Raw genomic sequence first — 63,731 nt, 5'->3', positions numbered from 1 at the left:
GGGCAGAGTGAGCATGTACAATTTTGATCTTTTTGGACAGGTCAGTATTGCAGCAACCTCCCTCTAGATATCCTGTGTTTGCCCCTCGAGGAGGCAGCAAATAGGGTGTGTTGGCAGGGGCCCTGAGAGAGGGGAGGGTACTAATTACCTGGACCTGGGCATGTTGTAAGAGCTCAGGTCCAATGCTGCCCCCCTTCTTACCTGTCAGATGCCCAGCACACGTGGGAGACCAGGGAGACTGCTGCTGCAGAGAATTAGCAGCAGTCTCCTCTCCTCTGGTTCACTGCAAACAGGGTTTTCTACTCTCTATGGGGGTATGGCAATACCTCCGGTGATTAGGTCATGTCTCTGATAGTAATTGGCAGTGCCGTAACTAGACTTTTTGGTGCCCTGTGCCAGAAAGAGCATTGGCGTCCCCTCAAGGGACATAATGCACCCAATAAAGGGGAATGGCCTCATGGGGAAGGGCCAGGGAAGAGATAGGGGAGGCCGGGAGATGCTGGGGATAAATAGGGACATAATATAGTGCACCTGAGAGAGGACCATGGCCTCATGGGGAAGGGCCAGGGAGGAGATAGGAGAGGCCAGGAGATGCTGGGGATAAATAGGGACATAATATAGTGCACCTGAGAGAGAGCCATGGCCTCCTGGGGAAGGGCCAGGGAAGAGATAGGAGAGGCCAGAAGATGCTGGGGATGAAATAAGAGGAAGCTACAAGTGAGAATGCTAATAAACAGACATTTGACAGGCCCAAACAGTGCCCCATGACCTGTGGTGTACTGTGCGATGGCACCGGCCGCACTACCCTAGCTATGGCCCTGGTAATGGGGCCCGGGCGAGCTCTCTATAGCCCTGTGTGTTGGGAATATATGCAGAGAATTGGGATCATTTGACAATGAGCTGCCAACTTAAATGTTTTCATCAAAAAATTTACAGAATCCCCCCCAGGCTTTTATTCGCTAGTTACTCACAGATTTGCAGGGTTTTATTGTTAGCGCTGATAGCACAAGTCTTTCTGTTTGGTAAATAGAGTGAGAGCTGAATACAGCTGTGGGCACAGCGTATTATTACAGTCTGCTACCTATACTTTACAGTACCACAGATCAGCTTTTCATTTTGTCTTTTATGTACAAGTATTTATATTATTATTTCTTATAAAATATCTGTTGTCCTTTTATCCAATGGAAGTTTAATTGAAGTGTGCCATACACATATACTTATGGTAAATACCTAAGGGCACCTATGTGGCATATGTCCTCTCTCTCTCTCTCTCTCTCTCCCCCCCATAGCTAAAGTTTATAAGGGCCCATATGTACCACTCAGTGGTGAAAATTGTATATTACACATGTAACTTTGACACGGAAGATGGGCCGCTTAGCTCTGGACCCCTTGCACCTATGGTATTTACGCCCATGTATATATATGTATACAGTAGAGGATGGAATTGCAAAGCTGCACACAAGTGGTTTTGCAATTCCATACTGCAAAAATGCAAAATGCATCAGGCACTGGCATAGCATGTACATCTAGGAGCGACTAAGGGGTCTATTTACTAAGCAGTGTTAGGAGATAAAGAGAATGTAGATAAGGTACCAGCCAATCAGCTCCTAACTGCCATCTCACAGGCTGTGACAGTTAGGAGCTGATTGGCTGGTACCTTATCACCGTTCACCAGGTTCCGATATGAGTGACCATATCATGCCTTTACGTCATCTAATCTTTGACTTTATGTCATTTTCTCTGAGACAAAAAATACAAATCCTAAGTACCTGGAAATCTGTGAGAAACTTTGTATGTGGCTACTATGCAAATACAAGGCACCATGTAGGAACAAGTACGAATTGCTACCCCTGGTGGAATGTCTAAGTAGCTCCAAACACCTTGCTTCATATGGCACAACAATACTAGGTGAATAAGGACACATCTGTACTGTATCTCTCTAACTCTGTCCATATCACAAAAGTCTGTCCATATTTTGCAAATATAATGAATTGCACTCACCTGGATCACTTAGGCACCTGCATCATGTCTAGCGTACTTAAGCTACTTAGCTACAATGGTTTAAACTGGCAACTGTAACTACTGTAGCTTCATACAGTATAGTTAGAATTACATGTGTTAAGTGTCTGACTGTGGTGTATGAGGTTGAGAGTTCGAGTCCCATGTATTGAATGGTAAGCAATGTGTATATACTGTATACAGGAGGACTTAACTGAAGTAGCACATATCTCCTGTATGTATGGCATTCGATGAGGTTGCCAACCAAACTAGCCTGCCTGCCCTCGCTCCCAATACATCAGTAGAAATTTAGAGGGGGAAAAAAATGTGATGATGAGAAAGCGTTGGCTCCTCACCATTGCAGGATTAGCCATCAAATAGACGGAAACTTTTCAGAAAAAATATTGGTCTATGAAAAGGGGGTTGTGGTTCTGATTACTGATTTAAGTGATACTAATCACTTATAAGGGATGTTGAGTGGTTTCAGTTATCAGTAATGTAATAATGTTGGAAATGTTCCATATGATTAAAACGGTGACATCAAGAATGATGTAATTTGCCATGTGATTTAATGAATGATGTTATCAACAACTTTTGGAATTGTAATAGATCGCGCTTACCTACTCCTGCTCTACGAAGATCAGGGCAGAGGGCAATCCCAATTCACAGCAAATCAAGTCATCATGTCCTTAATCTTGCTGCTTTCACTGGAGAAGTGATGTAATGTGGGACGGTTGCTAACTCTAATGGGAGCTGAGAGAAAACCACCACAAGTTAGGGTTATGCGGCATCGAGAGACTTAGGGGTAAATTTACTAAACTGAGAGTTTTTAGAAGTGAGTTTTAGAAGTGATGTTGCCCATAGCAACCAATCAGATTCTAGCTATTATCTTCTAGAAGGTGCTAGTTAAATGTTAAGTAGAATCTGATTGGTTGTTATGGCCAACATCACTTCTAAAACTCACTTCTAAAAACTGTACCCCTTAGTGTTAGGCTGTGTGGGGGAGGGTTAGGGATAGGCTGCAGATGGATAATTTAATATGGTAGTGATATATGTATGTCAACCACTTTTTCTCTGCAAGCTTTATAAACATTGTATAATTATATTTCCCACTTACAGCTTAGATCATTAATTCCACAGATAACTGCTCACATGAGACATTTACATTTTGCCATGTTCCTACAGTATTACACTATAGAAGATGATAAAGGTAATCCATAGATGTTCTGTAACATGTCCTGATTGCAAACAGTCCAGCAGATGTCATTGTCATACTCAGTAACCAATTCTCTGGTTGTGTATTACTAATAACAAATTATTCCTGTGTAAAGAAATGTACATCGGTCTCTTACCTGCCTGGCATATAATTGTCTGACGGACGAGAGCCTAATGTCTCCTGATCACTGTAAGTAAGAGCTTTATTATACCATACTCAGAGACCCAAGAGCATAATTATGTTCTGTCCCAGAGCACAAGTCATTACCTGCTGTTTATGGAAGACAACAAAAATCACATAATTGGTTTTAATAATAAAACAGTTACAGTCTTTCATAATAATTTAAATTTATTTATATTTTATGGACAGCACCTCCATACCTCTCAACTGTCCCAATTTTTGTGCATGATGAGGGATAGAGGCGTGATGCACGGTCACACCAACAAAATGTCATGCAGTGGGGGAATAGTCTGACTCACTATGCAATGTTAGGGCTACCACTGAACACTAGATGAATTATTTGAATCAGATTGATAGAGGTCTTCACCTATAGCAAGCCACATTTCTCATAGACCAGTATATGCCCATAGATTCAAGGATGCCCCCAGAACTTCAAGCTCATATTAGTCAGGATTTATTGAAGTTCTAGCTAGTATAGGAATATGGAGACTTGAAAGGAACTAGGCAGACTTGATATAGTTTAGCGGGTAAGTTCAGACAACCAATGAGAGACTGACATGTTGCAAACAAGTAAGCCTTTATTCCAGGCTTGAAAAGGCAGAATACATGTAATGGCTTCTTACACAAGGCAAACACATTTCAGGAACAATAAGTCAGACTGACTAAACTTACCAGATTTTTATACCTTAGCTGGTATTAATTGAGGTAAGGGTGTGGTTCCTCCCTGGCTACAGGAAGTTTAACCCTTTCCTCAGAATCTGGGAGTGACCCACTCTGTCACATACCTCCCCCGTTAAAGAGCGAACCTAAATTGCCAGAGGCGGAAGCCCGACTCTCCAGCCCAGTTCGGGACAAAAATTCCACATTCATATGTATACGTCCCGGTCTTTGCCGCACTTCATAAGAAAAATTCTAGGGAGCCAGGTACCACCTTGTCAGTCTTGTGTTAGAATTTTTCATAGACTGTAACCATTTTAATGGTGCATAATCAGTAACCATTCTTTTTCTAGTCTCTCATGGGAACAACTTTATATAGAATCGGATGTTCAATGCCATCAAACTATTGACACAAAGCTGCCCCCAAGCCCACATCTGAGATTTCTGTTTGTACGACAAAAGGCTTAGTAAAATCTGGAGACTTTGAAACCAGGCATTTACACAAAAGATGTTTAATTTAGGTGAACGCAGACTGACAGTCCCTAGACCACTCAAGTTTATTTGGAGCAGAATTTTTCAAATGATCTGTCAAGGGAGCCGCTAAGGTAGAAAATTGAGGCAAACACCTCCTGTAATAGCCTGCCAAACCCAAGAAGGACCTTAACTCTTTCTTGGTAGTCAGAACTGGGAAATCAGCTAGTGCCTGTACCTTACTCACAAGGGGCTTCAGACACACACTGCCCACCACATACCCTAAGTACTTGGTTTCATTTTTACCTAGAACACATTTCTTCAAATAAGCAGTTAAATCTGCCTCTCTCAAAGAGTGAAGAACAGCCCTAAGCCTATTAACATGGGCATTCCAATGTTGACTATATATGACAATATCATCCAAGTATGCTGCAGCATAATTCTGATGAGGATGAAGCACCCAGTCCATTACCCTCTGAAAAGAGATCAGGGCACCAGGCAAACCAAAAGGTATTGTCTTTCACTGAAAGAGGCCCAACGGAGTAGAAAAATACATTTTGCTCCTAGCTTCCTTTGTTGGCTCAATTTGCCAATATCCCTTCATAAGATCAAGGGTATAGATATATCTGGCTGAACCTAACATATCAAGCAGGTCATCGAGCCATGGCATTGGGGAGGCATTACATTTTCACACTGCATTAACTTGGAACCATTTAATTTCAGAACCAAGACAATGGGGCTACACCAGTCGCTAGATGACTCCTCAATTACCCCTAACTTCAACATTTCTTGGATTTCCTTGATTACCTGTGCTTGTTTTTCCCTTGGAATCCTATAGGGTCTTTGTCAAACTACTACACCAGGTGAGGTTACAAGTCATGTAAGACTAAATTGGTCCTCCCTAGTTTATCAGAAAAAACATCAGAAAATTAACTAACAAGGTTCCCAAAGGAAGGATTCAGCTTGTCCAAATTCAATGGTTCAAATGATGGAGAGACCGCATTGGACTGAGGAATATGTGGACCAAGGTCACTATGGCTATTACCAGGGTCTACAAAAACACCTCTTGATCCTTCCACACTTTCAACAGGTTAACATGATAAATCTGCCTACCTCTATGGGTGTCAGGTTGAGAGACTTCATAATTTACTTCACCATCCTTTCTAATTACTTCAAATTGCCCTTGCCATTTTGCTAGTAATTTACTTCTCTGAGTAGGAAACAACAAATGGACTTTATCCAAAGGTGAAAAAACTTGAGTTCGGGCAATATGGTTATAGAGAAATTTTTGAGCCTCCTGTTCATTTACCAAATATTCCTGGACCAATTGACCTAGTAGGTCTATGCGATTATGCATCTGGACCACATATTGAAGGATGCTTTCACCCTCTATTGGTTGTTCTTTCCATGCTTCCTGAAGAAGGTCGAGAACACCATGTGGCTTCCTCCCATAAAGGAGCTCAAAAAGGGCAAAGGGCCTGATTCAGACCCACTCGCGAGCGGCTGTCCGCTCGCAAGTGGGTCGATGTTATGGACTGAGCATGCGCACGACGGAGGGAGCTCCGTCGTGCGCATGCGCCAGACGCGATGAGCGAAGGAAAGTCCTTCGCTCGTTGTGTCCGATCAAAGGGGGCGTGCTGTCAATGTTGATTGACAGCACGCCCCCTTTGGTGGGCGTGCCTCCCTGACAGGGGCGTTCCCACGGGAACGCCTCTCGTCAGAAGCCGGCCCACTGACACCACTAGTGATGTCAGTGGGAGTGATTTTGGCTCTGATAGAGCCAAAATCACTCCGGAGCTTGTGGTTGAAAACCTCAACCGCAGGCTCCGGCTCGCAATTTCGATGGTCGCGATGGTCTCGACCATCGCGGCCATCACAATGCACGCTCGTATAGCCTGTGGGTGGTGACCCACAGCTATACGAGCGTCCAGGAGGACGCTCCATGAAAATGGAGCCCAGCCCTCATTCAGAGCGTGCGCTCCGCTCAGAGCGTACGGCTCTGAATGAGGGCCAAAGCCAGTAGAAGCCTAGGGCTCTTCTTTGATTGCAAATAACAAATAGGGTAGAAGTTGATCCCACCTTTTTTCTGTATCTATAAACTTCTTTAACATAGACTTTAGTGTACTGCTGAATCTTTCAACTAAGCCATCTGTTTGGGGATGTTATACTGAGGTTCTGACAGATTTAATTTTTCTTTTTACTAATACATTTTTATTGAGTTTCATTTTTAACAGATACACAAATAAAAAATAAAATTAATTAAAATAAATAATATAGAATAACACAATACTAGTCATAATAATAATAATAATAATAATAATAATAATAATAATAATAATAATAATAATAATAAAAAGAAAAAGAAAGAAAGGAAGAAAGAAAAAATAAATAAAAATAAAAATAGCCAAGTCTTAGACAATACACATTCAAAGACTTTTTACAGATATCATATTTTCAAAATGACATCTTTACAAACCGGTTATATACCCTCAAAACACATTTAGAGCAAAAGAAATATCAATATCAGAAGGAGAATGAAGGATGCCAAGATCAACTGGATCAGATCTCAAGGGATGTTCTCCGTGACTCTCTTTATATTCCTTCCATTTAAACCACAGCATATGGGGAGATGAGACCGCGGTTGAGCACTTGCTCTCCGCTGTCTCAAAGTCGCAATGGCTTTGGATCTTTTTTATTATGACGCCTAATCTGGGTATGCTGTCTGATCTCCACAATTGCATAATAACTGCCTTCATAGAAATCAGAACGTGTCCCATTATATATCTATCTCCCTTTGTGAGATTCCCAGGGAAAAAAAAAGAAACAGTGCAACCACTGGGTCTAGTGATATCGACATTCCTGTAATGTCAGGTAGCACCTCCCATTATATATATATATATATATATATATGGTTGTGCAGTCCAGAAATCTTTCCCATATACTCCATTTAATGTGCTTTATTACACTTCTGAGGGAAAGGAGACGCCCTCAGTCTGGATTAGCACCCTTCCTTATTGGTTTAAAAGCATGGACTCTGGTAATGAATATGCACACTTGTATTAGGCACAATTCTAGGTAAGTCCTGCAAGATATATACTGTAGTGCAACTTTGGTTCATTTTTGGGGCGTGGGTCCCCCTGAATTGCATTGTTTGATCTGTTTCAGGGCACCGCATTTTAACACATTTTCCTTTATAACACATTTTAACCCTTCACTGTGTGTTTAATATATATGTACTTCTCTTTTTTATTTTCATTCTTTAAATGGATCTGCAGCTGCTCGTAACTATCTCTTTACACTGCACTTTTCTTACTATGGTGGTGCCCTGGGGCAGATTGGCTGGGCCAGTTTTGGGGGGTCCTTCACTCTGGATTTGAACCCTAGTATGTTAGGGACCTACCCTAAAGAGGTTACCTGGATATGGTGGGTAGGCCCATAACCTTAACCATGATTATGCTAAAAACCTCTATTGATTGCAAAATTTTATTGCATTTATATATTATTAATAATTTGGAGTTGTGCACCTGAGATTTGTCTGTTTCTGTGCCTGCAATTAGTCTCATCAGGTAGCACCTCCCATTATATATATATATAGTCAGGTTGTGCAGTCCAGAAATCTTTCCCATATACTCCTGTAATGTCCCCAATCATGGTAAATACTTCTAGCAAAACAGAGCTCAAAATGGGCAAGACCAAAATAAATGGAAGATACTTTCCACATCTCTACACTTTCTCCAGTAGAATTTAGAAATGGATGGCCAAATGTTATGCTGTCTCTCAGGAGTGAAGTACCATCTATGTAGTAACTTTAAAAACATTTCTGAATGGTTGACACAACAAGACATCTTATACCAAGTATGAAAAATTATTTCTCAGTCCTCCTTCTCTAACGTTCTTGAGAAATCCTCCTCCCATTTATATAAGCAAATAAATTTATTTGGACTATTCTCTGTTATTAGAAGTTGATACCACCATGTAATGCCCCCTATATGATTAGAAGACTGCAACTGTTTCAATTTTAACTCTGGTAAGGATACATGTTGTGCCTTGAAGGTGGGCAAGCTCTGAACCCAGTGCCGTATCTGCAAATATTTGAAAAAATCCTGTTTTGGGAGATTAAATGTACTCTGAAGTTCAGAAAAGGAGAACACTCCTCTGCCAGACACCAAATCCCCCAGGGAGTTCAATCCTGCTGCCCTCCAAGGCTCCACCTGTAAATTTCCAATCAATCTAGCTATACAAGATGTTGAGAGTGCTGGGGTTGGTAAGGAAATGTCTTCGCACCTAGTAACTAGTCTATTCCACACCTGTATTGTGGCACTAACTGAGCTAGAATGTTTGGAAATTGGAGACTGTGCGGAGACAGGTAGCCATAATAAGTGTGGAAGGGTGAAGGGTTTTACGGCCTCCAATTCACATGTTACTCAAGGCTTAATAACATCCTCCGCAAACCAATCTCTCGCTTGACTTAACAAAGAGGCATATTGGTATTTCTCTATATCTGGGAACGCTACTTCTCCTTCCAGTTTAGGTAAAGAGAGAGTCGCTCTGGCTATCTTTGGCTTACCCCCCTTACAGATGTATCGGCCCAGAGCTGTAACTAGACTTTTTGGTGCCCTGGGCCAGAAAGAGCATTGACGCCCCCTCATTTTTCAAATGGACATAATGCACCCAAAAAAGGGGAATGGCCTCATGGGGAAGGGCCAGGGAAGAGATAGGGCAGGCCAGGAGATGCTGGGGATGAAATAAGAGGAAGCTACAAGTGAGAATGATAATATATAGAAATTTGACAGGCCCAAACAGCGCCCCCTGACCTGTGGTGCCCTGTGCCATGGCACCAGCCGCACTACCCTAGCTATGGCCCTGTACCGGCCTATAGCTTTATTGAATTTATTGCACATGAGTTTAGGGAGAACTCTGGGGATAGTACGGAACAGATACAGTAGTTTTGATAAGAGCACCATTTTGAAGTCGGCACAATTTTGCTTCATGATGCATCCAGTCTTTCATGGCAGCTTCAAAAGTGGCAAGGAGTGGGGCATAATTACATTCAATTACATCTTTGGTTCTTGTCAACCGCACTCCAAGGTATTTCAGGGAACAAGATTCCCAGGAATAATTATAGGATGCTTTTAGAAATTCCAAAGCATCCGTGGGAATATTTATTGGTAGGGTTTTGGTTTTAGTAGAATTAAGTTTATATAGCGAGACCTTTGAATACATCTCCAGGATATGGTGTAGGGTGGGAAGAGAGTCTTGGGGGTTAAACAAGCTAAGCAGAATATCATCCGCAAACAAGCATATTTTGTGGTTAGTATTCCCCAACCTAGGGCCCTGAATTTCTTGCGAACTTCTAATTTTCTCAGCCAGTATCTCAATTGCTAATGCGAAAATTAGTGGGGATAGAGGGCATCCCTGATGGGTGCCATTTGAGATATTAAAAGTAGAAGAGAGGCAACCATTTACATATATCATAGCCGATGGGACCGTGTACAGAGACAGAATGGAATCTAAAATGTTTCCATGAAGTCCAAATTTTATAAGAACCTCCTGGAACCCCCCAGTGTAGCCTGTCAAAGGCTTTTTCCGCTTCTAGTTATAGGAGTAGTAACGGTTTTTGAGCCTGCTCAGTTTTCAATAATATTAAAGATGCGTCGGGTATTATCAGGTGATTGGCGGCCCATAACAAATCCCACCTGGTCTGCATCAATTAGGGAAGGCATCAGAGGGCTAAGTCTTAGGGCTATAAGTTTGGCAAAAAGCTTGATATCTGTGTTTAGTAGAGCAATGGGCCTATAGTTCTGAACCTCAGTGACTAATTTGCCTGGTTTGTGAATGGCTATAATTTGAGCTTATAACATTTCTTTAGGAAATATTTCTGTCTTGGTAGCCTCATTGAACACCAGCAATAGAACCGGTGCCAAATCCGCCTTGTAAACCTAATAGAAACTAGAAGGATAGCCATGAGGTGTACTCAGCAAAGGAGTTGCTATTTTAAATGGATCAAACACTCCCCCCCCTCGGATTATTAATCACATGTATCTTTTCTCTAGCTCGTTTTCCTCTTAGCTTATGGGCAAGTAATCTAGATGCCCGGTTTCCAAATACATAGAACTTCTGATTTAAACGGGCAAGATTCCTATGCACCTCCTGTAGTAAAATGATATTTAATTGCTCGCGTGTCCGAGTTAGCTCTCTATGTATAGTTTTATTTGTTGGGTCAGATTTATAGGCTACTTCTAGGGAATTAACAGCCTCTTCTAATTTTGCCCATTGTTATCTATACTCCCGCTTGAGCTTGGTGGCAATTTGTTTTGCAGAGCCTCGGGCAACTGCTTTCAAGGTACACCAGAAGTTAAAGATAGAGGTCTCATCAGGTTTGTTATTAATTTAGTATTCCAAGATGGACCACTGGATGTGTTGACGAGCCTCTGGCTGAGAAAATGTATGTTTGCCTAATCTCCACGGGCCAGGGATAGCTTGTCTATGCACAAAGGGCCTGATTCAGACCCGCTCGCAAGTGCACAGCGCTCACAAGCGGGTCAATGGTCCCTCACTGCGCATACACGAGACCCGGCCAGCGACGGGTGCTCCGTTGCTACGGGTCTCGCACCAAAAGGGGGTGGCTGTCGATTTTGATTGACAGCTCGCCCCATTTTGGAGGCGGGCAGGGGGGTGGCTGGCCAAACGCAGGCATTCCCAAAGGAACGCCTGCCGTTTGGGGGCAGCCTCAGTAGTGAGCTTCCGGCTCTATTAGAGCCAGAAGCTCACTGGGGCTTGCAATAGATGAGACCCTACCACAAGGGTCTCGTCACAAGCCTGATGGTCACGACCATCGTGACCATCACCTGGCCACTCGCAAAATCTGAGGGTGGTCACCCACAGCTTAGCGAGCGGCCAGGAGGACGGCTCACAAAAAAATATGCCACCTGAATCAGGCCCAATGTCCCATGAAAGAAATATAGGGGAATGGTCAGATCATGTCATAGGCATAATATCAATTTTCTTAATGGAGGATAGCGTATATTTATCAGCCAATACTAAGTCTGTTCTTGAATACGAGCCATGTACTTGTGAGAAAAAGGAGAAATCTCTTTCAGTTGGAGGTTTAATTCTCCAAATGTCGTAAAGCTCATACTCTGCGAGGATTCGGCGGAATCCCTTAGAGCACTCGGTAGACTGCCTGTTCTGGGGTAAACTGTTTCTGGACCTATCGAGCATAGGGTCGGGCACCATATTAAAGTCTCCCATAATAATAGTGGCACCTTTACTGTATTTCTGGAAGAAGGCACAAAATTTCCTACAAAAATTCAACTGACGTGTATTGGGGGCATATAGGGTTACAATGGTAACCTCCTTGCCTTCTAACTGGCCCACTAACACTAAATATCTCCCTCCTGGGTCTTGGTATTGTTTTGACAATATGAATGAACATTGTTTCTAGATGTGAATGGTGACTCCAGCTTTTTTAGATGGACCACATGCCATATAGCAAAGGGGGAATTTATAATTATGGAAGACCGGTGGAGAGGAAACGCAAAAATGCATTTCCTGAACCACTACAATTTGGGCCTTCAATCTATGAAAATAATTTAATGCTAGCTTTCTCTTATGTGGGGAATTAAGCCCTTTGGCGTTAATTGATACTAGATTAATCATTATAAAACAGTATGCTATAATCTAGTCCACATAGAAACTTTTGATATCTGGTCCGTATATAACAACAGTTTAAATCACTGAATTTTGACAAACTACAGCAATAAAATAATAAAGGAAAAGAGAAAATTAGAAAAAATAAAAGAATGGTCATATAGATTGAATAGTAATAAAAATAAACATTTGGACAAACTGAAATGACCTCACTTGAGGTCAGAGATGGTTGCCTAACCATGGCAACACAGTGGGGGTACGTGGGAAAATAAACACATATCAAATACCACCTTAATCAACACTGAAATAATGAGTAATAGGTCATAACTATAACCTAGACCAGCAAAACATCTAGAATTTGAGATAAATAACCTGAATGTTTTCCTAGCCTAAAGAAGAACCCATTTGGATCTCTGGCCAACTGCAGATTGGAAAATATTACTACATATTAGTAACAGGATGATCCCCATACATCTTTAAGATCTTAACATTTTTGTATCGAGCTAACTCTATAATATAGGCAAGGGAAAAAATATTATTGAACATATTACGATTCAGCAATCGACCAGTCCTTCTGTATATGGCAGGGAGGAGAAGACCTCAATGAAGACTCTTCTATCTTCAGCTTTGAAATAAATTTCTCTCCCTCTTTAACAGAGGATATGACGGCAAAGAACCATTGCGTGAGATGTGGAATTTAGTTGGAAATCCCTATCTGTAGAGAATATCAGCTTTTCGAAGGGCAGATGTGATAGGCTGGAAGGAATGTCTCTTTAGTAGGGTAGTCTGAGAAATATCTCCATATAACTGCAATTGGCCTATAACAGCAGCCGTTTCTGCAGATGGTCGAGCAGCCTTCAGCAAAGCCTCTTTGATGTGGAAATGTGCATGCGTATAAGAACATCTCTTAAAGCGTTCTCCGGTGCTCTTTTGGCTTTAGGGAGCCTGTGAATGTGATCGATCAAAAGGTCCATAGATTTCGCAGAGGGTAGGAGCTTTTGAAAAAGAAACACTGCATATTCGTGGAGGCTGCTATTGGAGATATTTTCAGGAACACCTCGTAGTTTAAGATTGTTTCGACGTGAACGTTCCTCCAAGTCGCATACCTTTTATTTAAGTGATGCTATTTCATTCGGCATTGCTTCGTGCATTGTGATGAGATTATTGTGTGACCCCACCACTTCACCCATTTTCATCTCCAAATTATCCGTGCGGCCTCCAAGGTCGTCTATGGAGTGCTGACAAGTCTGAAGAGTAGCCCGAAACTCTGCTGCAACGTCATTTTTAAATTGAGAGAGGAGTTTTTTCATCGTGCCACTGTAAGAACCTCCTCGTCCACTGGAGTGTCTTGAGAGGAGTATGAGGGAGTTGGCCCTGCGCTCTGTACAGGATGAGAGGGTGAGGACCCCTTTTGTGTTGCAGTCTCTTCAACCTTTTTTGATTTAGGGGATTGAGATGAGGGCCTGAAGAAGGATACTTGAGACACGGATTTAGCTACTTTCGGCTTCTTTGGTGCCATGTGTGATGCAGAGAGTGTTGGAGAATAGAAGTAGGAATAAATGCTATCACATTAACATGCAATGACTCTAATATGCTGAATTATCTCAGGACATACTATAGGCGGTAATGAGAATGTGTCATAGAAAACAAAAAACTACATCTCCACGAGATCAAGATATTCCTACACAATAATTACAGGTAGATTTGATAATAATTGTTGTGCTTGTGCAGATGAGAATTACTTCCAAAATGGCCACCACACAATCATGGAGATGTAACTGCAAGCTGACTTATGCTGGAGTTAATATCCACTACTTAGTTGGGATATGGGGCTGGGGGAGAAGCAGGAGGGAAGCAAGCACAATCCTCCCTGGATCTTGAGGAAGCACAAGCCACCCACGCATCTCTGGTGGTGGAAGCAGAGGAAGCACAGGTCAGTTGCAGGCCTGGGGAGAGATCAATGGAGGGTTCCTGGCCGTATATGTAACGCCGCTGGGAACCCGCTAAACAGCCGTTCAGTTGGCAGGGTGAGTAGCGGCAGACTCTTTGAGACCCCTGCAGCATACAGGCAGTGAGAGGGGAGTACCTTGGGTAGCGGGTTGCCGCAGGGAGTTCCGGTGGGTCCCCTCGCTAATCAAGCCTCCGGCTTCTCACCGTGAGTAGGCCTCAAGGTGCAGGGGGCCGGCGGACATTTTCCGCGGCTTCTATCTCAGTCACAGGGGACCTGGCAGGCTTCAATATGCCCAGGCAGCATGCTTCAGGTCTCTGGAGACACCAGGACAGCATCAGTAGGTGGATTTGGGGAGTTTTAGAAGGAGCTCCTGGAAATTGCATCCACTCGGCATAGTAGTCAGGCCACGCCCCCCACCAGATTTAATTTTTAACAACTTTAACACCCCCTGCACTAACTTAGACATAAAGTTTGTCCCTTAGTTGGTAAGAATTTCTTTAGGCAATCCAAACCTGGAAAACAGCTCTAATAAACTTATCTGCTACCTGTTTGGCTGTATCGACCATTAAGGGAAATGCCTCCTTATAAAGGGTGGCATAGTCAACCACAACTAAAGTTAATTTATAGCCTTTAGACAGTGGTTCAATTGTCCTACTAATCAATCACTATTTTTTCAAACGGGACCCCTACAATTGGGAGTTTACTGTTATCTTTTGACACTCTGAACAAGCGCAATAGAACCATGAGACCTCAGCAACCAATAGAACTGGGAGATTATTCTCTCCTCCATCTTATCCCATCCCAAATGACCACCCCAAAGAACTGCATGGGCTAAAACCAGAACCTTCTTTCTGAAAGGGCCCAGGACCACCAACTGTCGTATCACCTCCCCCGTTTGTTTGTGCTTGTCTAGTCGATATAAAACCTCTCTAAGCAACACAAAATGGGGATATTTTACTTCTGTTACATGTGACAACAGGACACCATCCACTGAAAGAACCTGTTTAAAGGCCCTTTTGAAAGCAGGATCTTCACGTTGGGCTTTCTTAAATCATGCCAAGGGGCAAGGGGAAGTGTTAGACCTCTTCATTAATACTACTTAATTGAATCTCAGTATTATTCACTGTGCCACGAGGATTAGGTGGGCTGCTAGACACATCAGTGTTCCTAGACCTCTGGGCATTACCATGGACATCAGCATACATAAGCACATTAGTATACTAATGACAGGTTCATCAGAATTATCAGATACATTGACATGAACATCAGCATTTACAGGTACATTGCAAGCAATAGCATTATGGGAAAATACCTTTTGTCCCAACAAAACATCATGAGCAAGCCAGTCTCTGTGATCCCTTCTCCTTTGTGTCTTAGATTTAGGAGTCTTTACCTGAGACAGAAACAGATCAGGGGAGAAGGGAAATGTCTCTCCAAGGGTTGCTGCAGACACCTGTTCTTCTGGCAAACCAAGAGCCCAGAAGTGAGATTAGTCACAACCTATTAGTACAGGGGCTGGTAACCAAGGACAAACACCAACACATAATTTGGCAGTCTTTTCCCTGATTATCAAAGGGACCCTGGCAACAGGAAAGGCCTGAACATCTCCATGCACACAACAGATGTGGACTAGTGTGTGGGGCAACAACAACTTGGGGGACAACAAATCCCTTTATATCAGGGTAGTAGCAGATCCACAGTCCATCAAGCCCTTGACCAGTCTATTACCGACTTGCACACATACCTGTATTCTCAGTGAAAGAGGGTAGGTCTCTATAACTTTAAAAACACTGGAAAAAGAGCAATCCATCAGTAGACTCGCCCATTCTTGATGCCCATCTTGACCACATGAGGAACACACTTAAGCTGAAGTTATAGGGGAAGTCTTCAACTCTGGACCACCATCTTCTGGAAAATGGGCAGCCATCAGATTCCCCATAGAATGACTTCTGGGCCGAAAACCCTCTTTATGTGAAGAGGAGAGTGAAGCTGTGGGCCTTAGTTTCCTCAGAGCCATCATCTGCGAGGGATACTGGTGCCTATCCAAAACCATACATGGAGGCACCTTATACCGAGACAATGTCCACTGTGGAGACAGATGGTGTAATTAAAGAAGAAAGGTTCTTCATACCATCCTGCAACAGCAGGGCATTTTCCACTAGCCGGACAGCGGAATCCAAATTCTCAACTCTTTGGCAGGGAGAAGTGCAACAAACTGTTCAAGAGTGACCAATTATACCAGCCAGGCAAAGTTATGTAGGTCCAGCTGCAGCCATTACCTGCGAGGTCAGCCAGTTTCTGGGCCAGGGTGCGTGGCCTTCCATCAGGATCATAGGACACAGACCTGAATTTCTACCAGTACGCTCCTGGATAAAGGCCAAACTGATCTGCTATGACAGCCTTCACTCAGTCATATATTTTTGCATCTTCCAGGGAGAGGGCTGTGTATGCAGTTTGGCCCTCCCCCGTTAGCAGCGGGGCAATCTCTATGGCACAGGAATCTTTGGACCATGCTTGCAAGGTAGCAACCAGGCCTCCACATCATCTGAGGCCTGTATTTTGGGAAGTACTGGAGCAGTTACCACTGCTTGCTGCTATATAAAGAAGTCCAACATTTGCTGCAAAATGGCTTCCATGGTGGTCTCTTTAGGATACTTGGCACAGGACCCACTTTATCCCACTTCTGACACCACAATGTAGCAGATAGGTTTAGACGACCAATGAGATGCTCCAAACAAGTAAGTTTTTATTCCAGGCTTGAAAATGCAGAACAAGTATAATGGCTTCTTACACAAGGCAGACAAAGTTCAGGAACAATAAGTCAGCTTACATGAGTCAGTACTTCAAACAAGCATCCACAGAGTATCCACAGTAGTTTGTCCAGCATAGAGAGAGCTGCTAAAGGTGCAATCTCTCCCTCCCATTACCACTAACTGACTAAACTTACAAGTTTTTTATGCTTTAGCTGGTCTTAATTGAGGTAAGGGTGTGGTACTTCCCTGGCTACAGGAAGTTTAACCCTTTCCTCATAATGTGGGAGTGACCCACTCTATCACAGATAGATAAAGAAGATCCAGGGCAGATGGATGCACAAGGCCAACCAGGAACAAACCAAAGGTCAGGACAGACAGCAAGCAAGCAAAAAGCACAGGTCATGACAAACAGTAGATAGTGAAAACTGAGTACTGGACCTAGATTCCTCTTTGAGGGTGACACTTCACACCAGATTCCAGTGCTTATTTACCATTTCCAGCAGTGCTGGTTGGCATTGGGCAACGGATGGGGCATTCCTGTCATGTGCTGCTGAAGTCACCAGCTACTGGCTGCAGCTCCTCCTCAAGGCCGCAGCTCCCATTGGGCTGAGTGCACCGCTCAGAGACAAATTTAATGGGACAGGTGTGCCAGTAGTGACGTCACTGTGGGCAGCAAATTTGAACTGTAACTATATAAGGAGAAGCCTGGACACCTCTCCTTTGCCAGAGTATAGGCTCTCCGCCTTGCTCCAGTGCTCATTATTAATGATTATTACGATGCATTCCTGACCTTGGCTTCATTAATGACTTGTTTCTGTCTGACAGCTGGCACTGGTTTGTCCATCTGGTTCTGGCCCAGCTTGTTGATTAAGCTTTTATGTTTATGACGTACCCCACTACACTCCAGTGTACACTGGCACCTCTACTAGGGACAGAAACAGACAAATCTCAGGTGCACAACTCCAAATAATTAATAATATATATAAATGCAATCAAATTTTGCAATCAATAGAGGTTTTTAGCATAATCATGGCCAAGGTTATGGGCCTACCCACCATATCCAGGTAACCTCTTTAGGGTAGGTCCCTAACATACTAGGCTTCAAATCCAGAGTGCAGGACCCCCAAAACTGGCCCTGCCAATCTGCCCCAGGGCACCACCATAGTAAAAAAAGTGCAGTGTAAAGAGATAGTTATGAGCAGCTGCAGATCCATTTAAAGAATGAAAATAAAAAAGTGTAGTACATATATACTAAACACACAGTGAAGGGTTAAAATGTGTTATAAAGGAAAATGTGCTATTATGCGGTGCCCTGAAACAGATCAACCAATGCAATTCAGGGGGACCCACGCCCCAAAAATGAACCAAAGTTGCACTACAGTATATATCTTGTAGGACTTACCTAGAAATGTGCCTAATACAAGTGTGCATATTCATTACCAGAGTCCATGCTTTTAAACCAATAAGGAACGGTGCTAATCCATACTGAGGGCATCTCCTTTCCCTCAGAAGTGCAATAAAGCACATAAAATGGAGTATATGGGAAAGATTTCTGGGCTGCACAACCTGACTATATATACACTATCTCTTTAAACTGCACTTTTCTTGGTATAGTGGTGCCCTGGGGTAGCTTGGCTGGGCCAGTTTTGGGGGGTCCTGCGCTCTGGATTTGAACCCTAGTATGTTAGGGACCTACCCGAAAGAGGTTACCTGGATATGGTGGGTAGGCCCATAACCTTGGCCATAATTATGCTAAAAACCTCTATTGATTGCAAAATGTTATTGCATTTATATATATTATTAATAATTTGAAGTTGTGCACCTGAGATTTGTCTGTTTCTGTGCCTGCATTTAGTCTCATCAGGTAGCACCTCCCATCATATATATAGTCAGGTTGTGCAGTCCAGAAATCTTTCCCATATACTCAATTTAATGTGCTTTTTTGTACTTCTGAGGGAAAGGAGATGCCCTCATTCTGGATTAGCACCCTTCCTTATTGGTTTAAAAGAATGGAGTATGGCAATGTATATGCACACTGTATTAGGCACAATTCTAGGTAAGTCCTACAAGTTATATACTTCAGTGCAACTTTGGTTCATTTTTGGGGCGTGGGTCCCCCTGGATTGTATTGGTTGATCTGTCTCAGGGCACCGCATTATAACACATTTTCCTTTATATCATATTTTAACCCTTCACTGTGTATTTAATATATATGTACTACACTTTTTTATTTTCATTCTTTATATGCAGCTGCTCCTAACTATCTCTTTACACTGCACTTTTCTTACTATGGTGGTGCCTTGGTGCAGCTTGGCTGGGCCAGTTTTGGGGGGTCCTGTGCTCTGGATTTGAACCCTAGTATGTTAGGGACCTACCTGAAAGAGGTTACCTGGATGTGGTGGGTAGGCCCATAAACTTGGCCATGATTATGCTAAAAACCTCTATTGACTGCAAAATTTTATTGCATTTATATATATTATTAATAATTTGGAGTTGTGCACCTGAGATTTGTCTGTTTCTGTGCCTGCAATTAGTCTCATCAGGTAGCACCTCCCATTATATATATAGTCAGGTTGTGCAGTCCAGAAATCTTTCCCATATGCTCCATTTAATGTGCTTTATTGCACTTCTGAGGGAAAGGAGACGCCCACATTCTGGGCTAGCATCCTTCCTTATTGGTTTAAAAGCATGGAGTATGGTAATGTATATGCACACTGTATTAGGCACAATTCTAGGTAAGTCCTACAAGTTATATACTGTAGTTCAACTTTGGTTCATTTTTGGGGCGTGGGTCCCCCTGGACTGCATTGGTTGATCTGTCTCAGGGCACCGCATTACAACACATTTTCCTTTATAACACATTTTAACCCTTCACCTGTGTGTTTAATATATATGTACTACACTTTTTTATTTTCATTCTTTATATGCAGCTGCAGCTGCTCCTAACTATCTCTTTACACTGCACTTTTCTTACTATGGTGGTGCCCTGGGGTAGCTTGGCTGGGCCAGTTTGGGGGGTCCTGCGCTCTGTATTTCAACCCTAGTATGTGAGGGACCTACCTGAAAGAGGTTACCTGGATATGGTGGGTAGGCTCATAACCTTGGCCATGATTATGCTAGAAACCTCTATTGATTGCAAAATTTGATTGCATTTATATATATTATTAATAATTTGGAGTTGTGCACCTGAGATTTGTCTGTTTCTGTGCCTGCAATTAGTCTCATCAGGTAGCACCTCCCATCATATATATAGTCAGGTTGTGCAGTCCAGAAATCTTTCCCATATACCTCTACTAGGGAACAAAGTTAGAGGACCGCTACCTCCATATAGGATGCAGCTAAGTCCAAACCTGCTTGTGGGGGTCCCTGATGAATACCGCTGGCACATTAGACTCTGTACCTTTGTACTGGGTCTTATTCAATCCCAAAGTGCAGGCAAGCATCCACTATCCATCCATGAGTTTTGCTAAAGATGGTTAAAGCTCCAGTGACCCAGCTCTGGTAATTGGTTTGCAGTATCTGTTAGCAGATTCCAGGATGGCTACCAATTACATGTATTACTTGCTACTTCACTAACTGAGTTCTCAAACTGATTCCGGCCCCCTATCCTTATAATCAGGGTGAGACATTGAGATTGCCATCAATCTAGTGTCCTGTCCATCCTTAGTCCAAATGGAATCTGGAATCTGGAACCTGGACAACATTTCATCTACCTGAGATGGATTTTCATTTAAACTGGTAGGGTGATAAATTATCCTTTGGGGAGTGTCCAACATATCCCGCACCTCGTGCGCAACTCTCTCTGGGATATCTAAAAATACACCATCAGGGGTGCAATATATGACACATGCCATCTTACATAACAAATTCCTCCCCAGTAGGTTAGTAGGAGCCGCAGCAGCCAGAAGGAAAGAATGTCTGGTATGCAACAGCCCAATAGTAACCTCTGTGGACTTTGTTAAAGGATAATGTTCCACTTTACCTGTTACACCCATTGTTGGTACTGTCTTGTTGGTCACCTGTAAATTATCGGGAGATTTTAGCACTGACCTGGTCACCCCTGTGTCTACAAGAAAAGGATATTCAGTACCAGCTACATCAACCATCATGACCGGTTCTTCCCTAGTACTTCCCGTGAACCTGACTATCTGTAGACTACAGGTATGACCTGACCCCTAGCATTGGCTACCATTCTCCAATAGAGCATTAATGGCCACGATTGGAGCTGGTGCCTGCTGGACATTTGCTGGTCTCTGTGCATATCCCTTATGGGGATATCCAGGTACTCTCTGGTTTGGGGGTCCTACCCTTTTTACTCTGCAGGTTCTACTTAAATGTCCTGGCTGGTTACAATTAAAACATGTTCGTGGATCAAATGAAGACACGGGTTGTTGTGAGGTTTGAGCAGGGGGAAAAGGTTGTGGATATGGGTAGGGATATGGAGGATAAGGGTATTGTGGGGGATATGAAGTTTGTGAGTAGTATGGGACCTGTGGTTGTAGAATAGAGCTGTGTTTGCTGTTGCGTGGGGTTAGTTAGGGCATATAACTGTTCAGGTGTAAGTGTGTGTGTAGATGCAAGTGTGTCTGATGTTACCGTCATTCCTTCCAGAGCTTCAATACTGACAGCCATTAGTTTTTCGCTCTGGGTCACTCTTTTCTTTGAGATGTTCTTATCATGTTCTATGGCAGATTCTATGAGTGTATCTATTGTGACACTCCTCCAGCCAGGTTGTGAGGTCTGAACCCGGGTCTTTAAGTTCTCTTTAAGACCGTCCATGAGTACCGTGACTATCATTCCCCTGTGGTGAGTGCTATCTTTAATATTTTCTATCCCAGTGTACTGGGTGATAGCCTGCAGAGCCCGGTCACAATAATCTTCTGCAGATTCACTCTCCTTTTGCTTAATGGTGAAAATTTTGTTCCAGTTAACTACTACCGGAAAATATATACCCAATTGAGTTACAATGTGGGAAATGTTACCTTTGTGTACTTGGGGCCTGATTCAGACCCACTCGCGAGCGGCTGTCCGCTCGCAAGTGGGTCGATGTTATGGACTGAGCATGCGCACGATGGAGGGAGCTCCGTCGTGCGCATGCGCCAGACGCGATGAGCGAAGGAAAGTCCTTCGCTCGTTGTGTCCGATCAAAGGGGGCGTGCTGTCAATGTTGATTGACAGCACGCCCCCTTTGGTGGGCGTGCCTCCCTGACAGGGGCGTTCCCATGGGAACGCCTCCCGTCAGAAGCCGGCCCACTGACATCACTAGTGATGTCAGTGGGAGTGATTTTGGCTCTGATAGAGCCAAAATCACTCCGGAGCTTGCGGTTGAAAACCTCAACCGCAGGCTCCGGCTCACAAATTCGATGGTCGCGATGGTCTCGACCATCTCAACCATCACAATGCACGCTCGTATAGCCTGTGGGTGGTGACCCACAGCTATACAAGCGTCCAGGAGGACGCTACATGAAAATGGAGCCCGGCCCTCATTCAGAGCGTGCGCTCTGATCAGAACGTACTGCTCTGATTGAGGGCCTTGGTCTGTTAAGGGAACATCACCATCCAATACACAATCCGTGATAAATTTTGTCACGTCGGTATTGCGTTGTAGACAGACCCTTAACACCACACGCCATTCTTTATTAGTTGGCTCATGAGAACTACCCAAATTCCTCAAAAATCTTTGACATTTGGCTAGTTGCTTTTTAGGATTGGGGAAATCATTTATGATGGTTCCAGGGGCAGACTGGGAGCTCTCCATGTGTCACTGACCTCTCTGAAGGCACCAGGCATCTACCACATGGGTCTCACCCATGAGTGGACCTCTGATTATACCACCACTATTCAAATATGACTTATCAGCCCAGTCCTCGGGTCCTGACTCAGAACTGAAAAAACCCAAATGTGACAGTTTGTTCTGACCACATGTATCTAAGCAGGGAACAGGCCCAAAGGGCGGATCTTGCCCAGAAATTAGCAGAACTAGTCAAACAGCAGGAATTGACCATCAGCAAATGATGTCTACAAGACCTTCAAATTCACTTGGAGACTTTGCAGACCTCCCCAACTTCCGTCCATAGGTCCGGGGGCTATTGTGGGGCTAAACGCAATTTTCTGAATATCAGAACATTGAGCATGCACAGAACCCATCTGCACATGTGCAAAACAGGTCCTGCGATCTCGCTCTATGATCCCCCAAGCTGCAGCATGATTGACTTGCTGTGGATTTTGGTGGTGGAACGGAGGCATGCCTGGACCCGTTTTCTCAACCAATGTTCAATACATTTCACAGTAGTTTCCTAATTAACAAGACAACATTAGCTTGAGCTTTGCCTCTATGAGAAAAGCCTTATACTATTCTATTTGAAATTGAAGAGTTCCTTTCTACATCTACCTTTACTGGTGCAGATATCCTTTTTCTATGCCAAGGTCACCACCATATGTTGTAAATTTCCAGACTGTAGCACCAGAGGTATCCTGGAATAAAGAAGCTCTCAAGTCTGTTTTCTGGCAAAGCCTCACCAATAATATCAAGCAGGGGTGGAACTAGCGGCAGTGCATCCAGTGGCTTGCACCAGGGCCCGCTATGGTGCAGGGGCCCATAGCCACTGCTGCACCTACTGCTAGTGTCCCCTGGGCCCCACAACTGTAGGGCAGACCGCAGTGAGAGCGGACCGCACTACACAGTAACAAACATACAGCTGCCAGCAGTGGCTGTGTGTTTGTTATAGCAGCCAATGAAAGTCAGACAGACTCTTATTGGCTGCTGCGTCCATGGAGGGAGCCCATTGGAGCTCACTCATGAGCTCCGCCTTCTGGCTCCACCCTGCAGCGGGTGATGGGAGAGACGTCATGATGTCTATCCCACAGTGCAGAGCGTTCCGGGAGGAGCGGACAGCGGCGGTCACAGCAGGAGCGAGGATTCAGGTAAGTAGTGTTATTTGTTTTTTGTGTGTGTAAGGGGGCACATGAACTGGCACAGCATAGGGGGGTGTTGATGGGGACACTGTATAAGGGGGTGGCCGCTACTTGGGACACTGTATTTGGGGGTTGGGCTGCTATATTTTTTTTTGTGTGTGTAAGGGGGCACAGGAACTGGCACTGTATAAGGGGGACTACTGGGGGCAATGCATAGGGGGGATTACAACTGGGGGCAATGCATAGAGGGCTACTACTTGGGGCACTGCATAGGGGCGATTACTACTGGGGGCAATGCATATGGGGGATTACTACTGGGGGCAATGCATAGGGGGAACTACTACTGGGGCACTGCATAGGGGAGCTACTACTGGGGGCACTGCATAGGGGTGACTACTATGGGGGGCACTACACAGGGGCGACTACTATGGGGGGCACTGCATAGGGCCGACTACTACTGGGGGCAATGCATAGGGGGATCACTACTGGGGGCAATGCATAGGGGGAACTACTACTGGGGCACTGCATAGGGGAGCTACTACTGGGGGCACTGCATAGGGAGGACTACTACTGGGGGCACTACGTAGGAGGGACTGCTCCTGGGGGCACTGCATAGGGGCGACTACTACTGGGGGCACTGCATAGGGGTGACTACTACTGGGGCAATGCATATGGGGGATTACTACTGGGGGCACTGCATAGGGGTGAATACTACTGGGGGCACTGCATAGGGGCAACTACTACTGGGGGCAATGCATATGGGGGATTACTACTGGGGGCAATGCATAGGGGGATTACTACTGGGGGTAATACATAGGGGGATTACTACTGGGGGCAGTGCATAGGGGGGACTACTACTGGGGCACTACATAGGGGGGCTACTACTGGGGGCACTGCATAGGGAGGACTACTGCTTGGGGCACTGCATAGGGGGGACTGCTCCTAGGGGCAATGCATAGGGGGGACTACTACTGGGGCACTGCATAGGGGGGCTACTACTGGGAGCACTGCATAATGGAGGACCACTACTGGGGGCACTGTATATGGGGCACTACTGGGGGCACTGCATAGGGAGGTCCAAAGCATATTCTTGCACCTGGTCCCACCATTCTCTAGTTCCTCCACTGATATCAAAGATGATTTAGCCACTCTTGAGCTCCTTAAGGCATTGGATGAGCTCATTTGGATCTGTAACTGAGTATATCTTAGTTGTAGAGAAAGGGCCTTGGAAAAAAAGAAACCTTCTATTTGGAAAGGTACACAACAAAACAAATGGTGATGCACTAGTGAAACACTAATTATTATTCTCTACAGTTAAATACAAGACACCTCCTAGATAGTGTCGCAGCTGGATAATTGACAAGATCAGTTTAAAATTAAATCGCAGCAATGCCATCTTGCGACTGGCCGCAAGATGCCATCTTGGAAATGAGATCGCAAGATGCCATTTTGCGAATGGCCGCCCAAGTACCATTTTAGATAAACTCACACTTAAGTACATATGGCGATATTACTATTAGCATCATGCGACTGCATCTTTCACTATTTGCCATTCACACATAAATACGCACAATTGCGCTGTTAACTAGTCGCACATTAGCGAATGCATAAGATCTTGTATGAAAACGCTGAATATTAGCTTCATGCGCACGCATCTGCCCCAAGTTAACTAGCGTCTTTATATCAAACCCCAAATACGTACACATTACATATTCACATAAAAGGTTTCATAAGCTTTAAGGTATAAGATTCAAGTATGTTCATTTATTATAATTGCTGTGAAATAAAGATTATTTGGTAACTAAGGTTTTATACATGATAAGTAAGCCATGTTTGGTATTGTACTGATGCGTACTCTTTCAACAGTATTCCGGTATCATTGGTGTGGAGATCGCAACATGCATTCTCAACTTATGGACCGCAGAGACTTCAAACAACAAAATGTACATTATATGACCAACTGTTAGGATTTGCATGAGGCGGGAAACCAGAGACCACCAGTTGTTAGAGGCTGGACTGTGTCTATTTGAACCAACCTGTTAGATGCCTTGTAAAATATGCCCTCTCCTTTAGGACCAATGGTATTAGCAACAAACTTCTCTATTGTGTTGTCTGTTTCTGTGAGGGTATAAATGTGTGTGTTGTGACCCCAGTCTGGGTCTTCTTGCTGAATGCTGATTGATGGGGGTTTCTTGCAGATGCTTATATCTGGTCCAGAGCGCTGTGTATGTATAACTGTACTTGGGTCTGTATAATTTCTTTGCGCTAAATTTTACTTAGATAATAGCGTGTAACTGACTGTACTTTTACTTGAATAATACTTTGTGCTTTGGAACCACAGGTTCTAGGTCTGGAGACTTTATTTACACATAATAGCGTCATCCTTAGAGGTTTATAGGCAGGATATTAGAAGGTATAGGCAGGACATTAGAAGGTATAGGCAGGAGTGTATAGAGGTTCTAATTCAGTATCGTTAGTTGGGGGCTCATAGTGAAGTCACTTACCTACTCACACGGCACATACGGTTATCGATATCTCACCAAAGGGTGGAGTGGCCATATGCAGGGTTTACCTGCAACTGCTCGGTGCTGAGAAATCGCTACCCATTTTCGTGTGAGCCAGGGACGCTGACTAGAATCCAAGGACAAGAGAGGAAAAAGTTTGTTTTCCTTTGTTGATAGAACCTTACGTTTAAAGGGGTGCCACAGTATTGAGCACGCGGCTGAGACGCAGTTTTGCGCACAGTAAAGATGCACTTTTGTGTACGCAGCTAAAGGTTGTCATAGGGTTGTGTGGTAGTCGCATTATTGTGTATACGACTGGTCGCACAATAGCGTATACGTACTTCCGGTTGTGCTGCCACGTGTTTAAACAAAGCCGTGGAGGTTTACATTCTTTTTCAATTGTTATCAATATCTGGGTTAACGTGTATTTTTCTGCGCAGGAAAAATGTGTGTAAGTGAGTATTTGTTGGTAGGGGTAACTTGTTCCCTAAAGTTAGAGGTACCATATGACCTTTAAGGGCTAAGTGCTAGCCGCTCAGTAAGCAGCTTACCATTCTATACACATTTGCAGGTGTACATGTTGCCTTTGTTGTAGAGAGGTGCGTGGAAGTTGCCTTCTTAAATCTTATCTGGGTGTGTGGAGTTGCATTCTTCAAATCTTCACAGGTGTGTGGGTGCTGCCGCTTAAATTGTCCACAGGTAAGTGAAAATATCTTGACTGTCTTTCACCAGTTTAAAGCTTTATTGAAAAACTTAGAAGTTGTCTCAGAACGGGAGCCACGCAAACAATAGAGATGTTAGACAATGATGTGCTGCTAATGGAAGCGCCGCTTGGATCAGCCCATCGTATTATGCATACAAAGTACGGTACTTATGCAATAAGGTATTGTGATGTATGGTTTAAAATGATGATGAAGAGTGTTAGACCGTTTCCCAGAATTTGTAGTTTTGATAAAGATATATTAGATAATTTCCGGGATCACATCAGTCTGATGTGCTCTAGAGAGAAAAAGGTAAAATATTATGAATGTTTAAAGTTGTGGCAGCATGAAGGGGATGCGTGGCTTAAAAATGCGCAAGCGACGCAAACTAGCGTTGTGAGCGCATTGCCAGAGAATACATCCGTGATGCTAAATTGCAATATGGATGAGCCGCAAAATGGTGCACACGTGCGGCAACATAGCATTGTGGAAGGTATTGCCAGCGGTTCACAAGCACCACCCCCACCTTATGTGCATGGAGGTGCAAGTACAGTTATCAAAAATACACATAAAAATGTAACAAGCAATTTGTACCCTCTCTTAAGCAACCATAAAGAAAATGTTTATGATGTGGATGATGAGCCTATTGTAATGTCTGCCATTTCCCATGCTGTGCAGATGATAGATACTGCACCACAACAATCACGAGTGGTGCCGCCAACTCCATCGGTAACAGTAAGGGATGTGATAGCCCCCTCTGCACCCATAGAGGAAATTGTTAATACCATACATAGCAGCAGCCAATTAAACCTCCAGCCAGGTAACAAGGTCAAAGGTAGCAGCGCTGCCGGTCTGCATCCCATTCGGACAATAACTGTTCCTAATGGAAATGCAGATGCGAATGGTGTAGTGCCCACGAGGGAAGTGGTAATGCATTGTCCTTGGACAAGAGCAGAACTAAATTCCATCATAAATGATTTCCCCAATCCTAAAAAAGAACTAGCCAAATGTCAAAGATTTTTGAGGAATTTGGGTAGTTCTCATGAGCCAACTAATAAAGATTGGCATGTGGTGTTAAGGGCCTGTCTACCATGCAATACCGACGTGACAAAATTTATCACAGATTGTGTATTGGATGGTGATGTTCCCTTAACTGACCAAGTACACAAAGGTAACATTTCCCACATTGTAACTCAATTGGGTATATATTTTCCGGTAGTAGTTAACTGGAACAAAATTTTCACCAATATGCAAAAGGAGAGTGAATCTGCAGCAGATTATTGCGACCGAGCTCTGCAGGCTATCACCCAGTACACTGGGATAGAAAATATTAAAGATAGCACTCACCACAGGGGAATGATAGTCACGGTACTCATGGACGGTCTTAAAGAGAACTTAAAGACCCGGGTTCAGACCTCACAACCTGGCTGGAGGAGTGTCACAATAGATACACTCATAGAATCTGCCATAGAACATGATAAGAACATCTCAAAGAAGAGAGAGCCCCAGAGCGAAAAACGAATGGCTGTCAGTATTGAAGCTCTGGAAGGAATGACGGTAACATCAGACACACTTGCATCTACACACACACTTACACCTGAACAGTTATATATCCTAGCTAACCCCACGCAACAGCAAACACAGCTCTATTCTACAACCACAGGTCCCATACTACTCACAAACTTCATATCCCCCACAATACCCTTATCCTCCATATCCCTACACATATCCACAACTTTTTCCCCCTGCTCAAACCTCACAACAACCCGTGTCTTCATTCGATCCACGAACATGTTTTAATTGTAACCAGCCAGGACATTTAAGTAGAACCTGCAGAGTAAAAAGGGTAGGACCCCCAAACCAGAGAGTACCTGGATATCCCCATAAGGGATATGCACAGAGACCAGCAAATGTCCAGCAGGCACCAGCTCCAATCATGGCCGTTAATGCTCTATTGGAGAATGGTAGCCAACGCTAGGGGTCAGGTCATACCTGTAGTCTACAGATAGTCAGGTTCATGGGAAGTACTAGGGAAGAACTGGTCATGATGGTTGATGTAGCTGGTACTGAATATCCTTTTCTTGTAGACACAGGGGCGACCAGGTCAGTGCTAAAATCTCCTGATAATTTACAGGTGACCAACGAAACAGTACCAACAATGGGTGTAACAGGTAAAGTGGAACATTATCCTTTAACAAAGTCCACAGAGGTTACTATTGGGCTGTTGCATACCAGACATTCTTTCCTTCTGGCTGCTGCGGCTCCTACTAACCTGCTGGGTAGAGATCTGTTATGTAAGATGGGATGTGTCATATATTGCACCCCTGATGGTGTATTTTTAGATATCCCAGAGAGAGTGCGCACGAGGTGCGGGATATGTTGGACACTCCCCAAAGGATAATGTATCACCCTACCAGTTTAAATGAAAATCCATCTCAGGTAGATGAAATGTCCCAGATTCCAGATTCCCTTTGGACTAAGGATGGACAGGACACTGGATTGATGGCAAACGTAAGCCCCATAATGGTAAATTTAAAAAGTGGTAGGCAGGCTCCAAAAATTCCCCAGTACCCACTAAAACAGGAGGTAGAATTAGGGGTTTTTCCAATAATAGAGCGATTATTGCAACAGGGAATTTTAGTCTGTACAGCTAGTGTAGCCAACAGTCCCATCTTTCCGGTGAAAAAGAGTGGTGGGAGGGGTTATAGGCTGGTACAAGACCTTAGAGGTGTTAATAAGGTAGTAGAGAGCCAATTCCCTGTAGTGCCAAATCCAGCTGTCATCCTGATGTAGATCCCAAAAAATGCAACCCATTTCACTGTCATTGACCTCTGTTCTGATTTCTTCTCTGTGCCTCTCCACCCTGACTGTCAGTATCTATTCGCATTTACATACAGAGGTGTACAATATACATGGGCACGGTTGCCCCAAGGTTTCAAAGACAACCCCAGTATCTTTTCCTTCCCAGGCATTGCACGACTGTTTACAATCTTTTCAACCTGCCAATGGATCTGTTCTAATTCAATATGTGGACGATTTATTGCTATGTTCTGATTCATTTATGTCATGTTTGAATGATACTAAACTTTTGTTGCTTCATCTCTCGCATACAGGACACAAGGTGGCTAAGGACAAAGTACAGCCGTGCCAATCCAGAGTAAAATATTTGGGACACTGCCTAACCCAGGGGTTAAGACATCTCACAAATGATAGAATCCAGGCCATACAGAACATGACACTGCCGCAGAATCAACAGCAAATTCGTACCTTCTTGGGAATGTGTGGATACTGTAGAATGTGGATCCCAGGTTTTTCTATTTTGGCCTTGCCTTTACAGGACTTAGGACCTCATTCAGAGTTGGCCCCATGGTCGTATGGGAAAAGGGGCTGGATATGCAAATGATGCACTCGCAAGTTGCATCCTTAAGATCGGATTGGCAGCTTGCCGACCAAGGGGAGGATGCGGCCGGAAGACAAAAAAATACGCCCCCTTCTCGTACACATTACACATCATCTCCGGGCATATAAGAATTAATCGAGACCATCGGGAACCATCGAAACTGGTCGTAGAGCTTAAGGTTGACCATACCCTCTCTTAAGCACTACGATCATGTCAGTGTAAAAACCTCCCATGTCACGTGTGCTATGACACTACTTTGTTAATTATGCACTCCCATAAAACGCTGTTTGCATAATTAGGCACGCCTGCATTCGGAACTCCACTCCCCGTTTTCAAGCACCTTCCCCTGTTACCACCCACAAACGCCTCATTCTGTCACTCAAACTACCGACCTGGCTGTGTTCAAGGAGAGAGAAATTTCTGATCATAAGAGCTAGTTTGCACATGTGCATTGCAAACTTTACGCATGCGCAGTTTAGCAAACATTGGTTGCGTACGACCGTGCGGTCACTACGACCAACTCTGAATGAGGTCCTTAGTCTCTTCCTCAAAGCCCAATTGTGTCATACACACAGGGGAATCTGAGCAGGCTTTCCTTAATCTTAAGGATAGTCTGACAAAAGCACCTGCATTGGGAATACCTGATTATAAAAAACCTTTTGATTTGTATTGTACGGAAGCTGATGGTTGTGCTGCAGGTGTCCTCACACAAAAATATGGTGATGCCAGTAGGCCCGTAGCATACTACAGTGCCCAATTGGACACTGTGGCGAGATCACTCCCCACCTGTTTGAGAAGTGTAGCAGCTATAGCTCTATTGGTGAGTAAAAGTGAGGACGTAGTATTGGGTCATGATGTGATTGTCTACACTCCCCACGCTGTATCTGCTCTGCTGAACTCTGCTCAAACCAAACACATCTCTTCGGCTAGGTTTACCAAATGGGAACTAGCTCTAATCGCACCTGCAAACATCATTGTTAAACGTTGCAGCACGCTGAATCCAGCAACGTATTTACCATATGTACAACATGATGTACAAAGGGTGGAAGGAGACGAGTTGCTGGCGGGATGTGAGTTCAGCGGACATAATGATGCACACGATTTTATGGAATATCTGAATCAGACCTTTACTGCTAGACCTGACATACATGACACACCTTTAGAGAATGTAGATGTGACTTTTTACACAGATGGGAGTTGTCATAGACAAACAGACACAGGTGAATTATGTACAGGTTATGCTGTTGTAAATGACACAGACATCATAGAAGCTAAACCTCTTGGTCCTCCTCACTTAGTCCAGGTGGCAGAGTTAGTAGCACTAACTAGAGCGTGTGAACTGGCAGCAGACAAGTCTGCTAACATTTACACTGACTCGAGGTATGCATTTGGGGTGGTGCACGATTTCGGGGCTCTATGGCGTCTGAGAAATTTTATGACAGCAGCAGGCACACCAGTTGCACATTCCCGACACATAAAACATCTTTTAGAAGCAATTCAACTGCCCAAAGCGGTGGCAGTAATCAAGCGTAAAGCCCATACATGTGAGGATGACCCGGTGTCACTGGGCAACAACAGAGCCGATGAAGCTGCAAAATGGGCAGCAGGGTTAAAAATGTTTTCTCCAACAGAAAAAAATATGTCTTTCCAAACAATACAAATGCTGAAATTAATTGAGATGCAAAATTTGTGTTCATTTCAGGAAAAGTCCATCTGGAAGTCCAAGGGATGTGGGCAAGAGTCCTCCGGGCTCTGGAGGGATGGACAAGGTAAGCCAGTAGCTTCCAAGGCATATTACCCCAGCCTGGCTGAGGCAGCACATGGTATGACTCATCTGGGAAAGCAAGGTATGTGCAAGTTGGTGAGAGCATACTGGTGCGCACCAGGTTTTTCTTCACAAGCAGAAAAGATAGCAATGTCCTGTCTGACCTGCTTGAAGAAGAACATAGGGAAATCGATCCCTACTGAACCGTCCCACATTCCACCGACTGATGGACCTTTCCAGGTGATACAAATTGATTTAATCCAATTACCACCCTGCAGGAATCTTAAGTATATATTAGTGTGCACTGATGTATTTTCTAATTGGGTTGAGGCTTACCCAGCGGCCACTAATACTGCTGCGTTTACTGCCAAGAAAATAGTTCAGGAATTTGTATGCAGGTACGGTATCCCTAAAATCATTGAGAGTGACAGGGGTACTCATTTCACAGGTGATGTTTTTCAAAATATGTGTAAGCTGATGGGTATTAATAGCCAACTTCACACCCCCTACCGACCGCAAGCCAGTGACAAGGTAGAAAGGATGAACGGGACTATTAAAAATAAGTTAAGTAAAATCATGGCAGAGACTGGACTAGGATGGCCAGAAGCGTTACCTTTGGTCCTACATAGCATAAGGACCACTCCTAGACCCCCTCTAAATCTGTCCCCATTTGAAATACTGTTTGGTAGACAACCTCATTTGATTATAAGTCCACAGAAAGACTTGAACGGTAACAACGAGGTAACAGTATCAATGTTATATCAATGAGTAAGCATTTAAAGCAACAGCAGCAGAAACTGAAATTGTTGTCCAATGATATGCCTGAAACTAACTGTCATGATGTTGAACCAGGAGAATATGTTATGATCAGAAATTTCTTGCATTCAGGTTGTTTGACTGATCGGTGGGAAGGTCCGTACCAGGTGCTGCTGACAAGTACTACATCTTTGAAGGTGGCTGATAGAGATACCTGGGTCCATTCCACTCACTGCAAAAAGGTCAATCAAACGGTGGAGAAACAAGTCGGAGACAAGACTGATAGCATGGACCTGTCGCTCGCGAGCTTGTTCTGGGAGGATTGAATAGGTCGTTGTGAGATACCTGAACTAAAATAAATTTGCAGGTCTTGTTGTGGCAATGGATGGGCCTGCTGTGTTCATTTTCATATTCTCTTTTAGAGTTTTCACCATTCTGGTCGGTTTGGTGATATGGGACCGACTGAGGAGATGGGAGTTGATTGCAGTGCTGATGGAGTGGAGTCAGGAGGAGTGCAATGCCAATCAGGGGAGTGTCTGACCAATCTTAGTACTGTTATTGTTAAGAGAGCTGTTATTCCAGATACTCGGGGATGGTGTGGAAGTTTGTTGTCTGAAGATTCTTGTATTTGTGAGCTTTGTGGGTCCCTAGTTGATGAGAACTGTATCCAATGGTGCCAACCTAAATATAACCCGTACTGGGGTGGGTATCCTCTAGAGGATTATCATAGCATGGTAGGCAAAGTGTAAAAACAAACTGATTGCTGGGTGAGTTCACATGTGCCACAGGAACAGCATAATGTAGGGTTGTTGCCATTTCCGCTGAATATCATGGAAATTTTAGAATTGCAAAAAGGGAAAACATTGGATGGAAAATTCCTCTCATCCAAACCACCTCATTTCAAACTCTATCAATTCCAAGTAGAATGATCACTTTTGTGTTTAAACATAACCAACCCCAATAAACCCGGGAGTTGGGAAGTGACAGGGAATAATCAGACGATGACCTTCTCACAAAGAGCTGATGAGTCCATAAACCATGATCTGTTTTGCTCAATTAAATCTAGTGGGAGACATGTTAGGTACCGGTATACATTGAGTTCCACCAAATAAATTATTGGCAAGGTGCCAGATGGTTATTGTGCTAAAATAATACAACCAGAGACTTGCATGTACCAGATGGAAGACCCAGAAATAGGATTGTTTGCAATGGAAATGTGTTTAATGATAATGATGCATACCATTCCTTATGTTCTCCCTGATAATGTCTATTTTATATGTGGAAGAAAACCGTATAAGTGGCTCTCCCCAAGTTCCGAAGGTTTGTGTTACCTGGGAAGAGTAGTCCCAGAAGTTATGACCCTCACACATGTTGAAATGCTTGGTATACATAAAAACACACCATCACCATATCTTCACACGCAATATGAACACAGAGGCAAACGAAATATGATAGCTGGTGACGTGCATAAAGCCACTCAGTTAATTAGTGAGACAACTGGCTTTCAAGTTTTAGTCGCACTGGATCCCACCAGGATCGCTCGGAGTACACTAAATTTTAGATACATTCAGGAACTTGCTAAATTGATAGATAATATCACCGAGATGTACAATGACACATTCAGGTATACAGGGAGAGAATTGCAAACTTACAAGAAAGAACTGGTGCAACACAGGCTAGTGTTAAATTATTTAACTGCTGTTACTGGAGGGTACTGCGTAACTTTGGCTACCCAATTTGGAGTAAAATGTTGCACCTATGTCACCAATCATACCAGCGACCCCAAGGAGGTTATAGACTGGAAGATGGATGAAATTCTGTAGCTAAAATGGGAATTTCGTAAGAACCATAATGCTTCAGTGGCTGAAGTAGGGGAGAAGATAGAAGGATGGGTCTCATGGCTGAACCCAGTGAAATGGTTCTCAGGTCTAGGGGAATGGGTCCAGGAAGTGATCACCAGCATAGGCAAATTCTTGATCGTTATACTGATTGTCATCATAATAATTGGCATATGTGTCTGTTGTGTTCCTATTGTGTTGAAGTGTGGAAAATGTAAAAATAGAGTAAAACGAAAGAACGAAACTATGATGGTGGTCAGTAATGACAATATGAATACTGAGGTAAATACAGAACTGCATTACAACCCTGAACTAGGAAATACCATCATTTAATGTATTATATTTAGACATGCATAGAATGTATTATTGAAATGTTATTTTTAAAACACCTCAGATAATGTAAAGTCTCAATTCCCCTTCAAGATTACCTTTATAGGACTGGTGTATCCCCACACCTTTCACATGATCTTTCAAGATCCGCGGTGTGCGTATAATAGTAGTTTTATGTCCCCACTCAGAGACACATTATTGATGGATTAAGAACCACCTTGTGCCATCCCATAATAACACTAAATAATATACAAATGTAAGCCTAAATTAAATTTTAAAATCAGATTGTGATAGCATGTTGTTCGCTATCAAAGGGTGGACTGTTGAAGCTGGATAATTGGCTGAGACAAGATCAGTTTAAAATTGAATCGCAGCAACGCCATCTTGCGACTGGCCGCAAGACGCCATCTTGGAAATGAACTCGCAATACACCATTTTGCGAATGGCCGCCCAAGCGCCATTTTAGATAAACTCACACTTAAGTACATATGGCGATATTACTATTAGTATCATGCAACTGCATCTTTCACCATTTCCCATTCACACATAAATACGCACAATTGCGCTGTTAACTAGTCGCACATTAGCGAATGCATAAGATCATGTATGAAAACACTGAATATTAGCTTCATGCGCACGCATCGGCCCCAAGTTAACTAGCGTCTTTATATCAAACCCCAAATATTTACACATTACATATTCACATAAAAGGTTTCATAAGCTTTAAGGTATAAGATTCAAGTATGTTCATTTATTATAATTGCTGTGAAATAAAGATTATTTGGTAACTGAGGTTTTATACATGATAAGTAAGCCATGTTTGGTATTGTACTGATGCGTACTCTTTCAACAGTATTCCGGTATCATTGGTGTGGAGATCGCAACATGCATTCTCAATTTATGGACCGCAGAGACTTCAAGCAACAAAATGTACATTATATGACCAACTGTTAGGATTTGCATGAGGCGGGAAACCAGAGGCCACCAGTTGTTAGAGGCTGGACTGTGTCTATTTGAACCAACCTGTTAGATGCCTTGTAACATATGCCCTCTCCTTTAGGACCAATGGTATTAGCAACAAACTTCTCTGTTGTCTGTTTCTGTGAGGGTATAAATGTGTGTGTTGTGACCCCAGTCTGGGTCTTCTTGCTGAATGCTGATTGACGGGGGTTTCTTGCTGATGCCTACATCTGGTCCAGAGCGCTGCGTATGTATAACTGTACTTGGGTCTGTATAATTTATTTGCGCTAAATTGTACTTAGATCATAGTGTGTAACTGACTGTACTTTTACTTGAATAATACTTTGTGCTTTGGAACCACAGGTTCTAGGTCTGGAGTCTTTATTTACTGTATGACTGCGTACGCATAATAGCGTCATCCTTAGAGGTTTTTAGGCAGGATATTAGAAGGTATAGGCAGGACATTAGAAGGTATAGGCAGGAGTGTATAGAGGTTCTAATTCAGTATCATTAGTTGGGGGCTCGTAGTGAAGTCACTTACCTACTGACAAGGCACATACGGTTATCGATATCTCACCAAAGGGTGGAGTGGCCACATGCAGTGTTTACCTGCAACTGCTTGGTGCTGAGAAATCGCTACCCATTTTCGTGTGAGCCAGGGACGCTGACTAGAATCCAGGGACAAGAGAGGAAAAGTTTGTTTTCCTTTGTTGATAGAACCTTACGTTTAAAGGGGTGCCACAGTATTGAGCACGCGGCTGAGACGCAGTTTTGCGCACAGTAAAGACGCACTTTTGTGTACGCAGCTAAAGGTTGTCATACGGTTGTGTGGTAGTCGCATTATTGTGTATGCGACTGGTCGCACAATAGCGTTTACGTACTTCCGGTTGTGCTGCCACGTGTTTAAACAAAGCCGTGGAGGTTTACATTCTTTTTCAATTGTTATCAATATCTGGGTTACCGTCTATTTTTCTGTGCAGGAAAAAAGTGTGTAAGTGAGTATTTGTTGGTAGGGGTAACTTGTTCCCTAAAGTTAGAGGTACCATATGACCTTTAAGGGCTAAGTGCAAGCCGCCCAGTAAGCAGCTTACTGTTCTATACACATTTGCAGGTGTACATGTTGCCTTTGTTGTAGAGAGGTGCATGGAAGTAGCCGACTTAAATGTTCCATAGGTGTGGAAGTTGCCTTCTTAAATCTTATCTGGGTGTGTGGAGTTGCCTTCTTCAAATCTTCACAGGTGTGTGGGCGCTGCCGTTTAAATCGTCCACAGGTAAGTGAAAGTATCTTGACTGTCTTTCACCAGTTTAAAGCTTTATTGAAAAACGTAGAAGTTGTCTCAGAACGGGAGCCACGCAAACAATAGAGATGTTAGACAATGATGTGCTGCTAATGGAAGCGCCACTTGGATCGGCCCATCGTATTATGCATACAAAGTACGGTACTTATGCAATAAGGTATTGTGATGTATGGTTTAAAATGATGATGAAGAGTGTTGTGACCCCAGTCTGGGTCTTCTTGCTGAATGCTGATTGACGGGGGTTTCTTGCTGATGCCTACATCTGGTCCAGAGCGCTGCGTATGTATAACTGTACTTGGGTCTGTATAATTTCTTTGCGCTAAATTGTACTTAGATCATAGCATGTAACTGACTGTACTTTTACTTGAATAATACTTTGTGCTTTGGAACCACAGGTTCTAGATCTGGAGTCTTTATTTACTGTATGACTGCGTATGCATAATAGCATCATCCTAGGTCAATAGGTTTATAGGCAGGATATTAGAAGGTATAGGCAGGACATTAGAAGGTATAGGCAGGAGTGTAAAGAGGTTCTAAATAATGCAATATCATTAATAGTATCAGTAATCTTTATAAAAAAAAGTATATCAGTACATGGAATAACATTTACACATTTAAAATAACATATATCAATACAAATATAAATCACATATGTACCTTTATAAAAATAAACTGTATAAAATATAATCATCCAATGATAATGGGTGACTAAATAATTACTGTCTAAAACAGATACTATTAGGATTAGTATTATATGATAATTACTAAAAGTCCAGTTTAGATGTATGGAAAAAGTGTTTCCATATAACAAATATTTGCACACAGTGACACCTGTCTCTCACCACATCGATACACTAGTCTCAGAGTCCCGTTAGTGGGTGAACAATCCAACGCTTGGTGAATTCTGCTGTACGGAGAATATGTTTCTGTCCTCCCCAGTCTCACTTTGGTAGGGGTATATAATTTGATCCTGTAACATTTAGTGGGGCTCTCCACCCTTTTCCTCAAATTCAGGCCTCCTTTCATATCTCTTATCGAGATTTTTGTAAAGATCTTCATTTCCACCATTGGCTACAGAGCCTGCATCCTGGCCAATCTATGTCAGTGGCCACACCACAGTATATTTTGGTGGTATCTATTGGAGGTATTGTTTATTGTCTCTCAAAGGTAAGCAGGCTAAGTTCTCAGCATATGTGTAGTGTGAAGCTGACTTTTTACAGGTCCTGATTCTTAGGTATACACAATGGCCCTCATTCAGAAGCACTCACAAAATGCGAGCGCTTGGTCTGAATGTGGGCAGCCGCTTGTATTTTGAAGTGCGGCCTCCTGGTCGCAAGGCTAAGCTGTGGGTTACCACCCACAGCTTTAGCGACTGACCAGGTTGATGGCCACGATGGTCAAGATCATCGTGACCATCGGGACTTGCGACGAGACCCTAAGGTTGGGTCTCGGCAACCGCAAGCCCCAGGGAGCTTCCTGCTCTGATCAAGCAGGAAGCTCCCCACTGACATCACTGCTGATGTCAGTGTGGCCGCCCACAATCAACATCGACAGCCACCCCTTTTGTAGTGAGCTCCGGAGCGAAAGAATTTTACAGTGCCTAAGCATTGACCCACTTGCGAGTGCTCAGCACTTGCGAGTGGGTCTGAATGAGGTCCAATGTCCATCACAGCTGCGATCCTGTGCAGACTAGCAAAAATATGCTAATTGCTCAACTGCCATTTTATGCACAGAGGCACCCACTTTTGGCATCTCACATCTGTCTCTGAGAAACCCTATGCTGTCTGAGAATGTTCCTCGTACCTATAGTATGCGCGTGTTTCAAGTCCCTGCCGCCATTCGTGCACATGTTTGCCATATCGGCGGCAAAGATATAGCAGGACACATCTGTATGCTGCTTTTCTCTGAGTAGTGCCTCTGTGAGTGATGTTATTGTTTACTCTTGTGGAGTGACAGTAGGAAGTAGATTAGATATGCGGGATGCTGGGAGGTGTACGGTCATTGGGAAATAATGCACGGTCATGTGATTTAGTGTGTCTAATCATGTTAGTGAGTTTTCTGTATATAAATAACATTTAGACATATAAATTGATGTGTTATATGTTGTCAAATTATTAAAATTGAAAAATGTATATGTTTGATAATGCCGGCTTCTATTAGCGGTTATTTACAACTTTATTAATGTACGTAATGAGTTCTTAGCGCTGCTTTTTTTTCTGCACTCTTGAACTGTAGAGTAAATTTTTTTTTCAGGGTTCCCCCATGAAGGCTGTGTACCCCAAACTGTAGATTCCCATAGTTTGTTAACAGCCCATATGTTTAATTGAGATTTAGCACTTTTGAAAAGCTTGACAGCATGCTACAATCTGTATAAAGCAGAGTGGCGTGTTACATCAGTGGCAGTGTGACATTGCTACACCTGTACACAGTTAATATGAGGATAGGGGTCCAGATCAGGATAAAGCATTACTTGTGCACCTGGGAGATTAAACATCTCTAACTGCAACTTTGTATGCTAAAAGTAAAACATTCGTATATTGTTAAATATAGTAATAGGGTGTAATTTTCTCGGTATACCCAGGGGCGTTGAAAGGGGCTGAGCCGATACTATTATTACCCAGACGGAAGGACCCTTCTCTCCCTTACCTGTCATCAGCATTAGCCTGTTTTTCCCCAGCCCAACACACCCTGCTGTGTTCCTGGATGCGGTGGAACCAAGGAGGCTACTGCTGCTGATCTGTAGCAGTCTCCTCTGGCAGTGTGGGAGGGTGCAATCACACTGATCATGCCCCCCTTTCTGGATTGGCTCCTGGCTGAGAGGCACAGCAAATACAAGAGGCGTGGCCGTGTCTACTTACATCAGGCCATGCCCCTGAAATTACAGGGGCCCGGCAAGGCTCTCTACAGCCCTGGGTATAGTTTGTGTCACAATTCAAAAGACGGTTTACCATGGTAAATGTTTACCTTTGTCTTGGGATAAACACACAAACTGCCCTGTGAGCAGCTTCACTATATGGAGCAACAGACCATTAGGACAGACAAAATATTCAGTTCATATGAAAGTGCTTGTTAGTAAATATCAATAGTTCTATGTATGAATCTAACCTCCAACTATATTGCTTTCATCTTCGCACCTTCCATTTGCTAATACAAATACAGATAATTGCTTTTAATGATTCTGATGCTTAGTGGCTGAAATACAGTACATACTCATGCTGTTATTACCTATAAACTTTACTGCAACTTCCAATTTTATCAAGTGAAAATTAAATAGAACACTTTTTAGCTCCCCCTCTATCATTTTATCTATAATTGTGTTGACTTATTAATAATAACAATAACATTTTTGTGAGGGGATTTATACTGATCGAAGCTGATGACCCCAGTGATAAGATGCAGAAAATGAATGTGGAGAAATAGTGGCAGAATATGAAGCCCCAAACTCTACTGCCATACTCTCCGTACTCAGCCGTTATCATTTCCTGGGTTATACGTTCTCATCTGTGACTTTAACATTTATTTATCCCACATTAGTGGCCTGAATCTGTCGTACACAGTTGGGTTTGCGTCTTATACTAAAGCCGCTAAAATCCACAAACCCTGCATGCCAATTTCTACCGCATCTCAGAGTAGTAATAATCGGAACGCATGCGCCGTGTGACTCAAACACATGTGCAGACTTACTGTACGACATCGTCTGTTTGTGTGCAACCTCTGAGTCAAGACCTAGGTTTTAAATAGGCTGCAAATAGGCTTTCTGGCTGTTTAGCATGTTCTAACCCTAATAAATGATAGAATTCTATCTACATCAGTAAGAGTGTGAGCTGCTCGCATGATGACCCTTTTCACCTCTTGGTTCCTCAGGCTGTAAATCAGTGGGTTCAGCATTGGTGTCACCACTGAGTAGAAGACGGAAGCGATCTTGACTTGTTTCTCAAAGACGTGGGATGGAGAGTGCAGGTAAGCAAAGAAGACTGACACGTAATAGATGGTGGCACACGTGAGATGTGAAGAACATGTACTGAATGCTTTCTGCCTGCCCTCAGCAGACTTCAGCCGTAGGATGGAAGAAAGGATGAACATGTATGAGATCAGGATGGTTGCCAATGAACCTAGGCTACAAGAAACTATTAGGAAGAGGGTTACAATGTCACAGGAGAGAGTGTCAGAGCAGGACAGCTGGAGCAGGGGAGGGACGTCACAGTAGAAGTGGTTTATAATGTGTGAGCCGCAGAATCTGAGACTGAAAATACAGCTGGTCTGTGCTGATGACTGCAAGAAGCCAATGGAGAAAGACAGGGCAACTAGATGCCAACATTTCTTCTTGGTCATTATAGAGACATAATGGAGAGGGTGGCAGATGGCAGCATAACGGTCATAGGACATACTTGAGAGTAGCAAGACCTCAGTACAGGCCAGACCAGCAAAGAAGAAGAACTGAAGGGCACACCCAATGAATGAGATGGTCTTCCTCATGGAGATAAGGTTGGAGAGCATTTTAGGAGTTATAACTGAGGAGTAAAAAACATCTACCAGAGAGAGGTAGCTCAGGAAGAAGTACATGGGAGTGTGGAGGTTGGAGCTCATATGGACAACAGCCATCATGCCAATGTTTCCCAATACAGTCACTATATAAACATGTAAGAAGACTATGAAGAGGAACGGTGCAAGTTTCCTGTTGTCGGTGAGTCCAGAGAACACAAACACTCTCACCTGTGTATTGTTCATGACGTCTGATAATTTCTCTGTAAGTAATGGTGAAAGAAAATATGAAAGAATAAATGTACAGTAAGTTGGTAATAGAGGCGACCCTATTTACTACAATCTGCATTTAAAATGTAGATCGTAGTGTGATATTTCTGATGAAGTTCGCAATGTGGCTTTAGGATATATTACATGGATGCACTGTCATCCGCATGCAGGCACAGAGGGCCTGTTTAAGACCCGCTCGCGAGCGCTATTTGCTCGCAAGCGGGTCGATGGTCGTGCGCATGCACGAGACCCGGATAACAATGGGGAAGCCGTCGCTCCAGGTCTCACTACAAAGGGGGCGTGCTGTCGATGTTGAGTGACAGCACGCCCCCTTTGGTGGGTGGGCCGGGGGCATGTCTGGCCAGACGGAGGTGTTCCCATGGGAACGCCTACCATCTGGGGCCGGCCCCACTGACATCACAAGTGATGTCAGTGGGAGTGCTTTTGGCTCTGATAGAGCCAAAAGCACTCTTGGGCTTCCGGCAACGAGACGCCTCTATGTCTGAGCGAGCGTCCGAAAAATGCGCTAGCTATTTAGTAAAGACGCCCCTTTTCCGTTCGCATCACACGTCATCTCCGTTATTTATTAGATTAATCGAAATCGAAAGGCATCTGAACTGCTCGCAGTGCTTGTGGTAGGATTTACTTCCCGCAATCACTGCAAGCAGTTCAGGCTAAAAGACGTGGTCGATGATGCTGCTTTGTAAATTCTGCACACCCATTAAATACCGTTTTGACCATTAGGCACGCCTGCGTTCGGATCTCCACTCCCCCATTTTCAAACACCTTCCCCTGTTACCGCCCACAAACGGTACATTCTGTCACTCAAATTAGCAGCCCCTGTTTTACGAATGAACAATTTCCGACCGCAATGACTGGTTTGCGCATGCGCATTGCGAACCATACACATTCGCAGTGGTGCGGACATCACTCAGAGCGAACGAACAGCCGCTTACGAGCGGCTCTGAATCAGGCCCTGTGCTCAGGAACTGAACCTCACTGTAGGGGTGATGTGTCAAACCTTCTACAGGAGACAACATCTCCACTTGTATTCGTTAGAACATTTGATACATCTCCCCCTATTTAACAAAGACAATGTAAATCCTTAATTATTTGAACTTAGATTTTTATTGTAGTTACTTTAAATAAACAGAATATATAACATTAAATAATTACAGATGCACTGCTGCACTGAGATATAGTAAGTGGTGGTGTACTCACATGCAACGTGTGGTCCTCCTCCTATGCAGACTAGTAAAGAGTCATACTTTACTGTTAGTAGCTGTGGAACACTGAGCATTGTGTCTTGAGGTCTGGTAGATGGAATTATATTTATTTTTATATGTTGCATCAGAGCCAGGTGTTTGTCATGGTTGCTGGTGAAGGGGCAGTACAAATAAACTATTAATAGGAATGGTGTAATTAAAAATAACTGACCTGGACAGGGAAGGAAAAGGACAAATATAGCAGATTTAGGAACATACCTGTAGCTGGAATGAAAGGGGCAATATGGAAGAGATTTAGGTAACAAATAAATAGAACAGAAAGAGAGTAAGGATTGAGAGAAATAAAAGGTGAAAAAGTAAAATACCAGAATGTATATAGTATAATTAAATGGAAAGAGTTAAATGGACATTGACAATACCAGTGGAACAGAAGAAATACACATATAATAATAAAAATAATCCTAGAGTAAAGTACACATGGCCTGGGGAGAAGGGAGCAGGATGCGGTGGATGGAATTTAGTGCCGATACTGCTGTGTTTTGGAGCTAAAATAAGGAATCTGAATTATACTTCTGAAATAATAAACAATGGTGAATATAAATTCTGAATAAGTGAACCAATGACAGGCATATGTGATCAATATTCTGAGTGAATAAATGTGAGTAAATACAGTTATACAAAACATGGACAAAATTATTGAAAGTTTTTGAAAAATTATTGGAGGATGTGGGAAATGCATGTATGTCAGTCTAACCCTGTAGTATTATTATTATTATTATTATTATAAATATTATTATTATTATCCTTTATTTATATGGCACCAATAAGTGTTCTGCATCGACAAAGTACTAAAATAATATGTAAGAAACAAGAAACCAGTGCCTTACAGTACATTACAATGCAGGACAAGGTTTGTACACATTGCTGCAATAGTAATTATAACACTCAAAATAAGCAGCAGGGTATAAGTAACAAAGTGTTAGGTGATCTTGTGGAGTGTAAGGGTAGATGAAAGTAGAAGTAAGGAGAAGCATATGTGGGAAGAGGGCCCTGCTCTTGAGAGCTAACATTCTAAAGGGGTGGGGCAGACAAACAGGCATGACAAGGGTAGACAGGGAGGAAAGAGCATGTAGTAGCGGTTTAGGATGAGAGCTGGAAGGCCTTGATTTTTAAAGAAGTGGAGAGTCTGATAGGGAGAGGGAAAGAGTTCCAGAAGTAGGGAGCAACACGGACAAAAGTGGTAAGAAGTAATCAGTTGGCAGGAGAGGCGGCATGCATTTGTTGAGCAAAGTGGGCTGGTGGGTGTGTGATGGGAGATGAGGTCAGAGATGTAAATGGGAGAGGATTGGGTGAGGGCTTTGTAAGTGAGTGTAAGAACCTTGAATTGGGTTCTGAAGGGGAAGGGGAGCCAGTGGAGGGCTTGAAGGAGAGGAGAGGCAGATGTAGAATGTTTGGAGAGGAAGATGAGCCGAGCAGCAGCATTGAGGATGATTGGAGTGGAAAGAGGGGTGGGAGTCAGAGAGGACAGATAGGAGGAGGTTACAGTAGTCCAATCTGCAGATGACCAGTGAGTGGATGAGGGTTTTAGTAGCATCCAGCATGAGAAAGGGTCTGATCCTGGAAATATTTTTGAGAAGGAAATGGCAGGCTTGCGAGAGGTTCTGAAGGAGGAGTCTAGGATATCTCTAAGACAGTGCACTTTGGGGCTAGAGTAAATAGTTGTGCCATCAATAGATAATGACATTCTGGGAAGTGAGGTTATGCAGGAGGGTGGGAAGATAATTAGCTCAGTCTTAGACATGGTAAGTTTAAGAAACAGCTGAGACATCCAAGAGGAGACAGCAGAAAGACCATTGGAGATACAAGTTAGGAGAGAGGGGAGAGATCAGAGAGGAAAGGTAGATCTGAGTATCACCTGCATAGAGATGATGTTGGAGGTAAAAAAAAATTATGAGTTCACCTAAAGATTGCGTATAGAGGGAGAAAAGGAGATGTTCAAGAACAGAATCTTGGGCAACACCTACTGATAGTGGAAATGGGGGGAGAGGAGTCATGAGAGGAGACAGAGAAGGAATGGTAAGATAGGTAGGAGGACAGCCAATTGAGAACAGTGTCACATAGACCAACAGAGTGAAGGATTTGCAGGAGGAGAGGGTGGTCCACAGTGTCAAAAGCATCTGAGAGGTCAAGGAGAATATGCAGAGAGTAGTGGCCTTTGGATTTGGCAGCAAGGACTTTTGTGAGGGCAGTTTCAGGGTAGTGGAGAGAATGGAAGCCAGACTGAAATGATTCAAGGAGGGAGTAGGTGGAAAGAAAGGTGGTAAGGCAGTTTTAAACAATATGCTCAAGGAGTTTGGAAGCACAAAGGAGGAGAGAGATGGGTTGGTAGTTAGAGAGTGTGTTAGCATCAAGGGTTGATTTTTTTAAGAATTGGGGAGACAAGGGCATGGCTGAATGCAGAAGGGACAGTGCCAGATGATAAGGAGAGATTGAGTAGATGGGTAAGATGGGAACAGGCAGAATCGACAGGATGGGATATGGTCAAGGGAAGAGATGGAAAGGGGGGAGGCCTGGATGAGAGCCATGGCGGATGTCAGAGTTGGTAAGATGAATGGGGAGGAGTTGTCTGGGAAAGGAGGGGGTGGAGTGCAAAGTTAAGGTCAGAGAGCAAGGAAGGGAGGCGAGAGCAGAGAAGGTATTTGAAAGTGGCAAAAAAACACCAGGGGTTTGAGGACTGGGTGGAGATGAGGTTCTTAAAATATGAATGTTTGGAGAGGGACAGGGCAGCACTGTAGGATGAGAGCATAAATTTGAAATGGAGGAAGTCTGCCTTGGAGCATGATATCCTCCGCTACCGCTCAGCAGTTCGTGATCACTTTTGCAAGTATTTGGTGCATTTGGAATGCCAGGGTCGAGGTTTGGATCTGCGAGGGTGAGAAGTTATTGCCAGAGCAACAGAGTCAAGAGCAGAAGTAAGGGAGGCATTGTATAGTGAGGCGGCTTTTTCAAGGCAGGAGAGAGAAAGGATAGGACAGAGAAGTGAGTCAAGCAGGGAGGAAAAATAAACAGTGTTGATAGCTTCAATGTTATGCTTAGTAATGGTAGCCTTAGGAGGTACAGGAGGGGAAGGAGAGAGGTATAAGGTAAAAGAGAGAAGGTAATGTGAGAGGGGGAATTGGGAATCAGACTAATTATTATTATTATTATTATTATTATTATTATCATTTATTTATATGGCACCACAAGTGTTCCGCAGCGCCTTACAAAGTACATAGACAAAAAAGTAACCATTGACTTACAATACAATACAATACAGGACATGGATAAACATTGCTATATTAGTGACATTAACGCCCGCATAAGCAGCCAAGTGTTAGTTGCCCTAGTGGCTAGTAAGAGATAAATTAAATTACAGTAGGGAGAAGCACAAGAGGGTAGAGGGCCCTGCTCGAAAGAGCTTACATTCTTTAAGGGAGGGGAAGACAAACAGGAGTGACACAGAATGGGGTGGGCCGGGAGAAAGGAAGATGTAGCAGCAAGTTAGGATGAGAGCTGGAAGGCTTTAATGAAGTAGTGGGTCTTAAGAGCTCGTTTGAAAGATGGTAGAGAAGTGCAGAGTCTGATAGGGAGAGGGATGGAGTTCCAAAGGTGAGGAGCAGCACGGGCAAAGTCTTGGAGGCGGGAGTGGGAGAAAGTAATCAATTGGCATGAAAGGCAGCATGTATTAAGTGAACGAAGAGGGCCTACAGAAGAGTGAAGGGAGATGAGATCAGAGATGTAAATGGGAGAGGAATGGGTGAGGGCTTTGTAAGTGAGTGTAGCCTTGAATTGGGTTCTGAAAGGGAATGGGAGCCAGTGGAGGGCTTGCAAAAGAGGGGAGGCAGATGTAGAGCGTTTGGAGAGGAAGATGAGCTGAGCAGCAGCATTGAGCACAGACTGGAGAGGAGAGAGATGGGATTTGGGGAGGCCAGCTAGGAGAAGGTTACAGTAATCCAATCTGGACATGACCAGTGAATGTACAAGGGTTTTGGTAGCATCCTGGGTGAGAAAGGGTCTGATCTTGGAAATTTTCTTGAGATGGAAACGACAGGACTGCGAGAGTTTCTGAATGTGTGGTTTGAAGGAGAGGGAACAGTCCAGGATGACTCCAAGACAATGCACTTTGGGACTAGATGAGATAGTAATGCCATCTATTAATAAAGAAATAGTGGAACATGATGTTATGTGGGAGGGTGGGAAGACTATCAGCTCAGTCTTAGACATATTAAGTTTGAGAAATCGCTGGGACATCCAGGAAGAGATAGCAGAGAGACAGTTAGAGAAATACGAGTCAGTAGAGAGGGGGAAAGATCAGGTGAGGAAAGGTAGATCTGGGTATCATCAGCATAGAGATGATAATGGAGGTCAAAAGAGCTGATGAGTTTACCTAGAGAAGACGTATAGAGAGAGAATAGGAGAGGTCCAAGAACAGAACCTTGGGGAACACCTACTGTAAGAGGCTGTGGGGGGGAGGAGTCACCATGAGAGGAAACAGAGAAGGAACGGTCAGAGAGGTAGGAGGACAGCCAGGAGAGAGCAGTGTCACGTAGACCAAGGGAGTGAAGGATATGCAGCAGTAGAGGGTGGTCCACAGTGTCAAAAGCAGCAGAGAGATCACAGAGAATGAGCAGTGAGTAGTGGCCCTTGGATTTGGCAGCAAGGAGGTCGTTGCTGACTTTTGTGAGGGCAGTTTCAGTGGAGTGGAGAGAATGGAAGCCAGACTGAAAAGGGTCAAGGAGGGAGTGGGAGGAAAGAAATGTGGTGAGGCAGTTGTAAACAATACGCTCAAGGAGTTTGGAGGCAAAAGGGAGGAGAGAGATTGGTCGGTAGTTAGAGAGAATGTTAGGATCAAGGTTAGGTTTTTTAAGAATGGGGGAGACACGGGCATGCTTGAATGCAGAAGGAACAGTGCCAGATGAGAGGGAGAGATTAAGGAGGTGGGTAAGATGGGAGCAGGCAGAAGGAGAGAGGTAGCGGAGGAGGTGGGAAGGGATAGGGTCAAGGGGAGAGGTGGAAGGGGGGGAGGACTGGATAAGGGCCTTAACTTCCTCTCCAGTCACAGGGGAGAAGGATGTCAGAGTCTGTCAAATGGATGGGATGGGGTGATCCGGGAAAGGAGGAAGTGGAGAGCTGGGGGACTGGTTGGATATGATGTCCTGACGTATGGAATCAATTTTAGATGTGAAATAGGTAGCAAAGTCAGTGGCAGAGAGCAAGGAGGGGAGACGAGGAGGGGGTGGGCAGAGGAGGGAGTTGAAGGTGGAAAAGAGACGCTGGGGATTTGAGGACTGGGAGGAGATGAGATTATTGAAATATGACTGTTTAGAGAGGGAAAGGGCAGCACTGTAGGATGACAGCATGATTTGAAATGGAGAAAATCTGCCTGAGAGCGTGAATTTCTCCACTGTCGCTCGGCAGTTCGTGAACATTTTTGCAGGTATTTGGAATGCCAGGGTTGAGGAGTAGATCTGCGAGTGTGAGTAGTGATCGCCGGAGCAACAGTCAAGGGCAGAAGTAAGGGAGGCATTGTATAGGGAAGCAGCTTGTTCAGTGCAGGAGAAAGAGAGGATAGAGGAGTGAAGTGAGTCAAGTAGGGAAGAAAAGAAAGCAGTGTCGATAGCTTCAATGTTACGCTTAGTGATGGTGGCTTTCGGAGGTAATGGAGGGGAAGGTTAAAAGAGAGGAGATGATGGTCAGAGAGGGGGAATGGGGAATTGGAGTAGGCAGAAATATCACAACGGTGAGTGAATACCAGATCAAGCAAATGCCCACTCGCATGGGAGGGTGAGGAGGTCCATTGGGAGAGTCCAAATGAGGAAGTGAGGTTGAGTAGTTTGGAGGCAGCAGATTCTGTGGGGATATCAATAGGAATATTGAAGACACCGAGGATAATAGAGGGAAGGTCTGAGGAGAGAAAGTGAGTGAGCCAGGAAGCAAAGTTGTCAAGGAACTTGGAGGGAGGGCCAGGGGGACGGTAGATGACAGCTACTCTGAGGTGTACTGGTTGGAAGAGGCGTATAGCATGAACTTCAAATGTGGAAAATGTAAGGGATGGTTCTGATGGTATATGTTGGTATGAGTAACCAGGGGATAGAAGGACTCCAATACCACCACCAAGGCGACCCCCAGGCCTGGAGAACCGCAGGAGAAGTGGTGTCAGAGGGTAAAATCCAGGTTTCAGTAATGGCAAGTAGATTCAGGGAGTTGGAGATGAAAAGGTCATGGGTGGGGGCCAGTTTGGTACAGACTGATCTGGCATTCCAGAGGGCACAGGATAGAGTGACAGAGTTGATAGGAGAGATGTGAATGAGATTATCAGGGTTGCAATAGTGTGGAGATGAGAATACTTTGGGAGACCGAGATGAATAGAGTGTAGAGATCATGTGTGCTACTGTGCTAGGAGGGGACCCTGTAGGAAGTGGGCAGGGAGGGAAGTTAAGGAGATGTGAATGAAAGAGGGGCGAAGTGACAGGGAGATAAGTAAGGGAGGAAAGATTACCAGTGGGGTAGTAGGATCCTTAGGGGGTATAAGAGAAAGAAAATGGAGTAATGGGAGAAGAGAGGGAGGAAGGCAGAGAGAGAAGGGTAGATAGGAGGAGGTGGAGGAGACCAGGGGGAAAGGATAGAGGTGGAGTCAGAGGGCAGAACAAAAGATTAGTTAGAAACTGAGTGAATGGAGGAGTTGAAGACAACATGATCATGGTAAGGATGAGGTAAAGACTAATCAGAAAGATCACAATGTTGAGTGAAGGCCAGATCAAGTGAGTGCCCACTCCCATGGAAGGGTGAGGAGGTCCATTGGGAGTGACCAAATGAAGAAATACCTCAGAGGAAGAGGATTCTGTGGGGATGTCAATAGGAATATTAAAGTCACCTAGAATAATGGAGGGAAGCCAGGAAGCGAAATTGTCAAGGAATTTGGAGGGAGGGCCAGGAGGATGGTAAATGACAGCTACTTGAATGTGTACTGTCTGGAAGAGGCGTATAGCATGAACCTCAAATGTGGTTCAGAGGGTAGTAGTAATTGGGGGATATAAGGACCCCAACACCACCATAATGGGGGTGTGAGAGAAGGTGAGGAGAAGTGGTTTCAGTAATGGATAGGAGATGCAGGGAGTTGGAGATAAAAATGATATGGGTGGGGACCAGTTTATTACAGACTGATCTGGCATTATAAAGGGCACAGGAAAGAGAAATAGAAGTTGTGGGAGAAATGTGAATGAGATTATCAGGTTTGCTGTAGCGTGGAGGTGAGATTAATATTAATAGAGTGTAGCAATTGTGCGAGCATCTGTGCTAGGGAGGGAACCTGTAGCAGATTGGCAAGGAGGGAGTTTAATGAGTTGGGGATGGAGGTGGGGTGAAGTGCCATGGAGAGTAGTGTGGCAGGAGGGATTAGTGGTGGGATAGTAGGACCAAGGTGGGGTAGAACAGAATGAAATTGGAGTAATAGGAAAGCAGGAGAAGGAAAGAAGACTGAGAAGGGGAGAGAAGGGGAGGAGGAAGTGGAGAAGACCTGGGGGAAGGGTAGTGGAAGCAGGGGCAGAACAAAGGATTAGGCAGACCCTGAGTGAAGGGGGGAGTTGAAGAAGATATTATCATGGTTTGGATGAGGTAATTCAGGGGGTTGAAAACTGGAAGCAGTAATGAAGTATGAATGTGAGAGAAAATGCAAGGGATTATCAGAGATGCAAGTGAAAGAACAGTGCTGGTATATGTGTCTGCACAACAACAAAAGTTTATAATTATGCAGAATTAAAGTAGAGGTTTAATGGGTGCAGAAATTGAAGTAGACCGTGTTAGCAGATAGAGGAAGAGCTAAGGTAAAATGACATTTTTTCCAAGTGTAAAGAGGCAAGCGGACATAGGCACAGATACAGTATGCAGTGAGGTGTTTGTGAATATCAGGAAGCCAGCAGAAATAGTAGCAAATTGAAGTGTTAAGCTCTTGTTGTGACCAAACAGAGTTCAGTTGTGACTGTCCTGGATATGTAGATAGCAGGTGTTTGATTTTGAACTCACAGCTGTAGATTCAATTTTGTCCTTATTTTGGTGTAATTGTTGAAAGTAGTCACCATGTAGCCCTGTGCCCCTGTATGTCAGTCCCCATGTAACCCTGTGCCCCTGTATGTCAGTCACCATGTAACCCTGTATGTCAGTCACCATGTAATCCTGTGCCCCTGTATGTCTGTCACCATGTATCCCTGTGCCCCTGTTTGTCAGTCACCGTGTAACCCTGTGCCCCTGTATGTCAGTACTCATGTAACCATGTGCCCCTGTATGTCAGTCACCATATAATCCTGTGCAACTGTATGTCAGTCACCATGTATCCCTGTGCCTATGTATGTCAGTCCCCATGTAACCTTGTGCCCCTGTATGTCAGTCACCATGTAACCCTGTGCCCCTGTATGTCAGTCAACATGTAATCCTGTGCCCCTGTATGTCAGTCACCATGTAACCCAGTGCCCCTGTATGTCAGTCACCATGTAACCCTGTGCCCCTGTATGTCAGTACTCAAGTAATCCTGTGCCCCTATATGTCAGTCACCATGTAGCCCTGTGCCCCTGTATGTCAGTCCCCATGTAACCCTGTGCCCCTGTATGTCAGTCACCATGTAACCCTGTATGTCAGTCACCATGTAATCCTGTGCCCCTGTATGTCTGTCACCATGTATCCCTGTGCCCCTGTATGGCAGTCACCATGTAACCCTGTGCCCCTGTATGTCAGAACTCATGTAACGCTGTGCCCCTGTATGTCAGTCACCATATAATCCTGTGCCCCTGTATGTCAGTTAACATGTATCCCTGTGCCCATGTATGTCAGTCCCCATGTAACCTTGTGCGCCTGTATGTCAGTCACCATGTAACCCTGTGCCCCTGAATGTCTGTCACCATGTAATCCTGTGCCCCTGTATGTCAGTCACCATGCAACCCTGTGCCCCTGTATGTCAGTCCCCATGTAACCCTCTACCCCTCTATGTCTGTCACCATGTAAACCTGTGCCCCTGTATGTCAGTCACCATGTAACCCTGTGCCCCTGTATGTCAGTCCCCATGTAACCCTGTGCCCCTGTATGTCAGTCCCCATGTAACCTTGTGCCCCTGTATGTCAGTCACCATGTAACCCTGTGCCCCTGTATGTCAGTCACCATGTAATCCTGTGCCCCTGTATGTCAGTCACCATGTAACCCTGTGCCCCTGTATGTCAGTCCCCATGTAACCCTGTGCCACTCTATGTATGTCAGTCACCATGTAATCCTGTGCCCCTGTATGTCAGTCACCATGTAACCCTGTGCCCATGTATGTCAGTCACCATGTAACCCTGTGCCCCTGTATGTCAGTCACCATGTAACCCTGTGCCCCTGTATGTCAGTCACCATGTAACCCTGTGCTCCTGTATGTCAGTCATCATGGAACCCTGTGCCACTGTATGTCAGTCATCATGTAACCCTGTGCCCCTGTATGTCAGTCATCATGTAACCCTGTACCCTTGTATGTCAGTCCCCATGTAACCCTGTGCCCCTCTTTGTCTGTCACCATGTAACCCTGTGCCCCTGTATGTCAGTCACCATGTAACCCTGTGCCCCTGTATGTCAGTCACCATGTAACCCTGTCCTCCTGTATGTCAGTCATCATGTAACCCTGTGCCCCTGTATGTCAGTCACCATGTAACCCTGTGCCCCTGTATGTCAGACATCATGTAACCCTGTGCCCCTATATGTCTGTCACCATGTAACCTTCTGCCCCTGTATGTCAGTCACCATATAAACCAATGCCACTGTATGTCAGTCATCATGTAAACCTGTGCCCCTGTATGTCAGTCATCATGTAACCCTGTGCCCCTATATGTCTGTCACCATGTAACCTTGTGCCCCTGTATCTCAGTCACCATGTAACCCTGTGCTCCTGTATGTCAGTCATCATGTAACCCTATGCCCCTGTATGTCAGTCATCATGTAACCCTGTGCCCCTGTATGTCAGTCCCCATGTAACCTTGTGCCCCTCTATGTCTGTCACCATGGTACCCTGTGCCCCTGTATGTCAGTCACCATGTAACCCTGTGCCCCTGTATGTCAATCTCCATGTAACCCTGTCCTTCTGTATGTCTGTCATCATGTAACCCTGTGCCCCTGTATGTCAGTCACCATGTAACCCTGTGCCCCTGTATGTCAGTCATCATGTAACCCTGTGCCCTTATATGTCTGTCACCATGTAACCTTGTGCCCCTGTATGTCAGTCATCATGTAACCCTGTGCCCCTGTATGTCAGTCATCATGTAACCCTGTGTCCCTATATGTCTCTCACCATGGATCCTTGTGCCCCTGTATATCAGTCACCATATAAACCTGTGCCCCTGTATGTCAGCCATCATGTAACCCTGTGCCCCTGTATGTCAGTCATCATGTAACCCTGTGCCCCAATATGTCAGTCACCATGTAACCTTGTGCCGCTGTATCTCAGTCACCATGTAACCCTGTGCCCCTGTATGTCAGTCACCATGTAACCCTGTTCCCCTGTATGTCTGTCACCATCTAACCCTATGCCCCTGTATGTCAGTCACCATGTAACCATGTGCCCCTGTATGTCAGTCCCCATGTAACCCTGTGCCGCTGTATGTCAGTCACCATGTAAACCTGTGCCCCTGTATGTCAATCACCATGTAACCCTGTGCCCCTGTATGTCAGTACTCATGTAATCCTGTGCCCCTGTATGTCAGTCACTATGTAAGCCTGTGCCCCTGTATGTCTGTCACCATGTAACGCTGTGCCCCTGTATGTCTGTCACAATGTAAAACCTGTGCCCCTGTATGTCTGTCACCATGTATCCCTGTGCCCCTGTATGTCAGTCACCATGTAACCCTGTGCCCCTGTATGTCAGTACTCATGTAACACTGTGCCCCTTTATGTCAGTCACCATGTATCCCTGTGCCCCTGTATGTCTGTCACCATGTAACCCTGTGCCCCTGTATGTCAGTCACCATGTAACCCTGTGTCCCTGTATGTCAGTACTCATGTAACCTTGTCCCCCTGTATGTCTGTCACCATGTTACCCTGTGCCCCTGTATGTCTGTCACCATGTATCCCTGTGCCCCTGTATGTCAGTCACCATGTAGCCCTGTGCCCCTGTATGTCACTCACTATGTAAACCTGTGCCCCTGTATGTCAGTCACCATGTAGCCCTGTGCCCCTGTATGTCAGTCACCATGTAGCCCTGTGCCCCTGTATGTCATTCACTATGTAAACCTGTGCCCCTGTATGTCAGTCACCATGTAGCCCTGTGCCCCTGTATGTCACTCACTATGTAAACCTTTGCCCCTGTATGTCTGTCACCATCTAACCCTGTGCTCCTGTATTTCAGTCACTATGTAAACCTGTGCCCCTGTATGTCTGTCACCATGTAAACCTGTGCCCCTGTATGTCAGTCACCATGTAACCCTGTGCCCCTGTATGTCAGGACTCATGTAACCCTGTGCCCCTGTATGTTAGTACTCATGTAACACTGTGCCCCTTTATGTCAGTCACCATGTATCCCTGTGCCCCTGTATGTCTGTCACCATGTAACCCTGTGCCCCTGTATGTCAGTCACCATGTAACCCTGTGTCCCTGTATGTCAGTACTCATGTAACCTTGTGCCCCTGTATGTCTGTCACCATGTTACCCTGTGCCCCTGTATGTCTGTCACCATGTATCCCTGTGCCCCTGTATGTCAGTCACCATGTAGCCCTGTGCCCCTGTATGTCAGTCACCAAGTAGCCCTGTGCCCCTGTATGTCACTCACTATGTAAACCTGTGCCCCTGTATGTCAGTCACCATGAAGCCCTGTGCCCCTGTATGTCACTCACTATGTAAACCTGTGCCCCTGTATGTCTGTCACCATCTAACCCTGTGCTCCTGTATTTCAGTCACTATGTAACCCTGTGCCCCTGTATGTCTGTCACCATGTAACCCTGTGCCCCTGTATGTCAGTCACCATGTAACCCTGTGCCCCTGTATGTCAGTACTCATGTAACCCTGTGCCCCTGTATGTCAGTACTCATGTAACACTGTGCCCCTTTATGTCAGTCACCATGTATCCCTGTGCCCCTGTATGTCTGTCACCATGTAACCCTGTGCCCCTGTATGTCAGTCACCATGTAACCCTGTGCCCATGTATGTCAGTCACCATGTAACCCTGTGCCCCTGTATGTCAGTCACCATGTAACCCTGTGCCCCTGTATGTCAGTCACCATGTAACCCTGTGCCCCTGTATGTCAGTCACCATGTAACCCTGTGCTCCTGTATGTCAGTCATCATGTAACCCTGTGCCCCTGTATGTCAGTCATCATGTAAACCTGTGCCCCTGTATGTCAGTCATCATGTAACCCTGTGCCCCTGTATGTCAGTCCCCATGTAACCCAGTGCCCCTCTATGTCTGTCACCATGTTACCCTGTGCCCCTGTATGTCAGTCACCATGTAACCCTGTGCCCCTGTATGTCAGTCACCATGTAACCCTGTCCTTCTGTATGTCAGTCATCATGTAACCCTGTGCCCCTGTATGTCAGTCACCATGTAACCCTGTGCCCCTGTATGTCAGTCATCATGTAACCCTGTGCCTATATATGTCTGTCACCATGTATCCTTGTGCCCCTGCATGTCAGTCACCATATAAACCTGTGCCCCTGTATGTCAGTCATCATGTAACCCTGTGCCCCTGTATGTCAGTCATCATGAAACCCTGTGCCCCTGTATGTCAGTCATCATGTAACCCTGTGCCCCTATATGTCTGTCACCATGTAACCTTGTGCCCCTGTATGTCAGTCACCATGTAATCCTGTGCCACTGTTTGTCAGTCATCATGTAACCCTGTGCCCCTATATGTCTGTCACCATGTATCCTTGTGCCCCTGTATGTCAGTCACCATATAAACCTGTGCCCCTGTATGTCAGTCATCATGTAACCCTGTGCCCCTGTATGTCAGTCATCATGTAACCCTGTGCCCCTATATGTCAGTCACCATGTAACCTTGTGCCCCTGTATCTCAGTCACCATGTAACCCTGTGCCCCTGTATGTCAGTCACCATGTAACCCTGTTCCCCTGTATGTCTGTCACCATCTAACCCTGTGCCCCTGTATGTCAGTCACCATGTAACCCTGTGCCCCTGTATGTCCCCATGTAACCCTGTGCCCCTGTATGTCTGTCACCATGTAACCCTGTGCCCCTATATGTCAGTTCTCATGTAACCCTGTGCCCCTGTATGTCAGTCACTATGTAAACCTGTGCCCCTGTATGTCTGTAACCATGTAACGCTGTGCCCCTGTATGTCTGTCACAATGTAACCCTGTGCCCCTGTATGTCTGTCACCATGTCTCCCTGTGCCCCTGTATGTCAGTCACCATGTAACCCTGTGCCCCTGTATGTCAGTACTCATCTAACACTGTGCCCCTTTATGTCAGTCACCATGTATCCCTGTGCCCCTGTATGTCTGTCACCATGTAACCCTGTGCCCCTGTATGTCAGTCACCATGTAACCCTGTGTCCCTGTATGTCAGTACTCATGTAACCTTGTGCCCCTGTATGTCTGTCACCATGTTACCCTGTGCCCCTGTATGTCTGTCACCATGTATCCCTGTGCCCCTGTATGTCAGTCACCATGTAGCCCTGTGCCCCTGTATGTCAGTCACCATGTATCCCTGTGCCACTGTATGTCACTCACTATGTAAACCTGTGCCCCTGTATGTCAGTCACCATGTAGCCCTGTGCCCCTGTATGTCTGTCACCATCTAACCCTGTGCTCCTGTATTTCAGTCACTATGTAACCCTGTGCCCCTGTATGTCTGTCACCATGTAACCCTGTGCCCCTGTATGTCAGTCACTATGTAACCCTGTGCCCCTGTATGTCAGTCACCATGTAACCCTGTGCCCTGTATGTCAGTCACCATGTAACCCTGTGCCCCTGTATGTCAGTCACTATGTAACCCTGTGCCCCTGTATGTCAATCACTAGTAATAAAGTAATACCTGATGTACTGTAGGTCGATCTCTCCCCTCTCTGTACATAGCTGTCTGACATCCGGGATACATCTCACTGCTATGGCTGAAGATCCTTTATTATATAAATATGAGTGACCCGAGAGTTTAATTATCGTCTGCCCCAGAGATAATTTCACTAATTATTATAATTTACTAAACAAACCAATTAGTGATTAGTGAATGTATTTGTCTATACACAAGGGAATACAGTTATACCCTCATTCAATGTATTTTATATTTAACTAATCGTATGGATAATGGAAACAAATGTAGTTATGTACTTATCATTACTTGTTAGTTACTAACCTTATTTGAGGGTGCATTTCTGTCCTAAAAACACAGCAACCAATCAGACATTTGCTTTCCTTGTCTAACAAAAGTAAAACTTGGGGCCTATTCATAATCGAAGGCCGTATGGCATCCGATGATGAAGTTTAGAACTCGCAGCGGGGGAAGCCTGACACCGAAAAGCAGTTGTCCCCGTGGAAAGTGTCGCAGCTACAGAAGCTGCACTACTTACCTGATCCCTGTCATCCCGGCAACGCATGCGTGAACTCAGTTTTCGGAGTTTGCTGAATACAGGGGGGGTCCGATAGGACCCATAATGATGAATGGCCTGGTAACTTAAAAATGTGGAAACTAGCCTTTCCACATGGTTACCTGGCCATTTATCGTTTGATGAATAGGCCCCCATGTCTGATGTTTGAGCCTGTCCCAAAATGATCAATCTGTGCTTATGTGACAGGATAATCTTACATTCCCACACAGTCTGGGAGGGGTTTACTGATTGTCTTGAGTTTTCTTTAATGTGAATAACTTACCATCTGTCATAGGGGAGCAAAATGGCTGCTGGAAGCCATGTTTTTTTCAGTGTTTTTATGAGTGTGTCAGGCATTAGAATGTACAAGGAATGTATAAACAAGATACGTCATATACCCTCAGGGCGTTGTCTTGTTGTATCTATGCATGTGCTAGATTGTTTTAGGGTAGTTGTAAACAAGTTTATACCCATATTCGTAAGTTATCTCCGGAGCCCATAGTTAAGATTGTATAAGAGTTAGCACATTGCAAATTCCAGTCAGCCTCACCCCAGGACTGACTGCAGCAGTGCCCGTTATCTACAGATTCCAGTTCCAGATGGAGATGGGGGCTCCTGGAATAACAATTAACCCAAATGTCATTTCCGCAGCTAAATGCAGTATTATTATATTCTTTGATACTTTTGTCATGAATAGTACTTTTAGCTGGGATATTTGTCTATGTGGTTGATTAGCTCCTTGTATCTAAAGTAGGGGTGAGCGGGTTCGGATTTCTGAAAACCGAACCCCCCCGAGCCCCCCCGATCCGAGTCCGATCCGAGTCAGGCTCGACTTTTCCCGCCTGACTCGGATCTGAAATCGAGGCAAAACGTCATCATCCCGCCTTCCGAGTCTCGCGGGTTTTGGATCCTATATAAGGTACCCGCGTCGGCGCCATTTTCTCACTCGGCTGTGGACAGTGAAGAGGGAGGGTGGGAGTTAGGGCTGTGTAGTGTAGTGTAGTGTAGTGTAGTGTAGTGCTGCTGTTGTCCACTACTTCAAAGTCCATAGGGGCTGGCTGTGTTGTGCTGTGCTGCTGTTGTTAATAGGGGCTGTGTCCACTACTTCAAAGTCCATAGGGGCTGGCTGGACTGTGTTGTGCAGTCAGTTCTCCATAGGGGCTGTGTCCACTCCAAAGTCCTGTGCAGTGTCCCAGTCCTAAAGGGGTGCTGTAGTGTTGTCCAGGGGGTGCTCTGTCCATCAGGGGTGCTCCCCCCAAGTGCTAAAAAAATAATATATTTTCTGTGTTTGTGATTTGTGTGCGCAGTAGCCGCACGTGCATCAACAAAGTAGTGCCAAGCGTGCGCCTGTGTCATAAGTAAAGGGCCGGCTGGCTTGACCGTTAAAGGGTGCTGTAACCCCCGAAAGTACACTCCAGTCCAAACCAAAAAAAAATTATTTTCTGTGTTTGTGAATTGTGTGCGCAGTAGCCGCACGTGCATCAACAAAGTAGTGCCAAGCGTGCGCCTGTGTCATAAGTAAAGGGCCGGCTGGCTTGACCGTTAAGGGTGCTGTAACCCCCGAAAGTACACTCCAGTCCAAACCAAAAAAAAAATTATTTTCTGTGTTTGTGAATTGTGTGCGCAGTAGCCGCACGTGCATCAACAAAGTAGTGCCAAGCGTGCGCCTGTGTCATAAGTAAAGGGCCAGCTGGCTTGACCGTTAAGGGTGCTGTAACCCCCAAAAGTGCACTCCAGTCCAAACCAAAAAAAAAATTATTTTCTGTGTTTGTGAATTGTGTGCGCAGTAGCCGCACGTGCATCAACAAAGTAGTGCCAAGCGTGCACCTGTGTCATAAGTAAAGGGCCGGCTGGCTTGACCGTTAAGGGTGCTGTAACCCCCGAAAGTACACTCCAGTCCAAACCAACAAAAAAAATTATTTTCTGTGTTTGTGAATTGTGTGCGCAGTAGCCGCACGTGCATCAACAAAGTAGTGCCAAGCAAGCGCCTGTGTCATAAGTAAAGGGCCGGCTGGCTTGACCATTAAAGGGTGCTGTAACCCCCAAAGTACACTCCAGTCCAAACCAAAAAAAAAATTATTTTCTGTGTTTGTGAATTGTGTGCGCAGTAGCCGCACGTGCATCAACAAAGTAGTGCCAAGCGTGCGCCTGTGTCATAAGTAAAGGGCCGGCTGGCTTGACCGTTAAAGGGTGCTGTAACCCCCGAAAGTACACTCCAGTCCAAACCAAAAAAAAATTATTTTCTGTGTTTGTGAATTGTGTGCGCAGTAGCCGCACGTGCATCAACAAAGTAGTGCCAAGCGTGCGCCTGTGTCATAAGTAAAGGGCCGGCTGGCTTGACTGTTAAGGGTGCTGTAACCCCCGGAAGTACACTCCAGTCCAAACCAAAAAAAAAATTATTTTCTGTGTTTGTGAATTGTGTGCGCAGTAGCCGCACGTGCATCAACAAAGTAGTGCCAAGCGTGCACCTGTGTCATAAGTAAAGGGCCGGCTGGCTTGACCGTTAAGGGTGCTGTAACCCCCGAAAGTACACTCCAGTCCAAACCAAAAAAAAAATTATTTTCTGTGTTTGTGAATTGTGTGCGCAGTAGCCGCACGTGCATCAACAAAGTAGTGCCAAGCGTGCGCCTGTGTCATAAGTAAAGGGCCGGCTGGCTTGACCGTTAAAGTGTGCTGTAACCCCCAAAGTACACTCCAGTCCAAACCAAAAAAAAAATTATTTTCTGTGTTTGTGAATTGTGTGCGCAGTAGCCGCACGTGCATCAACAAAGTAGTGCCAAGCATGCGCCTGTGTCATAAGTAAAGGGCCGGCTGGCTTGACCGTTAAAGGGTGCTGTAACCCCCGAAAGTACACTCCAGTCCAAACCAAAAAAAAATTATTTTCTGTGTTTGTGAATTGTGTGCGCAGTAGCCGCACGTGCATCAACAAAGTAGTGCCAAGCGTGCGCCTGTGTCATAAGTAAAGGGCCGGCTGGCTTGACCGTTAATGGTGCTGTAACCCCCGAAAGTACACTCCAGTCCAAACCAAAAAAAAAATTATTTTCTGTGTTTGTGAATTGTGTGCGCAGTAGCCGCACGTGCATCAACAAAGTAGTGCCAAGCGTGCGCCTGTGTCATAAGTAAAGGGCCGGCTGGCTTGACCGTTAAAGTGTGCTGTAACCCCCAAAGTACACTCCAGTCCAAACCAAAAAAAAAATTATTTTCTGTGTTTGTGAATTGTGTGCGCAGTAGCCGCACGTGCATCAACAAAGTAGTGCCAAGCATGCGCCTGTGTCATAAGTAAAGGGCCGGCTGGCTTGACCGTTAAAGGGTGCTGTAACCCCCGAAAGTACACTCCAGTCCAAACCAAAAAAAAATTATTTTCTGTGTTTGTGAATTGTGTGCGCAGTAGCCGCACGTGCATCAACAAAGTAGTGCCAAGCGTGCGCCTGTGTCATAAGTAAAGGGCCGGCTGGCTTGACCGTTAAGGGTGCTGTAACCCCCGAGAGTACACTCCAGTCCAAACCAAAAAAAAAATTATTTTCTGTGTTTGTGAATTGTGTGCGCAGTAGCCGCACGTGCATCAACAAAGTAGTGCCAAGCGTGCGCCTGTGTCATAAGTAAAGGGCCGGCTGGCTTGACCGTTAAGGGTGCTGTAACCCCCGAAAGTACACTCCAGTCCAAACCAAAAAAAAAATTATTTTCTGTGTTTGTGAATTGTGTGCGCAGTAGCCGCACGTGCATCAACAAAGTAGTGCCAAGCGTGCGCCTGTGTCATAAGTAAAGGGCCGGCTGGCTTGACCGTTAAGGGTGCTGTAACCCCCGAAAGTACACTCCAGTCCAAACCAAAAAAAAATTTATTTTCTGTGTTTGTGAATTGTGTGCGCAGTAGCCGCACGTGCATCAACAAAGTAGTGCCAAGCGTGCACCTGTGTCATAAGTAAAGGGCCGGCTGGCTTGACCGTTAAGGGTGCTGTAACCCCCGAAAGTACACTCCAGTCCAAACCAAAAAAAAAATTATTTTCTGTGTTTGTGAATTGTGTGCGCAGTAGCCGCACGTGCATCAACAAAGTAGTGCCAAGCGTGCGCCTGTGTCATAAGTAAAGGGCCGGCTGGCTTGACCGTTAATGGTGCTGTAACCCCCGAAAGTACACTCCAGTCCAAACCAAAAAAAAAATTATTTTCTGTGTTTGTGAATTGTGTGCGCAGTAGCCGCACGTGCATCAACAAAGTAGTGCCAAGCGTGTACCTGTGTCATAAGTAAAGGGCCGGCTGGCTTGACCGTTAAGGGTGCTGTAACCCCCGAAAGTACACTCCAGTCCAAACCAAAAAAAAAATTATTTTCTGTGTTTGTGAATTGTGTGCGCAGTAGCCGCACGTGCATCAACAAAGTAGTGCCAAGCGTGCGCCTGTGTCATAAGTAAAGGGCCGGCTGGCTTGACCGTTAAAGGGTGCTGTAACCCCCAAAGTACACTCCAGTCCAAACCAAAAAAAAAATTATTTTCTGTGTTTAGCCGCACGTATATATCAAATCGATATAACATAAATGGAGGACCAAACTTTCTCCGATAAAAATAAAATAGAGAAAGATCAAGAACCACTTCCTCCTAGTGCTGAAGCTGCTGCCACTAGTCATGACATAGACGATAACATGCCATCAACGTCGTCTGCCAAGGCCGATGCCCAATGTCATAGTAGAGGGCACATACAATCCCAAATGGCAAAGTTCAGGAAAATGACCTTGAAAAAGACATTTAAATCAGCTGAAGAGAAACGTAAACTTGCCAATATGCCATTTACGACACGGAGTGGCAAGGAACGGCTAAGGTCGATCCCTAGTATGTTCATGACTAGTGGTTCAGCTTCACATGACGATGGAAGCCCTCCTCCCACTAAAAAAATCAAAAGAGTTAAGCTGGCAAAAGCACAGCGAAGAACTGTGCTTTCTAAGAAGATATCACAAATCCCCAAGGAGAGTCCAAGTGTGGTGGTGGTTGCGATGCCTGACCTTCCCAGCACTGGACGGGAAGAGGTGGCTCTTTCCACCATTTGCACGCCCCCTGCAAGTGCTGAAAGCAGCACCCACAGTCCACTTGCTGATATGCAAATTGAAGATGTCACTGTTGAAGTACAACAGGATGAGGATACTGGTGTAGCTGGCGCTGAGGAGGAAGTTGGCGAGGAGGATTCTGATGGTGATGTGGTTTGTTTAAATCAGGCTTCGGGGGAGACAGTTGTTGTCCGTGGGATGAAAAAGCCCATCACGGTCATGCCTGGGCAGAAGACCAAACATTCCACCTCTTTGGTCTGGCAATATTTCTATCCAAATCCGGACAACAACTGTCTTGCCATATGTACCATATGTAAAGGTGAAATAAGTAGGTGTAGGGACGTCAACCACCTAGGAACATCCTCCCTTATACGGCACCTGCAGCGCGTTCATAAAAAGTTACTGTCAAGTTCAGAAACTTTGGCTAAGACCATAAGCAGTCCAGGGACACCTAAATCCCGTTGTCCTGTTGTATCCAAGCGCCTGCAAACCACACCGTCAACTCCCTCCTCGTCAATTTCCTCCTTAGTCAGGATCGGAAGTAGTCCTGCAGGCCATGTCACTGGCATGACTGACTCTCCTATCCGGGATTCCTCTGGAGGATCCTGCATTGCTACGCCTACTGCTGCCGCTGCTGCTGTTGCTGCTGCTGGGAGTCGTTCATCATCCCAGAGAGGAAGTAGGAACACCACTACTTTTACTAAACAATTGACCCTCCAACAGTCCTTAGCGAGGAGGATGAAGTACGACAGCAGTCATCCTGAAGCAAAACGTATAACTGAGGCCTTGACTGCTA

At 44.7% G+C, this 63,731-nt stretch overlaps 1 protein-coding gene across 1 annotated transcript; it reads right to left on the bottom strand.

Moving 5' to 3' along the window:
* Nucleotides 1-11,500: 11,500 nt before the first annotated feature.
* On the bottom strand, nt 11,501-42,071 carry LOC148513919 (olfactory receptor 8I2-like). Its single transcript, XM_088481335.1, has 3 exons — nt 41,151-42,071; nt 15,436-15,516; nt 11,501-11,800 (listed from the first exon to the last, which is right to left on the bottom strand). The coding sequence occupies exons 1-3, from the start codon at nt 42,069-42,071 to the stop codon at nt 11,501-11,503; spliced, it is 1,302 nt and encodes a 433-aa protein (XP_088337461.1).
* Nucleotides 42,072-63,731: the final 21,660 nt, after the last annotated feature.

The sequence above is a fragment of the Taudactylus pleione genome, unplaced genomic scaffold (assembly GCF_031769625.1).
Source record: "Taudactylus pleione unplaced genomic scaffold, aTauple2 ptg000268l, whole genome shotgun sequence".
NCBI classification, from domain to species: Eukaryota; Metazoa; Chordata; class Amphibia; order Anura; family Myobatrachidae; genus Taudactylus; species Taudactylus pleione.
The sequence above is the reverse complement of the archived record's forward strand: the minus strand, read 5'-3'. Positions and strand labels throughout refer to the sequence as shown.

Coding starts and splice junctions, on each gene's coding strand:
- LOC148513919 (XM_088481335.1), bottom strand. CDS start 42,071: ATGAACAATACACAGGTGAGAGTGTTTGTGTTCTCTGGACTCACCGAC. Junction 15,517..41,150: donor CAGCTCACACTCTTACTGAT/GTAGATAGAATT, acceptor TTTCTGTCTCAG/GTAAAGACTCCTAAATCTAA. Junction 11,801..15,435: donor ATGTTTTGTTGGGACAAAAG/GTATTTTCCCAT, acceptor GCCTTCTTCCAG/AAATACAGTAAAGGTGCCAC.